This window comes from Natrix helvetica (genome assembly GCF_964273705.1).
Source record: "Natrix helvetica genome assembly, chromosome: 1".
Taxonomy (NCBI): domain Eukaryota; kingdom Metazoa; phylum Chordata; class Lepidosauria; order Squamata; family Natricidae; genus Natrix; species Natrix helvetica.
Window position 1 is genome coordinate 41,520,833 of NC_138548.1, and position 67,025 is coordinate 41,587,857.

Sequence of the window (67,025 nt, forward strand, 5' to 3'; positions counted from 1 at the left end):
TTACTAGATATAACTATTATTTTATGCTCAGTTTATGGGCACCAATACTTGAAAAAAATGGTGCTTCAAGTTTCCTTAGGAGTATCCTCAACATAGCACCCTAATAACAGTGGATAGGTAGGAAAATACCTCTGAACAATATCTCTGAATGCAAACATGGTTCAAACAAGCACCTACTTTTGACATAAAGCATTTTCTTTCCTTCTTTAAATGGGAGAATCCACTTGGCAATCTACTGGGATCCTATAGTTTATAGAAAGATTTGTTTATGTATTTATTCAATTTGTTCAGCCATAGACGTGACTTTGGGGAGGTGTCTTGTTGCAATCTGGCAATCATGAAGTTTTTTTTTTTGCAAACCCATCAGATATTTCCAGTCTATGACACAACTAATCCAATTAGTTGCTTGGAAACAATGGCTCAGCATAAATTGTATAGCTGCTCCAAATTCAATAATTCAATACTTACACCTGGAAATGGAGTCAGACACCACAGAGGGATTTTCTTTGGCTGCTATCTGAATCCTTAAAGAGTTCAGGACTGAACAGATATTTGAAGAGAATGTCCAAATTCATTAAAGATCACGAATTCATACCAAATATCAAGACAAAGAAGCAGTGTTTGTCGGACAAGCAGTCAATGCCGAAGCCAGAGTCACTTAACAACTATGTTACTGACTTAACAACTGAGGTTATTCACGTAACAACTGTGGCAAGAAAGCTCATAAAATAGGGCAAAAATCACATAACAACTGTTTCCCTTAGCAACAGCAGTGTTGGGCACAATTGTGATCGTAAGTTGAAGACTACATGTATCATTTTAGACTTTAAAATGGACATGACAAAGAGAGATTTAAAAAAAATGTGAAATGTTTGCTATCTGGAAGAATTATAGAATGCCTGGTGCTTTTGAAATTGTAGCCAATTTTCATGGGAACTAAGTTGCTGAAAGCATTCAAGATAATAGATTCCCCATATAGCGCTTGGCTGACTTCCCATATTGAGGAAATATTGCTGATTTTATCTTCCAAGGTCCAAAGGTAAGAAAGATAAGCCATTATCTCTTACTCACCCAAAGCAGCTGGCATCAGAAGAGAAATCTTTTGTTTCTCTGTTTGTTTTTCTATTGCAAACCCCAACTTGGAGAGGTCACCATTAAAACCAGATCTTTGTCTTCCTTTATTCTCTTGCTTAATATTATTAGTACTCATGGCTTCTTTTCTAAAAAGAATTGCTTTTTGAACACTTTTGCACAGCAAAGTTGCATTATAATGGCAAAGAAGGGGAGTGCAACTGTGGTTAATGAGGCCTTAACACACATCAACACTATTCAAATACTGCATGGGTGCCTACTTCTGATTACTTACAGAAAGTCGTCATAGAATGTCAACTTCTGCCTCCAAAGGATCAAAATATGTATTTCAGAATCGTAAGTCAAGTCAACATGGATGGTATAGGCAAGCTTAGAGTATAGTGGGAACATCCTTGTATTATTAAATTGAGCCAAATTATTATAATGCAATAGCAAGTGTGTGTAACAGCATACACACACCCCTCCCAGTAAAATTCAGCTGAAGGATGCTGCAGTTATTTAAATTTTACTGGTAGTTTGTGTAAGAGCAAGCAGCATTATTATAGGAACTGTGAGGACTTGTTCCTTTCGCTTCTGAACCCTTTTTCTCCTTCAGTATGTCTTCTTCAAGATACTTTTCCCATGCCTGGAAGAGGTTCTTTTGTTTATTCCACACCCATGAAAAAACAGTAGGAGCAGAGATTTAGAACGTCTGTTGTGTAATAATTTGCCTCTTAAATCAATCAGTGTCTCAGTCCTACCCTTAATCAACTGGAAAAACATATTTTTCATATCATAGTAGGATATGAGAATTTCTGGAAAATATGTTGACCACCTAAGAATTTTGACCTTCTAAAAACATTGTTCTAAAATGGATATGATTTGGGATCCAGTTGTGCAATAGAGGCTTCTTACATTCAACATGTATGTGTGTGTACATACAAGTACTCCTGTGCTAGTTAAACAAAAACTTTCAAAAATGCCTACATATTAAACTCATGTCTTATGATTTAGGAAATATTGCTGTGAAGCTAAGCTTTCTTCCATGATGCCCAGATGGTCTCAGCACAGACTTGGGCAGTAAACCACACTTGAACCCATGCATAACTGGGTATGTTTAGCTTAAGAGAAAGAAGGACTAGGGGAGACATGATAGCAGTGTTCCAATATCTCAGGGGTTGCCACAAAGAAGACAGAGTCAAACTATTCTCCAAGGCACCTGAAGGTAGAACAAGAAGCAATGGGTGGAAACTAATCAAGGAGAGAAGCAACTTAGAACTGAGGAGAAATTTCCTGACAGTTAGAACAATTAATCAGTGGAACAGCTTGCCTCCAGAAGTTGTGAATGCCCCAACACTGGAAGTCTTTAAGAAGATGTTGGATAGCTATTTGTCTGAAACGGTATAGGGTTTCCTGCCTAGGCAAGGGGTTGGACTAGAAGACCTCCAAGGTCCCTTCCAATCTACTATTGTATTGTATTGTATTGTATTGTATAAACCATACTTTGTTATATGCAGATTGTCATGAATGTTTACTAACTGGGCTTGTAGTTTAGCATGAGATCTTTCCTGACTGCTCTATACATCTGTATTCCCATTGATGCTCCTATCAATCACATCTAAAGCTTTCACCTTAGTTTCAAGGTATGTTCTTGTACATCTGTATTTCCTTAATAGTTCATAGCTTTAAGTTCAGTATCAGTCTTTTCTAAGAACCATAATTTATGGTTGGTGTGCTGTGCTTGCTTTGATTAGATAATGTTATTTGTGAGGACTCTAGAAGCACACCTTATCTGTAATAGATCCTGCCCTCTGACATGAAGTTCCTCACCAAGATCTGGATGGCCCCCACTCTAGTGTTGACTCTCTATCAAGGCCTTTGGTAAAGGAAAGAAGCAACCTACAACTAAGGAGAAATTTCCTGACAATTAGAATAATTAACCAGTGGAACAATTTGCCTTCAGAAGTTGTGAATTCTCAACAATGGAAGTTTTTAAGAAGAGATTGGACAACCGTTTGTCTGAAATGGTATAGGGTTTCTTGCCTGAGTAGGGGGTTGAACTAGAAGACCTCCAAGGTCCCTTCCAACTCTGCTATTCCATTCCATTCCATTCCATTCCAGTGTGAGACTCCCTTGTTTCAGATACTTCCTATCTTTTTTATTTTTTATTCTACTTCCATGATTATTATAAGCTGCCCAGAATCATTGAAAATCAGGTGCATTTAATGAACATTATTAAATAAAATTATGAATTGAGAGGATAAATGAATTAGCTAGTTTTTCATTGAAGCTAGAATTTTCATGTTAACAATTGAAAGTAGTTTCAATGCTGTCTTAAAATTTTTACTTATTAAATACAAAAAGATGAAACATTTTTAAAGGGACAACAATCCAATGGGAAAAAAATGTATTTAAAAAAAATCTTAATAGATATGCATACATGTTATTGAACATTTTGCTCAGCAGGATTTCTTTCACTGAAAGTAATACTGAACAACCTCCAAGATTGGTACAAAACTTTAAACATATCACACTTAATCACACTGAATTAAAATAATCAAAGTAAATATTATATAAAATTATGCCTCCTCTTCTTTTTGTGGCTGTGTTATTCAATAACAATAGGTTCAAGCTATTACTTTTAAGATTTGAAACTGGAAAAAGTTAATTTATCCAGAATAAATGCTGGAAATTTAAATAATCAGATGCAAAGTCCCTTAAAATATCTTTTGTTAGGGAAATTGGGGTAAATGAAAACAGTGATTTGGAAATATTTATCCTTCAAAGGTATCATCAGCACTTTTAATGAAAGGTTTAACTCTCTCTCCTCAGGGGCAGTTTAAATTAGATAAACATTCCTGCCAGACAGAAAGGAAATAAAAGAGGCTGACCACAATTCAAATTTTAATTTGGCTTCTGGCAAGATGTAAGGATGGGGTGGTCAAAGGAATTTGTTGCCTGAGTGTTGTTAAAATGTAAAGATTTCTGGTTTACATATGTTTAAAAAAATCTGTCTTGAGAGTTGTCGAGAGAGCGTTTCCTTATACACAAGGAAATGGGTGCAATTAGAATGACATATTAAAACCTGAACCTGTTCTGAGTACCAGAATAATGTTGCTGAAAATGATAAATTGTTACTTAGAAGTTTGCAAATCAGCTGCCACTCATTCAAAGATCAACCTGTAAACCCTTCTGTGTGTGTTTGCACGTCTTTCAACCATATCTAATAAACTTAAACCTTACAAAAACAGCCAGTTTGATATAATGGTTAAGGCACCAGGTTAGGAACCAGGAATTCCATTCCCACCTAAGGCACACAGCTAGCTGGATTACCTTGGGCCAGTCATTCTCTCAGCCCTAGGAAGGAGGCAATATAGATCACTTCTGAAAAACTTTGCCACTTGTCCAGTGAGTCTCTGAGAGTTAGACACAATTGAATGGAAGGAAAAATAAATATTAAAAAACATATTACATCCAGAAACAAATATGTTCCCCAAACTGTAAAGTAAGAATGTCAAGCATATATCGACATTAATTTGTACTTCCTGGACTAGCAGCTGTCCAGAGTCATTGGAAGATGGGTAGCATACATTTAATAAATTATAATACACAGATTAATCGGGTTTCTTCTCAATAGCACATTTCTTAGTTATAAAACAATGTACAATGTCTATATTAAGGGAAATTGTGTCTCTAAAAATGCATATATTAAAGAAAACTTATATTAATGTGCTCCTGAAGGACAATTCCATACAAAAATAAATGCTTATGCGCTTTTTCTTTTTTAAAACATATAAAAAATTAGAAACACAAGATTAAATATATATAAAGCCGATTCATCCAATCCTAGTGGTGGCCGAAAATGAGACTTGCATAGTTGTAAATATGAAACAGCTTAGAAAATGCCCCCTGGGTTGGATAAGTTCTTAAATAAAGAGATGTGATTATTGAAATAGTTGTGCACATAAAATGTAGATAATATATTATCTACATAAAGTGTAGATAATGGCTTCACAGCAGAAATAATGTAATCCATTGGTGTTGATCGCATCAGTCCCAGTAACAATGCCAAGTTGTCTCTAGCATCTCAATCAAAGGCTTCCTCTTGAAGATGCAGATCGTTTAACATAAACCTCCATGGTGCTACCTGGAATTAAGTAGGTCAAATTGCTTTGAAAAATAGCAAGAGGACGCCCTGAAGGGGAAAAGAATTGAGATGCTGTGAAAGAGGACTAAGAATATTGACAACAGTAAATAAGATCATCATACACAGGTTAAGATTAAATGATACAATTGCAATGTTATTGTACTCCAGAAATGCTTTAGTTCCTGGTCACCACAGGATTCTTTTCTTTCTATACAGTACACCCCCCAATAAGGGCCAAAACATGTCCCATACCATACTCTAAAGTCCTATAATGCAAATTCCTCTTCTGGCCATGAAGGTGGAGAGAGGAAGGATGGGAAGAAAGTAATTCAATAACATAATGCTGTGATTCTCAAGGGGGCAGCTAGAGTGTATAAAGTATGTCACAGACTTGAGCAGAATCAATCAACATCTTCAGGGCATATTTAACACATACTGAAGCTTAGTGGGTGTTGTCATCCAAAACATCTGAAAAATTTAGAAAAAGCTGCCTTATGCTTTAAAACTGTTTAAAAACAACCTTGCCCAGCCTGATGCCTTCTAGTGACCTAAAATTCCTTTTATCCTCAACCAGCTGTGTTCTATATGTAAATGACGGGATATGGAATCCAGCATATCTGGCAGACTCCAGGTTGGGAAAATCTTTAAACTTACTTCCTTTCGTTTTCCTTGCTAATTTGTATACAGAAATTTATTAAATAAAAATAATCTGGTGGTAACATCTGGCTGTCTGGGCTTGGAAATTAAACAAGGCCAGTTCCAATTAGCACTTGGATGGGAAAACACCAGGGAGCACTTGGCCTTCAGGCTAGGCTATTGGATCAGATTATATCTCAAAAGGAAACACTGAAAAATCACCTCTGTACTCTGCACTAAATGCATGGCTATATTCATATAGCCATCAGGAGTTTAAAAATTCAAGCCTTTATTTTGTCCTATAGTGAGATATAGTACCAGTAAAGAAGAATATTTATAGTTCAGGGTTGAAATGAGGGGCCCTTGGTGCTCTCTGGCCTTGGTTGTTTTCTTGCGGAGGTTTCATTACCCCAATTAGGTAACATCATCATTCAATGGAAGTTTGTAATCAATGTTAATTAAAGGACATGTTGCTTTGGAGATATAGATAAAGATTATTATCATAAATATTATAAGAGAAGTTCTTATTTTTAGAACTTTTAACATAGATAGCTAAGGTATCCAAGTTAGTATCCAAGGAGAGAAGCAACTTAGAACTGAGGAGAAATTTCCTGACAGTTAGAACAATTAATCAGTGGAACAGCTTGCCTCCAGAAGTTGTGAATGCCCCAACAGTGGAAGTCTTTAAGAAGATGTTGGATAGCCATTTGTCTGGAATGGTATAGGATTTCCTGTCTAGGCAGGGGGTTGGACTAGAAGACCTTCAAGATCCCTTCCAATTCTGCTATTGTATTGTATTTTATACAAAAGTTTGTATACAGTACAACATGAATTACTTATTCTGCCTTTGGTAGTTACAAAATAATTTAATCAGAGAGTAAACCAGTTTCAACTGGGAAGGGAGGGAGGGAATTTGATGTAGCTTCATGATTCAAAATATGCATCTCAGTATAGCATACCTCAAATCTGTGCCTGATGGTAGAGGAAAAAAATAATTACAAATGTATTCTTCATAAGCTAACAAACTTCGGTTTAAGCAAGAGCAAAATCTGTAAAGCTGATAAAACAGATGAAGCCAACACATAAAAAAGCTACTTTACTTACCTTGAATGTTTTGAATGGTCACTTGCCTAAAGTAGAACTAAAATAAAAGGATGTGGAAATATCCTTTGCACCTTTTTATGTTTGGTATTTATAAAGCTGTTCATGGTTCTGCAAAGATTTTTGTAATTGCATTTATCTAAAAATGCTGATAACCTATTTTGAATCAGAAAATCTGCCTTATTAGGATTCCTGGTTATGGTCAGGGCTGTATGCATACGAATGCCCTTTCAAACATTGCAGAAAATATGTGAAGATCTTTGCAAGCAGCTGGTAGTGTTACACTGACATGAACATCTCTTTCCTCCTGAGTTTAAACTTACTCGAATCCAAGTAAAAGCATGCCTAGATCTTCTGTGAATCTTCTATGGATTTTTGAGGAAAAGGCCTAGGTGGTGTTCATAATGACGTCTATTCTCACCTGTCCATGTTCTCTGTGAAGTGATGACAAAATGTTGGCACTGCGGATGGTAACTGCAAATGGAGGCAGCTTCCTCTACATTATGAACAGACAACATGCATCTCAAAGGGCTATACGAAGGCCAACATTTATAGTCCTCTGTATCCATACTGTGGAATCCCTTTGCAACAAAATATTCTGGGGGTAGGGAGAAAAGATAAATGATTACTACTATGTACCTGTTGGAAACTCAGAAGTATTTAAGAAATGAGAAAAATGGAAAGGATGTTTTAAATTTTTTACTCCCAACCAGAATTTATCTTCCCAGGCATGTCTAGCAAAACAGTCATAAATCTTGTCTCTCTTACACATAGCAGAGGTACTCTTTATTACCAGTGTGGAAAGCCATAACATTTAACTCTTATCTCTTTGGACAGCCTTCATGCCATCCTTGACTCTATTTTTTTTCATTTAGAAGCATATAGCATTTATTACACAAAAAAGCAGGAGTTCCATCCCTCAAGCAGTCCTGCCAGAATTTTCAATCTTTAGCAATATCTCCCCCATTTTAAAAGCATTTCAAAAGAAATCAATAATGAAACAATGAAACTGACCTAAGCATACCGCCTAAACACTAGACTGTTCAGAAGATAAGCCATTACTCAATCCATGGATATATGAAATAGAAATGGGGCTATGACCACAAACTCCATACTCTTAATGTTGCAATAGACCATCTTTGGAGTCTAAGATGCATTTGGAAAGTTGAAGATTATAATAGGGGTACTTATAAAATGGCTGCCATGGGTAATCTGCCTATTCATATAATATCCACCATGGTCAGGAAAATCTTTACCACAAGTGAAGTAGCTTCCGCTCTCCCAAAGCTCTCTAATATCCCAGGAAAACACTGGAGTCTAAAAGCATTGTCACAAATAGTCAAACTTTTTCTTTATAAAATCTCATTTCCTTATATATTGGTTTTATTTTAAAAATTTAAAATATCAGCTGGAGCAGGAGCTCAGTGGGCATTAAGTGAGGAGCCTAGGGTGTTCATGCCGACCAGATTGCTAATCCCAACTGCCATAGTTATATGCACAATATTGTCTTAAAAGGGAATCAAGCATGTAGGCTTGGCTGCTCTGAGGTTGATTGACTTTTCAGATGTATATTGTATAAATAATAACAGAGGAGTATAGCTGATAGACTCATTAGTGTCAGCACAGGCATGCCCTCACTACCCATTATAGGTGTATTATACAATACAATACAATACAATACAATACAATAATACAATAATACAATACAATAGTAGAGTTGGAAGGGACCTTGGAGGCCTTCTAGTCCAACCCCCTGCCTAGGCAGGAAACCCTATACAGTTTCAGGCAAATGGCTATCCAACATCTTCTTAAAGACTTCCAGTGTTGGGGCATTCACAACTTCTGGAGGCAAGCTGTTCCACTGATTAATTGTTCTAACTGTCAGGAAATTTCTCCTCAGTTCTAAGTTGCTTCTTTCGTTGATTAGTTTCCACCCATTGCTTCTTGTTCTACCCTCAGGTGCCTTGGAAAATAGTTTGACTCCCTCTTCTTTGTGGCAACCCCTGAGATATTGGAACACTGCTATCATGTCTCCCCTAGTCCTTCTTTCTATTAAACTAGACATACCCAGTTCCTGCAACTGTTCTTCATATGTTTTAGTCTCGTCCCCTAATCATCTTTGTTGCTCTTCTCTGCACTCTTTCTAGAGTCTCCACATCTTTTTTACATCGTGGCGACCATAACTGAATGCAGTATTCCAAGTGTGGCCTCACCAAGGCATTATAAAGCGGCATCAAGATCACGTGAAGTGTTGATGCCGCTTTATAATGCCTTGGTGAGGCCATTATATTAATGCATGAGAGTTGTTCAAAAGAAAAGCACCCAAAATGAAGTAAATTCTACTCAATGCATTCAGCGGTACCTTTGTTGGGAAAGCTAATTTTATCAAAATCTCAATGACTCAAGTCTCAAAGGGATTTAGATTGACCCAGCTACGTCTTCCATTGATTACAATGGGCTTTAATTAAGCACATTTTAACTGAGTCATCTCCTTGTGCATTTAATCTGAACTTACTCGCTAGTTATGAGATCCATACCTTTTAAGTGAGAAGGCTTTTTCTGCAGATAAAGTCCTGACTTGTACAAATGCAAAACTTTTTGGAAAGCTCGTAAAGTTTCATTCGCTCCATATCGTAAATCACCTACATGCAGAGGGGAGAGGAATGTTTTAAGGCGAAAAATACTGTAAAGCAGTTCTTCTTCATATAAACATTTTAAACGTATCTTTAATATTTTGAACTAGCACGTACCGGTGGCATTCAAGATGTCCTTCAAAATTGGTTGCAAAGCAATGGGTGCAGTATAAGGTAAGAGATAAGTGAAGAAATACCTAAAAAAATATATGAAGCCTTACATATTAAGACAGAAATCCTCCAAATTTTAGTAAAGACTGATAACAAAAACCCTAAATCTTATAACTTTTTAACAAATTGAAACTGAAACTTCTTGGCTAGAGCTGAATTCAGAACAGAAAAATATGTCTTATCCTACTTTACACCAACAATGGCTTTTTATTTATTTTTATCGATACGTTTGTTCCACCCCAAAATTAAACTCATAAATTAACATTGTTTCTCAAATATCTTTGTTACTGAAATGATGCTTCCAGTTTTGTCCATAAGCCTGCCAGGAGTGAATTGGAACATATTCATAATATCCCATTTGTAAACACCATTTGCTCAGTTTTTGCGCCTGAGGATTTAATGAGATAAGGGCGGCATCAGCCCATGTGACTTGACAAGAGAAAATTCATTAACTAATTCAAAGAAACTCACGATTTCTTTGTGTTTGGTGTTTAAAGTATGCAAACTCACCAAATACACTAATTTTAAAGAACTGCCTAAATCTTTGATCCCACTCTCATGAGCTAATTATGGCAAAGTCACCTGAAGGATTTACATATCATGTTAAGCCATAATACACCTTGGCTTATTTATTTATTCAATTTATAAGAACTCACTAATTGCCACCCAACTCACTAATTGCCACTCTGGAGATAAAAGAAAAAAAAAAGAAAGATATTCAATGAAAAACAACCATTATCAAACCAACCTTGTCCAACATCCTGGCCTAATGCCAGGGGAGGCCTTTGAGTTTTTAAGCCTTTATAAAGCCTTTATAAAAGACCAGCAGTCTATCATGTATAATATATGAATCCAGCCAAGAAATCGTGTCTTAAATAGACATACATTGCAAGTGTCTCTCAACCTTAGTTTCCCAGGGGATAATCAACTTTCTCCAACCTGGTGTTCTCCATATATTAGCTGCTCTGAGAATGAGCTGTGCTACTATTCATTTTCTAATAAGGTCAGTCATGCGGAAAGAAGGCTCAAGAGCCTCTTTCACATAAGCGCTACTAGTTTTATCTCAGCAAAATATTGAACAATGTTCTACAAGTAGTCCTTGCTTTCCAACAGCTTCTTCAATGAATATTTAAAGTTACAAGGGCACTGAAAAATGTGATTTATGACTATTTTTCACACTTACAACCTTTGCAGTATCCCCATGATACAATACAATACAATACAATAGCAGAGTTGGAAGGGACCTTGGAGGTCTTTTAGTCCAACCCCCTACCTAGGCAGGAAACCCTACACCAACTTCAGACAAATGGCTATCCAACATCTTCTTAAAGACTTCCAGTGTTGGGGCATTCACAACTTCTGGAGGCAAGCTGTTCCACTGATTAATTGTTCTAACTGTCAGGAAATTTCTCCTCAGTTCTAAGTTGTTTCTCTCCTTGATTAGTTTCCACCCATTGCTTCTTGTTCTACCCTCAGGTGCCTTGGAAAATAGTTTGACTCCCTCTTCTTTGTGGCAACCCCTGAGATATTGGAACACTGCTATCATGTCCCCCCTAGTCCTTCTTTCTATTAAACTAGACATACCCAGTTCCTGCAACCATTCTTCATATGTTTTACTCTCCAGTCCCCTAATCATCTTTGTTGCTCTTCTCTGCACTCTCTCCAGAGTCTCCACATCTTTTCTACATCGTGGTGACCAAAACTGAATACAGTATTCCAAGTGTGGCCTTACCAAGGCATTATAAAGTGGTATTAACACTTCACGTGATCTTGATTCTATCCCTCTGTTGATGCAGCCTAGAACTGTGTTGGCTTTTTTGGCAGCTGCTGCACACTGCTGGCTCATATTTAAATGGTTGTCCACTAGGACTCCAAGATCCCTTTCACAGTTATTACTGTTGAGCAAGGTACCACCTACTGTATACTGTACCTGTGCATTTTGTTTTTCTTGCCTAAATGTAGAACCTTACTTTTTCACCATTGAATTTCATGTGATCATAATTCAGATGCTTAGCATATTTATGACCATTGCTCAGTCCCAGGGTTGTATGATCCCCTTTTATGACCTTCTCACAAGCAAAGTCAATGGAGAAGCCAGATTCATTTAACCATTGGGTTACTAACTTATCAACTGCAGTAATTCATTTAACAACTGCATTAAGAAAGGTCATAAAATGGGGCAAAACTCAACTTAATAAATGTCTCAATGGAAATTTGGGCTCCAGTGTGGTTGTAAGTCGAGGACTATCTGTATCCATACGAATTAATGCAAAGAACACTTTTTCGGAGCTGCTTCTGCTATAACGTACATTCTTAGTTGCTTCCTAGTAAGGTTAACAGACACCTGTTAGTACTACCTGTTTGCCTAGATCTAAGCATTACTCTAAGTTTGTCCAGTATGTTATTCCCCAAGACTGATGAATTTTCAAAAGCAAACCAAAAATAGCTTAATATGTGATTTCAGGGGGAAAAGCATTTGTGAATGATAATCATAACTTTAGTTGAAATACTTCTATGCACCAGGTACTAAGGTTTAAAGATTTATAGTAATGTAGAATAAATTCCTGTAAATTAGCACTTTCCAGATGTATTGAGTAAAAAATCCAGAGTTCCAGACACACTGGTTTTCATAGGTAGAATTCTGAGGATTGCAATCTAAAATACCAGAAGACAGTAGTTGGAAAAGTCTGACAAAAAAGGGAAACTACATAAAGGAAATTACTAAAAAATAAATGGCATGTGTGATTCTTCAGTTCTTCTTTTAAATGTATCCAACTTACCTGTATGCATTGAAAAGATTCCGTTTCTCATTTATTCCTTTACAGTTCCCATGGCTGGCACATTTGAGAAAGAAGGTTTTCGTGGGGAATTTGAGAATGCAATCTTGATCTGTTTTGCAAGACAGCTCCTCAGTGCTCACATCATCCAGGTCTGTAACTTTCAGGAGCCCATTCACCATAACAAATTGCCTTGGTTGGAAATCTAGAAGAGCAATGGAACCTAGAGGAGAATTTGCCAAGTAATTGAGCAGTTCTACCAGATCCAGACAAATCTGAAAGAGAGGTGGTAAACAAATAAAGAGATTTTCTTACATTATAACATCAGCAGTCTACCTTTCTTTCTTCCTACTATTTTGCAGCTTAATGCACAATTCATTGGAATTACAGCATGCCATCTGCTATGGCAAAAACTTAAGCTCTTAGTGTATATGTTGATCTAATGTAAAAATGTAATGGAATTAGTCATTTTTTTCCATAAATATACATTCTAAGTTCGGCAGACTATTACTAGTATACTGTAGATAAGTTGCCTTTGAAACAGTCCAGAAATGTCAGTGCAGAGAATTTGCTCCTGCCTAAATATGTTTACAGATATATTGACACCGATGTGTTACAATACTAAAATCTTCCAGGCCCAAAGGTTTATATGAGCTAGAATCTCTGCAGGAATGGCATGTCTATAGGATTTACACAGAAGTTTAACATCATATTTTTTAAGAGCAAAGATCTTCCCCAGACCCTTCCTTCTATCATGGAATGATTTAGGATTGGGCTTATCACTACTGATAAAACCCACTTTGTCTTTGTCTCCTTACTTTAAATCGCTCTTCCCAAGGGAGCTGCAGAAGCTGGATCATCTCCAAAGGGCTTCCAAGCTCCAGCATAGAAACCACTTTCATTTCTGGATATAGGCTATTATTATAGCATTGGCCATGCAGCTGTCAGGAGAAAAGCAGAGTGAAGTATTAATACAGATGCAAAATATAAAAATTATTCTTAGAAAAAAACAAATATATTTTGCTAATGGTAAGAAAGGCCAAATGAAGACTTGTTTAAAAACTCAACTGCTCTTGCTACAGTAAACGTATGCCTTATATAGTTGAACCCAAGCATGATGGTAGAAGTTATAATTAATCAAGTTAATTCATATGCATCTTGAAATTGAGGGTTTATACCTGCCAGATAACTTTTTATTCTTACTTATGTTTATTTACCACAAAATCAGCCAAGAGTAATTTTCTTTCAAGGAGAAAACTGCTTTTTGTGGGTTTCCTCCAGTTACAAGTTCTGTAGGGTCATAAACAGTAATCGGACCAAGAAAGTGACAGGTAACTATGGAAGAGGAAACATCTTGAGGGCTGCATGCGCCAGAGTCCCAGGAGCCAAACTGCGCTGCCCGAAGAAAACTTTCAAGCAAGGCATATAAGCATGACATTTCTCCCATTGCTGTTCCCCAAAATATAGTATTCCAGAATGGAACCCTTTGACCCTCCAAGCATTTAGATATAGTATTTTTCATTATTGTGCATTTCTTTGGGACAACAGTATGGCAATGGTCTCTGCCTTTCTCTGACATGCTCTTGTCCACTTCTTAGTCTAACCAACAGTCCTAAAATTCCCATATGGTCATCAATCCAAGGACTGAGTAAGGCCAACCATGCTCAGTTTCCAAGACCTGCCAAGAATCAGCACAGCACTTTCATCGGCTGGGGATGTCCAGGCGCCACAAGACTAACAATGCCAGCAGCATCAACCAGCATCTTCAGTGGGAAGGATGCAGCACACTTGCAGATTATCAACATCTCAAGACTGGCAGATTCATCACCACTGTGATATTCAAGAGGTTAGGCAGATATTTATGAAACATGGCCACCAAAAAGCCTAACCCACCATTGGTTTGACTAATCCTCTTTAAAACCATTAAACTAAACTGCCTTCATATTTTGGAGTAGCAAATTTCTGGAGATTACAAGGTGCATGTTGAAGTATTTGAATAATATAGCAGCAATCCTGCATTTTACCCCAAATATGCATTGTCCCCCCCCCCAACAAAACCATTAAGTTTTTTCAGCTGATCAGTCATTACCTGACTGATTTTGTGTGTTGTACCTAAACCTAGAACAGGCCCCCTTTAAACTAATCAAAGGGATTTCAGAATAGGCATGCTTGTTGCAGTGCCCACAAAACAATTCAAAAAAATATATAACTGTAACGTTTCCTCCTAAAAACTAGGATTGGCCCACACTCAAAACAAGAATGTTTGAGTGGCCAGTTTAAAATCTGGACACGTGACAATCAATGGACTCATTATAAGCTACTCTCTGCCATAAGTACTCAACTTATATTGTTATCCATTCCCAGTATATTGTCATGAGCTACACTAATCGAGGATATGAAAGTAGGATTGGGCTATTACCTTACACTGTGTAAAGATAAATAATCTTGGATTAAGCACGTTCAACCATCACGTGGTTGAAAGTGGGAAGAAGGGTAATTAGTAAGATATCTTAAGAAAGGTTTTTACAACTATCCAAAACATCCACTTAGGCTCCTAGGCTGGATCTCCTGCCCTTCTTTCCGAGCGCGCAGGCGAGTACTACATGCCTTGATGATCCCTTCGTGATCCAGAGTTTGCAGCAGGAACGTCTCCTTCAACAGCTTGTAAGCAGCGAGCTGGAAACAACCTTCCGCGTGGCCGTAGCGTTGAACACAGCGACTCACGTCGCTGCCTGCCCAGTGCACGGATTTCAAGGCGATTTCCTCGCCACCGGGCGACAGAACTGCCCTCAGCACCAGCTTCGTGATGCCAGCGCCTACCACGCCCACGTCGCTCAGGCCGTTCAGTTGCGCGCAACCCAAAGGCTCTGCGACCTCTGCGCGCCTTGCGGCGGACAGAGAAGCGAGCGCTTGGGCAGAGGCTGCCAGGCAACTCAGGTCTTGCTGCCGCTGCTCCAGCTCCCTCATCAAATCCAGAGGCGGCTGGGAATCGAAGAGCCTCCAAGGGCCCGAGAGAACAAGGGCCACAGCCAGCAGAACGGGCGAGATCAAGAGCGCAAGGAGCGCCTCAGGACCCCGCATGGCGAAGAAGGAACGAGGCAACGCAAAGGCGAGTAGCTGGCCCGGGTATAAGGCTGAGTTTGGTGAAAGGAGAAAGGTGAGGCTTCAGACAAGGAGGCGGGTTTCCAGTAAGGAACTGCCCGCCTCTCAGTCTGGCCTTGCAAACGATCGGTAGGAAGCAAGATTGCAAAAGTAACAGCTCTCCGCCCCCAAATTATGCACATAACGCGATTTGGAGGACTCTCTCTCTCTTCTCGGGGTGGGGTGGGAGGCGAACCCAAACCACCTTTTTTTCCTTTTCTCCAGTGGCAAGGTGTAATGGTGCGACGACTGTTCCAAGAGGGGATTTGGCTTGGCTACGAGATTCACAAGGATTGATTAATTGCAAATATCACTTGGAGATGACCCCCGGCATCCAGTGGTGAACGGTGGCCCATCGCCGATCTTGTCAACCCTCCGGAATAAACCCTCCCCAAAAAAATTCCAGCTCAGAGAGCAATGCCTTCTGATCGAGCACTTCACATATGCTGGTTTTGAAAAGCTTGGGTTTTAAGTATTAAACAAGGGCATTTGGGAGTGCTCTTCCTCCCCCCCCTCTTTTTTTTATTTTACAGTTGTTGCTGGAGGGATGAGAATATAGGAAAACCTTCATCCAGGGAGGGGAAAAAAAACACTTCAAAGTGTTGCAGAAAAAATCATGCTACTTACTTTGAAATGTTTGCCACAAACATTTCAAGGTTATTAGAGCTCCTACTTGTTATTAAAGGTATAGATCTGTCGAAGGGAGTGTGCATAAAACCAACCTCCAGCAAACTAGAGTTTAGAAGCTCAGTCTGCCTGGGAGAACAAGCTATGGCTCTTGGTGTAAGGACAGTATGCAAATCAAATAACTAGTAAAATCGAGTGCAAGTGCAGGCTATGAAGAAAGGATATGCAGCCTGTCCTATCCCATAGCTGTGGAGAAGGCTTCCAAGGCATTCTGAGAGCCCACAATTTTTGTCTATGGGATAAGACTTGTACCCCATTGTTGTGGCACTTTGGTATCCTTCAAGTTTCATCATACTTTAAAAAGTGACAGGGTAAATCTCTTCCATCCCATTGTCATTTTTTAATGCTAGGATTTTGGAATTATTTAAACAAAACATTTTAGGGTGTTTTTAACGATATCAGTGGATGTATATTACACTCATGTTTTTGAGATAATACAGGATTAGGAACAGTCTTTGGGCTGCGTTCTACCCCACAGTGAAATGCCCTCTTAAACTGGCTTTGTTTAAGAGAATATGTTTTAGTTAAAGCATTTTAGAATTTGTTTTTATGGATTTTCCAAAATATTCAACCATTGTATTGTTACGGTATTTTGGGGAGTATTCTAAAGTCTAATTTGCATGAAGATCCTTTAGCTTTATTAATAATATTGTACCTATTTTTATTTATCTACACTTATAATAAATACCTGATGATTAATTTTCAATTGCACTGCTCAGAATGCTTTAAACTGGGGATGCATTCTTAACATTCTGTCAAGGATTACAGTTACAATTGTACATATGAAAATTACTTCTGTGAAGCTTTTACTTTTTCTTACAATAAATTTCAAGCCTTTGGAACTAGGAAAGGCTTTTCTTTTTATTTCAAAAAGAATTGGGATTCTCAAGATGCTAGTTCTTGCAGTTTTCTGAATATATGAAGTGTGAAGATAGATAAATGGAAGAAATACAGTATAAGAATTAACATACGAATTTAAAGGCACTGAGATCTATCAGTATGATTTGCTCATATTTTAAGACGTCTACAGCATTCCTGTTATATTTTTATTCAGACTTTTCTTGTACCCTTCCTAGAAAACATTGCATTAGTCTCTTATGCATATGAATGCAATCTGCTTTTACAATTGGGATTTTTTTCTGAACATGTAACTAAGTTCCTATCATTACAATTATTACACTATTCAAACATATGGAGGCAAAACATTCCTTCATAAATATTGGAAAATATTATAAAGACTGTCTACATCTGTGCATAGACTGTGACAATCTGGCATTATATTGGCAATGAGAAATAAGTCATTGAACATATTTCTCTGGAAATATATTCTACAATTTATTCTTCCACTGACTGTAACAGGTCTTAAAAGATCCCTTTTCATTCCAAATTGATTTTAAATGCAGGTTGCTGCTCTGGAATGATAAACATATTTTTAATTTGCAAATACAGCTACTTAAAAATCTTTCAGATATGTTTTTATATTTTAAAGATATCAAATGAATATGGAAACTCAAACTCCCACATGTTTGGCAACAGAACTCTAGGTATCTTTTGCATAGATTAGGATTAACCACCCCTTTCCCAACAACAGGAAAGGTTTGTTTTCCCCATGGATAGGTACTCTGTAGAGATCTGTATCTTCCTTGATAATGTTTCCAGGTTTGTCCTCAAAGAGCAACTTAGTTCAGAAATGAGATACAGCTAGAAGGTAAACCAGAATAATTACTTTTGAAGGGAAAGAGTCATGAGATGGCCTGTCTATCTGCCCACCGGTTTAAATCTTGACAAAATTTGGTTGGGTTCAGATGAGACCTTCCTACAATTTGTTATCCATTGCACTTGCCTTACCCATTGCCATCCTTTGGCCATAGCATGGACATTTGGTACATAACATGGAATCATCACACTGTGAACTTTTCCATTTCAACCAGTGGATGCTGTTAAGAAAATGGGTGGGGAACTACACCGCAGGATAAATACATTGTGCTATAGATTAAACTCAGCAGCTGTTTAGTTGCATCATAGAATGTAATTACTTGAGACCAGTTTACTGTGTTGTAATCCAAGATTTTAAAATAATGATAACTCTGAATTGCCTACATACTTCTTAACTTTCTTGAAAAGCCTTTGACTTCAATAGGCCATCTGATTCCACACATGTAATGATTTTGGATCACAAAGTTTTTATGGAACTGCATTGAACAAAGTACAGAGGGGTAGCTGCATACATGGACTAGATGCAAATACAAGACATAGGGGTGTTCCAGATGATGCTCCAGGGAGGTCCACTAGACCTAAGATCTAAATGAAAAGGAGTTAAACTGCACCATCCAGATGCTTTTGCTTCTGGACTGTCATCAAGATCTATTTTTTTTAAAAAAACCTCTCTCATTCAACCTTGCCTGAGGTCAAATGGCTGCCAGCTGCCTTCTACATTCTCTTTGTTCTCCAGTTCCTGCTGAGAGTTGCATCCTTGTGTTTTCCTAGTGAGACAACTACTACTCCTTTTGTGTGGAACCTACTGTTGTCCAGGTAACCAGTCCTGCCACAATAATTTAACCATTAAGTCTCTCTGCTACAACCACCTGCCACTAACTCTCAAGACTGGTTAAACTTAGCAAATGATCATCTGGTATTATGTCAAGAAAGCAAACCAAACAGTATAGGACTGATTTTTAAGTTATCATGTTAACTTAATATTTATTTTAATATTTACTAATAAAGAAGAATCTCTTCAAAAATATATATCATATTGAAATTATCTGTTTTGTCCTGTGGTTAAAATACAGATTGAGACTTATCTGCTGTTTGTATCAATGATCGTGGTTCTGCTCATTGGCCAGGCCATCAGGTAAAAAGTTGAAAAGGGGGTGGAATAATAATCAGTAGCATAACGGGTTAAATTCTCAGAGGGATGATCAGGAATATGTTACAGCAAGATTTTCCTTAGTGATGTTCATGATTCAAGTGTTGAATTTATATTTTACTGACAAAGAAATAAGGGAGACTAATATAGATTTATTTCAAGTTATTTAACTCTTGTCAGATAGCCATACCCTGTCTGGGATTCGAACCCAGGTGGAAGCAGTATGTTCCGTCCCATGGTTGGGTAGACCAGGTTCCCCTGATAAACCAGTCTCACGGGAAAAACACTTAATTCAAGATTCAAGATAATTTTTTTTTAAAGTATTTTACATATCATGAATAAAAGCCAATTGTTGCAATACCATGCCATCTTGTATCTCATCATAGATTCCACATCATCAGCAGAGCAAAAAAGGCCTACTGTTGAATAAGTAACTAGGTCAAAAGCTTGTTCATTGGAAGCAATGCCAGTAATGATAATGTAGTTTAAAGGTTCAGAGTACAAGAATTAATTTCCTTTTCTCTAACCAGATTATTACAGTTTATAGGCCAACCAAAATTTGTAGAAAACCAAACAAGGATTTGATCCTTCTCTTAACTTTTGCAAGGAAACCCTAACAGTGGTTACTGGTGTTGAAATAAATGTGAATGGAAGTGAGTACTGCATTTATCTCCCATCTCTTTCAGATTGTAGCTTCTGGTGTAACATTTTAAAATGCTTACATATCCCTTAGAATGACTGTTCAGCCCAAATTTCAATTATCTCTGCAGTGTGGTTGGAATAAAATAATTTGTACTTAATGAACTACTGAATGTACTTTAATGAAATACATGCAAGCATCCAGCAGTGGCTTCTGAATAAATAGGCTGGTGCTTGCCTAAAATAATGAATGAATGAACAAATGAATGAATTCTTACACTTCTAAAAGGAATGGTGGTGGTATCTCTGCTCTAATGAGGTCATGGAGGACATCTTACAAAAAATATTCAGGGTTCAGAAAGCAGATATATCTGAAAATGGAAAGAACTTTCTGGAACACATCTCATTCCTACTGATGAGACTAAATCAAGTATGTCATTTTTAAAAATTCAACACTAGAATAATTCTCATAATAGAATGAATTGCCTACATTTAAAGTAATGAATTTGGAAGGTTTCTTCAATAAAAGTGAATGTTATAGAAAAAGTAGAGATATACCCTTTTCCATCTTCTTCACTAGAATTTAGGATTATCCAATGAAACTGAATGGCAAAAGAATCAAGACTAATAATGCTTATTTGGCAAAGTAGTTAATTAAATGGCGGAATTTGTTATCACAGTACCAGTACCATGACAACAGCTATAGCATATTCATGAAATTATCTATCTATCTATCATCTATCTATCTATCATCTATCTATCATCTATCTATCTATCTATCTATCTATCTATCTATCTATCTATCTATCTATCTATCTATCATCTATCATCTATCCATCTATCATCTAGCCATCCATCCCCAATATATTTATTTGCAACAGAAAAATCATTGCTTGTTAATAAAAATTTGCAAATAATTTGTTACCATCTTCTATTTAACTCATTCCGAGTATTTTGTTTCTTTAGGGAATGGAATAGTAGCAAATGGAAAGCATAATTGAAATTTTACCTTCCACCAACATGATAGCAACTCTTTAAAATTTGAGTAGAATTGTAGGCGGTAAGAAGGGGGGCTATAAAAATGAGTCTATAGAGTAAAAAATAACTACAGAAAATAAAAATGGAAAGCTCTATAAATGGATTGCAAGAATGTAAAAATTCAGCATTATACTAATTCTCATAAAAATAGCAGAATGGCAGCAATTGTTTACTAATTGCTTATGATCTAGAAAATATTTAAACACAATATAATACAATTGTGGCTCTGAAATCCTTTCTATGTTTCCAAATTTCAAAAAAGATGAGGATTGCTACTTGTAATTGTGCTAAGAATCCTCTTGAAAACAGCATAAGACTGCAATCCTGGGTAATTTGTAGGAAAAGCTATCCAGATCACTCTCTTGATCTGTCATTTGTATTTCCTTTGTAAATTTTAAAACCACATACTACTGGTAATGTATTTGTAAATCCAGAGAAACATGCTTTTCTAAATCATTCTCTTGGCCTGAAAGTTGTAAATCCATTTTCAATACCATATCTATCTTGTCAGATAAAATTTGTTCTACATCTCACATTTCTTCAATAACGTATTTTGGACACACTCTACCCATAGAAAAAATCATCACACCTGACTTTGTTGATATTGTGGTTATTATGTGTCCAGTTTTTGAAATCATTGCTTATCTATGTTGTATCCTATCAAATCTAAAACAGAAACTATTTCTCACAAGAACCTTTTGGTAATTCATAATTCCAAAATTTTTATTGTAAAAGTTTTAATATTCCAATTTTATCCAGACTCATAGTGTATTATAACTTTCTAAGATCAAAATGGTCACCACGATGTAAAAAAGATGTGGAGACTCTAGAAAGAGTACAGAGAAGAGCAATGAAGATGAGTAGGGGACTGGAGGTTAAAACATATAAACAACAGTTGCTGGAACTGGGTATGTCTAGTCTGATGAAAAGAAGGACTAGGGGTGACATGATAGCAGTGTTCCAATATCTCAGGGGCTGCCACAAAGAAGAGGGAGTAAAGCTATTCTCCAAAGCACCTGGGGGTAGGACAAGAAGCAACGGGCGGGAAACTAATCAAGGGCAGAAGCAACTTAGAACTAAGAACTCTCCTAACAGTTAGAACAATCAGTGGAACAACTTGCCTCCATAAGTTGTAAATGCTCCAATACTGGAAGTTTTAAAGAAGTGATTGGATAATCATTTGTCTGAAGTGATGTAGGGTTTCCTGCCTAAGCAGAAGGTTGGACTAGAAGACCTCCAACTATTCTATTCTATTCTATTCCTATTCCTAGTGAATTTAGGGGTTAAGAATCTCCAGGGGACGAATAAGGATGTATCAGCATGTCAATAACAATCTTGCATGCGAGTCTTCTCGTGTGGGTCCAGAGTACTGAGCCGTAAGCCTTAAAACAATTTAATTATTGCTAAAACTTAACAATAACACAAACCTAATAAGGCACACCGAAGAAGCAGAAGCACACATATTGCTCCCTGGTGGAGTTGGTATTCATAATGACCGCTTACTGCAAGTAAGCAGTAAGCTCCCGGTGGCCAATAAGAAACACAGGCGTGACCCTGTGACATAAAACTACATTTCCCGGCAAGGCAAGACCATTACCCGAGAGGCAGTCCCTTAAAGAAACAGTATTTAATTCCTAGACTAACAATACCCTTTAGACAGCGCAGTTCCCGTCCAGGGAAAGGGGAAAGCTGCCGCACAATCGCTAGCGCGTTTGTCCCAATTCGCATTCACCGTCTATTATGGAAGCGATGTGGATCTTTTGCCAACTCTTGCTGGCTGTGCCGCTTTTGCTGTTGGGCCTCTACTGTTGCTACATTAAAGTAGTTCATATAAAGTACGATTACATCCCCGGCGCCCCAAGGGCGAGGTAAGAGCAGCTGCGGACGGCAGGGTTGATACTCGCTCAGCTCCCTGAACCTTCCCCAAGGCTTTGAAATTTACTCCTCCGTCTACGAGTTCGGGAAGGCAGACTCCCCCCCCCCTCGGTGGATCGGCTAGCTGACAGCCCGTAGTCGGCTGCTGTAATTCAAGAGTTGCGCGCTGTGCACTACCATCACGTCGATCGCTGAAAACAGTAGCAGAGTTGGAAGGGTCTTTGGAGCTCATCTAGTCCAACCCCCTGTTCACGCAGGACACAAGTACTAGGGATTCGAACCGCCGAACTGCCGACCTTTCTGATCGACAGGTTCAGTGTCTTAGCCACTGAGCTTGTCTTGATATTCTGTGAGCCTTGATACTTGGTTTTTTTCTGGCAGACGTTTTACTACCCAAATAGTGGAACGGCTTTCCTTTTTATTGGAGGCTTTTAAGAAGAGTCTGGGCAGCCACTTGTCTAAAACGGTATAGGGTCCCCTGTCTGAGCAGAGGGTTGGACTAGAAGATCTCTAAGGTCCCTTCCAATTCTGTTGTCCCAAAGGTGCTTTTTCAGGAGACAACTGCACTTTCTTGCCCCCCCCCCCCCTTTGAACATGTTTCTTTATCCAAGGAGCTTCTTCAGCTCTGACTGGATGGTAGGAAATGGAAGGATTCAGTCATCCAATCAGAACTGCTTGGATGAGAAGCAAAACATTTCAAAGGAAAAAAAAACAAACAAATAAGAAAGTCCCGTTGCTTCCTTAAAAACATCTTTGGGAAACCTTAATTGAGAATCTCTGCAGACTTTCCAACTCTGATACTCTATTATTATTATTTTATTATAATCTAGTGCAGTATGACTCTAGCCACTACTATTGATGGTGCTACCTGGTTTGGGTAATAAAACATCTGCAAGAAAACCTCAGAGAGCATCAAAGACCCCTCATTTCAACCATGAGCTATGAATATTCTCCTTTAATGAAAATCCAGAAGCAAAATCCATCCGCATCACTTCCCTCTGAATCTTTATGGTCTCCCTACAGGAGCAGCCCTTGCAGGGTATTCAGAAAAGTTACCCTATTTCCACACTCCACGCATTTCTCCCACTTTTTTTTTTCTTTTGCACATTTTGATAACCAACATTCGTCTGCTAGCAGATGTTATAGCCTGGCCTCAAATGTGCAGAAGTATTCATTCATGTACAAAATCAGAGTATATTTTCAGATTGTTTCACCCTGCTTTTTGCTTTGTGGACGATCATTTTTAGTCTTATATTATGACATAAAGCAGAGCCAGTTTGGTGTAGGTGTTAAAGAAACTGGAGACTGAGTTCTCACCCACCTCAGGCACAAAGTCAGCCGAATAGTCTTGAGCCTGTCAGTCTCTTTCAGCTGTTAAGAAGGAGGCCAGGACAAGCCACTTCCGAAATCTTGCCAAGAAAACTGTTCAGTTGCCAAGAAGACTGGCCAGCAGGTCTTCGCGGGCTCCAGAGTATCAGAAAACGGCCTGAAAAAATGGGCAAAAATGCCAAAAAACAAGCATGTGCGTGCTGGCCAGCTGGCCTTTGGATTTCCGGTGCTCTGACATGCATACGCGCATTCCGGTTTGGGCTCTTGGCGCCGAAAAGGTTTGCCTGCGCAAGGAAAATACATGAAGGAAAAATAAGACAATTGCATACTTATTTTAATCACTTTTTTTTGTTTGGAAGCTTTCACTATAACCCACTGGATTTTTTTCCCCCTGATAAAAGCTTCTATTTCACCTTTTACTCTTCTGGTCAGAAACAACTTCCAGAATCCATATGGTAACTTCTTTGTTTAAAACACCGTGGCATGGACCTCTCCAGACAAATCTGGTAGTTGGGTGTTTTTAAATTCAAGCAGCAAGGAATTTGTTGGAGTTGGAACTGGTCAACCAAAAAACAAGAGCCATCACCATTTACATCATTAGATTATGAAGTGATTCATAAGCAGCATATTTTAGGAACTGGTTTGATCTATTTCTTTAGCAAACTAGTTACCTATTAAGCACCGTTGTTTGGTGACAGAACCCATTTCTTGTATTCTTTCTTGACTTCTGGGGATGGCATGCATCTTCATGTGCTCTAACATGGGCTGTATTGTTTGCATTTTTCTACGTTCTTTCTCCCGGGGCTCCTCCTCCCCATGTAAATCTGCTTGCCTGCAGTTCCATCTCTTTCTGTGGAAAAAAAATTGTACCATGTCTGTCTTTTTATGCATTTTACTGTGAAATAGCTTTATGGAGCTCAATAACAATCTCCATTCTGTCCTTCCTTCTCTCGCAGTATTTTCTGCTTTGATTGCAATGTATACATTTAAAACCTTGGCTTCCCCCCCCCCCCCATATATTACAGTTTTTTCTTTGGTCACTTGCCAATCTTGTGGAATATGTGGAAAAACGAGAAAGTGATTCATGATCTCTTTCTAAACTGGTAAGTTTTTTGAAAAAAAATCACATCACTTGAAATTATTTTATTATTTTTATATTGTTTTGAATTACACTAATTGAGATCTATGCTGCTTCTTCATAGATCTCAATTACCTGGATTTTGAGTTCTAAGCCTCCATTTGGATTTGTTAAGTATTTTAAACCTACATTTATAAAAATAGTAATTTAGAAAAACCATAATCAATAATTATCTGATAAAATGAAATACAGGTAGTCCTCAACTTACAATTCATTTTGTGACCGTTTGAAGTTACAACGGCACTGAAAAAAAGTGACTTATGACTGTTTTTCACACAACCGTTGCAGCATCCCGATGGTCATGTGATCAAAATTCAGACCCTTGGCTTACTTATATTTATGACAGTTGCAGTGTCCTGGGGTCATGTGACCTTCTGACAAGCAAAACCAATAGGGAAGCCAGATTCACTTAACAACTGTGATACCAAATTAATCACTGTAGTGATTCAATTAACAACTGTAGCAAGAAAGGTTGTATAATGGAGCAAAACTCACTTAACAACTGTATTGCTTAACAATACACATTTTGGGCTCAGTTGTAGACGTAAGTTGAGGACTACCAGTACTAATAAAAAATATCCTGGGATTCGACTGGAAGTTCCTCAGCGAGACAGACGGGAGAGGTGAGAGCTCTGAAGAGCCTCACATGAACTCTGTCTGACAAACCAATGTCGAAATCCTTTTGGATTGGGGGGGGGGGGGAGTGAAGAAAGGGCAGCGTCTCATCAGACCCAGAGGGAGTGCAACAGGTCCCTTGTAGGTTGGAGATTTGCCCTCTGAATCAGCGTCGGGGGAGGCAGCATGGCAACATGGCTGCACAAGAAGCTGCTGGCTTCTGGCCAAAGCATCTGAGCAGGAGCGTGCAGGAGATGGGATGTAAAGCCTGGTAAGAAGATTTAATTAACCAACAGACATAAATCAGAATTTGGAAAAGGCAAAGAACCTTGTGAATATAAATAATATTGATGGACAGATCGGGATTTTGGCAGAAAGAAAGAAGGGGGGAAATTGAGGTTTAAACCACAAGCCCAAAAAGAACTACTTGCTTTAAACAATTTGGAGACAGAAAGGAGAAAACAGAGAAGTGACCAACCCATTCAAACACAAACTTTGAAATTGGATTTGGATTTGAAAAGATTGTGTCTTTAAAACAGATTAACTGACAATTGTGATAAATCAGAATTTTACAAAGGAATGGAAGAAGGATTGTTATTTAAAGACAATTAAGGGTAAGCTAAGTTAAGATATGGAAAAATGGAAGGGGAATATGAAATATACTTATAATGGAAAATTATTGAGATTATAAAGACAGAACTACAAATTTGGGGTGTGTAATGATGTATAACTATCTAAATATAATGATAAGAACAGCTGGGAATCGTAACCAGGTCTATATCCCGGCCAAAAATAGGTTGGGGTGGGTGGGTTAAGAATATAACTATTATATATGTATACTTTTTTTTCTTCTTTCAAAAAAGAAGGAGGAGGATATATGTTAAAATTAAAGACACATATTGAAATGGAATTATAAATACCATCAATATAAAATGGAGCTCGTTCAGAGGCTGAAATATACCAAGTAAATGAGATGAAGAGTGTGAAGTAGAGGAGAGAGGTAAGGGAAGAAGAAAGGGTTAGGAGAGAGGGGGGTGAATAGGAGGAGAGAAAGAAGGAGTGGAAAGGGTAGAGAGGAGAAGGAGAGAGGAAGGGGAAGTAGAGAAGAGACAGATGACAGAGGGAAGAAAGGAGGTAAGGAGGAGGAGGAAAGAGGGAGTAGAAAGTGATGGATAGGGTATAAATATGGTGTATGGAGAGCAGAAGAGCCAATAATAGTTTTTGGGGGTTGATGGTAAGACAAATTGATGTAAACATTTAACAATATAATATAATGCTGGTTATGTAACAGTATACATGTGGTTATTTGTTATGAAAATGAAAAAATAAAAAACTTTTTTTTTTTAAAAAATCATCCTTAAAGAAATTGTCATCCTTCAAGAAACAATACTTGAATGTGATGTAATTTAGTGTTTCAGGATTTATAAATGTATAAATACTAAAAAATCTTTTTGCTAACTAACATTTTTTGCATTCATAGGGCTGAGAAATATGGACCAGTTGTACGTTTTAATGCTTTTCACAGAGTCGCATTACTAATATTAAGTCCTGAAGGAGTGAAGGTATGTGAAAGTTGAGCATTCTTTTGCAGTTTGCTTCAAAACTGATGTGACAGGTATAAGTACTCTGCAGTCAGGGTTGTTACTGTTAATTGAATCCCAAGTTAGGCGAGGCAAATTCCTGACAGCTTCTCATAACCAAAGTCAGTAAGTGAGAGTTCCATAGAGTGTGCAAGAGATGTAGTTTGGAAGGAGCAGCAAGAGTGCAGGTGGTGCAGGAGTGATGTGAGGGTCAGAGAGGTACTGAGAGTTTAAGGCTTATACAAAAGGCATGAGGGAGGCTGTTCAAGGGTGTGAGGAAGAGACCGAAAGGGTTGAAGAAGATGGAAGGCAGTCTGTGAAGGTGTACCAGAGGCTCAGGGTTTGTGGGTGTGGGTCGGGAAAAGTGTGAGGGAAGTGTGGATAAGGCCACGGTGAGTGCAAGGGAGTGCATGAGAGGCACTGCTTGTGGAGGGTGCATGAGGATTTGAGAGGGATATATATGTGGGGGGGGGGGATCTAGCAGTGAAGCTCTCACCTCACAATCAGGAAGCTGTGAGTTCAATCCTAGGTAGAGGCAGATATTTATCTGGGCACAATGAGAATATAACTGCTGGACAAAACTCCACATTGGCTACAGGAAGGCCATATGGCCAGTAAACATTCTGCTAGCTCTATTCTGTTGCCCACACTCAGTAAAGGACTTATCAGAAGAATTTAATTTTAGGAATACCTGATGTCACCACAGTATTCAAAGGACCCAAGGATATATAACCGACTTTTCAATGTGTTTGGTGAAAGGTAAGCTAAAGCAAAATTATATATGACATTAAAATGCATTAATGGTCGATCAGGAAAATCTTCTAATGCCCAAGATTGCTCTGTCAATACATTTTACCTATAGCAAAAGTCTTCAATAAAAATTATTTAAATTGGAATTACTATTTAATCTCAATGTGAATTACTGAAGTAAATTATATTGATGAAAAACAAATTCTGAAGTGCTGGTTTACCTGGGAAATTTCACCCAACAATAAGGTGAAACCAAGGCCCTGAGCAGGCAGACTAAGGCATCTAAATATTAGATCAATAAGGTACTATAGAAGATTGCCATGGTCAGCAGCATTCAAAATTGTGAACTTATTTCTGTTGACTCAATAAAATGTATTCATCTCTTATTTTCCAGTGAAAGTTTTGTACTGTATGTATTGTCCATCAAGAATCGTTCTGTTCCTGACTTGAAATGAAATAAGATAAAGATCTTTTATCTTTATTCATGTTATTGTAATTTCTTTGATTGGTTGTTGTGAGCCACCCTTAGTCATTAAGAGTTGAGCAGCATACGAGTTTAATAAATGATTTCCATTGATACCCACTACCACCAAATTTCAATTATTACTATGGCTTCCACAATGTTAGTTTGTGTTGTGACCAGCTGGCGGCCAGTGAAGCTGGCAGCAGAGTCGGACAGTGAGGAAGTTGTGGAGGAACATGGGCCAGTCCTTGGGGCTGAGGAAAGCTCTGTGTCGGAGGCAGAGAGGGAGTTAGACAGCAGTGAGGCAGAGGAACAGCTGGAGCCTGCGCAGAGCTGCCAGAAGACAAGAATAACCAAGAAAGTAGAGTCGACTTGGGAATAAAGCCACACCTTGGAGGTGATTGGCCCTTCCCATAGGAAACAAAAGAGGAGTGAACGGGGAGGGGGCTTTTGCAGGAAACAATTTGTTTGTTTGGTCGTTTCAAGAGTGGAAAGTTCTGTTTGTGATTAAGTGTTGTACCAAGTGTTGCCTTGCCCTGCATTTCGAAACTAGTTATCTGACAGGTCTCCGAGCGAGATAAGGTTTGTGTTAATAAATATTCCTCTGAAAGACTGTTTGCTAAGCCTTGCTGACTGTGAATGAAAAGAATTCACAGTCGTGTAAATTAAAGAGGTTTTGACGGGACCCAGACTCTGCTTCATGTTTTTAAGGAGGCCTAGGTCAGAACAATTTGCCAGATTATGCTTGAGAAGAAGCCAGCATGTAGGAAGGAAATTAAACTCCTTGGCATCCCCTTTTTTCCCCAAACATGATTTTGTGGGCAGAATAGGTTATTGAAAGTGGCTGAAAAGCACTACTTACAAGATTATTTTTTCCTCTACTTTTTCAGATTTTTAGGGAATGGCTTGGAAACCGATCTTGACTACAATCATTGGCACAAACAGCGAAAAATTATGGACCCAGCATTCAGTCGAAAGTAAGGGGGGAAATGTCTTGGAATAGGTTGATATTTTTTAAGAGATGTCATTTCAAATAGAATTAATCACTGTACATAATTCTGGCTAGAGAATTCTTTTATTCTCATATTGTATTCCTCTGTTCCTGTATGATTAAATCTATATGAATATTCAAATACATAAATGTTGTAGGAGGGTAGATAAGATGGGAGATATTCGTATATTACCGTGTTTCCCCGAAAATACAACCTGTCCCGAAACTAAACCCATGCCACATTTTTCGCGTGGGCAAAAATATAAGCCCACCCCCGAAAATAAACCCCCCCTTCGGCCAGGCAGAGCACCGCTCACTGACCTAGCGTTATTCCGAAAGCGCCAAGTCACAGGAGCCGGGGGGGAGCACTCACGTTGCTTGCCGCCTTCGGGATACCGCTAGGTTGGGGAGTGGCGTTCTGCCTGGCCGAAGGGGAGAGTTGCCGGGCGGCTGCTCCCTTGTGAACTGGCTCCCGAAGAGCCGGGCACAGCCTCAGCGGCGAAGCAGCCATGAGGTAACCATGCTCACGAGCAGCCGCCCGGCAAATCCCCTCTCCAGCTGGAAAGAGCGCCATTCACTGACCTAGGGGGTAATCCCTAAGGTGCCAAGCCATGTGGCGCTCTGCCCGCCCTCCAGCTCCCGCGGCTTTGTACATTCGGGATACCCCCTAGGTCAGTGCATGGAGCTCTGCCCAGCTGGAGAAGTGGGTTGCGCGAGCGCCTGTTCCGCCTGCAGCTTCACCAAGCACTTGCACAGCTCTCCCAGGCCACCGCCGCTGGCTGCTGCTGCCCGCCACCGCCCGCCGCCGCCCCGTTCCGCTCTGCGCATAACTTCCAAATCCAAAAATCGGGGCCGAGTGTTCTAGCATCGGCCGCTCTAGGACTGCTCTCTATGGTGGGCCGGCTGCTGGAAGACACTGTCCGGAAGACTCTCTGTCCGGCAGCCAGCCCACCATAGAGAGCACTCCTAGAGCGGCCGATGCTAGAACACTCGGCCCCGATTTTTGGATTTGGAAGTTATGCGCGGAGCGGAACAGGGCGGCGGCGGGCGGTGGTGGGCAGCAGCAGCCAGCGGCGGTGGGCTGGGAGAGCTGCGCAAGTGCTCGGTGAAGCTGCAGGCAGAACAGGCTCTCGCGCAACCCACTTCTCCAGCCGGGCAGAGCTCCATGCACTGACCTAGGGGGTATCCCGAATGTGCAAAGCTGCGGGAGCTGGAGGGTGGGCAGAGCACCACATGGCTTGGCACCTTAGGGATTATCCCCTAGGTCAGTGAATGGCGCTCTTTCCAGCTGGAGAGGGGATTTGCCGGGCGGCTGCTCGTGAGCATGGTTACCTCATGGCTGCTTCGCCGCTGAGGCTGTGCCCGGCTCTTCGGGAGCCAGTTCACAAGGGAGCAGCCGCCCGGCAGCCCCAAAACAATAAACCCTCCCTGATAATAAACCTAAGGGCATATTTCATGGGGCAAAAGAAAATAAGCCCCTGGCGTATTTTCGGGGAAACGCGGTAGTTTATTTATTTAATGGACACAAGGATATCCTTGTGTCCTTTATTAAATAAACTTGCAATACATGCGTCTCTGGAGATTCTCAGTCATTCAGGGCATGGTTGTCCCAAAGGTGTTTTTTTCAAGAAGCAACTGAACTTTCTGGTTTTTCTTTGAAGACGTTTCACTTCTCATCCAAGAAGCTTCCTCAGCTCTTCAAAACCTCTTCAAAGAAAACCCAAAAAGTCCAATTGCGTCTTCAAAAAAACACCTTTGGAGTATATGTGTAATTATAGTGTACATTATGTCTAACGGGTTGTATTGTAGTATCTCTCTTCACTTGAGTTATAAATCTATCTTTCTGTACACAAAAAAGCTCTTTTGAAAGCAACATATCTTTCATTGCACAGTTACTTGATTGGTTTTATGGAGACCTTTAATGACCAAGCAGAAGACCTCATGAAAGTGCTGAATGAAAAAGCAGATGGAGAGATTGAAGTGGATATGATGAGCCTGTTCAGACGGTTGACCCTGGACATCATTGCAAAGGCAAATGAATTCCTTTTTCCCAGTAAAATAAGAAAATATCTCTAATGCATAGGCCAGTACATGGCCATAATCAAAAGCTTCACAATATGGTTGTGATAATATGGTTCACAAAAAAACAAAGGGCTGGGGAAGATTCATGTTTTACCTTGCTAGGTAGTTTTATCTGAATGCAGCTTTGCAATTGGTTACAAATAGCTAGCATCTGGTAAGGTAAGCACTGTTTACAAAAATGCATGCCATATACATAGAGCTTGTTTTTTCTATATCTTTTGCTTAGTTGCAGAGTTTTACATTACTGTATTGAACTATTGCTGTCTAAGGTTGCTATTCTCAGAAGCAAGCAACTATAAACAAAGATGTCTCATCCTGCTCATTTTTCTCAATATTATCAGGTGGCATTTGGCCTGGAACTAAACACTCTACACTGTGACCAAACACCTTTTCCTCATGCATTTGCCATGGTCATGAAGGGGGTGAGCAAGGCACGAAATCCATTTTTCCAGGTCAGTACAAACTTTTCTCTTCACCTTTTCAAAGCTGTCTTGTTGTTGATCAAATGTAGATGTGGCCTTCACTCAATATTTTGGCCTTTACATGTCCACAATGCAAACACCATAAGTCTCCAATCAGAAATTCCATCAGTGAGAGCCAAGAAATACTGTTCTCTATTTTGCTAGAGCAGGTTGTTTTCATCAGTTCCTTGCTGAATGGTGAAGCTGATATTCTATGCCAGGGGTGTCCAAACTTTTTGCAAGGAGGGCCAGATTTGGTGAGGTGAAAATGTGTGGGGCCGATCATTCAGCCTGACATTCTTTGAACCCTTAACATTAAATGCGAATTAACTACCATATTTTTTCGGAGTATAAGACGCACCAAGATTTTGAAGAGGCAAATTTAAAAAAAAAGTTTTTGCACTCTCCCAAAAATGGCCCATTTTTCACGAAAATGGGCCTTTTTTTTTAAAAGAGCATGAATAGCTTTTAAGAGGCTTCTAGAGTGCTCCTGGGGGCTAAGGGGGGCAAAGTTGAGCAAAAAATGGCCCATTTTTTGCTCATTTATGCCCTCCACAGCCCCCAGGAGCACTCTGAAAACCTCCTAAAGGCTATGCGCAGCCATTTTGGTGAAGGGGGCAGTTTTGGGAGGCAAAAAATGCTGTATTCAGTGTATAAGATGCACCCAGATTTTTAGCCTCTTTTTTGAGGGGAAAAAGATGCATCTTTATACTTCGAAAAATATGGTATTTTATGAAAGACTAAACAAATAACTCCAGTGGGGAGAAGAGGCTGCGGGCCGCTTGAAATTTGAAAAAGGGCCACATTTGGCCCCTGGGCCGCACTTTGGACATGCCTGCTCTATGCAATTACCATATTTTTCAGAGTATAAGACACACCTTTTTCCCTCAAAAAAGAGGGTGAAAATCTGGGTGCGTCTTATACACTGAATACAGCATTTTTAGCCTCCCGAAACCCTGCCCCCTTCACAAAAATGGATGTGCAGAGTGTTTGGAAGGCCTGCAAAGTGCTCCTGTGGGCTGGGGAGGGCAAAAACGAGCAAAAAGGGGCTGTTATTTTGCTTGTTTTTTCCTCAGCCCCCAGGAGCAGTCTACAAGCCTCCTAAAGGCTATGTGTGCCCTTTTTGTTGGCAAAAAATGGGCCTGTTTTTGTGAAAAAGGGCCATTTTTTGCTTGTTTTTGCCCTCCCCCCCACCAGCCCCAGGAGCAGGCCTCTCAAACTCTCTGCATGCTCTGTTTTTCACAAAAAATGAGGCATACAGACAGTTTGGGAGATCTGCAGAGTGCAAAAACTTTTTTTTTAAATTTACCTCCTCAAAATCTTCTTGTGTCTTATACTCCAGCGCGTCTTATACTCTGAAAAATACCCTATATTACCAGTCCTGTTACACCAAGTGTTGGCTTTGCTGGCTAGAGAGACACATCTGGGAGGTGCCACCTTGGAGAAATTAGGCTAGCTGCACTGTAGTAAAAATGGAGAACAAAATTTGTTAAGTTCATGATTGAAGATATATAATTAAAAATAGCAGTCTTCCAATATTTCAGGGGCTGCCACAGAGGGAATTATTATTCAAACCATTCTCCAAACTACCTGAGGGCCAGATAACAAGTAATGTTTGGAATTTATCAAAGAAAGATCCAACCTAGAACTAAGGAGAAATTTCTTCACAGAACAATTAAATCAGTGGAACGGCTTGCCTTCAGAACCTGTGGGTGCTCCGTCACTGGAGATTTTAAAGAAGAAATTGAATAGCCATTTGTCCACAGTGATATAGGGTCTTCTACTTGAGCAGAGGGTTGGACTAGATGATCTGAAAGGTCCCTTCCCTGTTATACTGTTACTGTAAGTGTGTGCTTTTGTATTTATGGAGTAAGAGAGGATATGATATCAGAACTGCAGGGGAGGCAGTTGTGGTATAAGGTGAAGGAGAGTTCACAAACTAAGAAAAAGTTTTATTCTGATCTAGCAACAAGCACATTGTAGCTCAAACATTTGGCCAGTATTTTGGGGTGAATTGCGGTCTGATTGATTGATTATGTCCTATCAAGTTATTGCTGATTCTTAATGATCATATAGAAAGATTGTGATGATGTTCCTGAGTTAGTCTTTCAGTTCTTCCAATGATGCCCCCCATCAGCACTGTAATTGTGTCTATTAACTTTGATGCTGGTCCTCCTTTTCTTCCCTTTCCTTTTCCCAGATTTATAGCCTTCCCAAGAGAGCTACATTTTTGCATAATGAGGATCTGGCTGGACTGGAAATGTATCTAAATTAATTATGTGTGATTGGTCCAGACACAGACTATCTGATGTATGCACAAAATAGTTTGCACCCTGAATGCTTTGGACATATCTAATAAGAAACAAAGAATGGGAAAACAAGAGTGTAGAAAATTGTGCACAGGAAGCATTTATACGTCCAGGTCTACAAATTCCCAACCTATATTAAAATTAAGTAATTATAAAGTTCTGTAATGCAGGCACTATTTCTGACTAGGTAATATTTTGTGGGAATTGTCTGTTTTTCCTTAACTAGAATTTAACCATGTATTTAGACTTTAGCAATCACAATTCATGTTGACAGTCTCTTAATAATAATGTTAAAGAATGCCCTCTTTCTTACGATGATGTTTGTTATTTGCTTAGTATCTGCCGAGGAATAGAAAAGAGTTACAGGAGATTCGTGAAAGTGTCAGATTGCTACGTCGCACTGGAAAGGAGTGTATCACACAAAGGCGGAAGGCCATCCAGAATGATGAACCTGTCCCATTAGATATTCTCACCCAAATATTGAAGAGTGCAGGTAGACAATTGTTTTCTGGAAGAAGATTAATAACTATGCATTTGTCACTTTGATTAGATTAATATTTGATAGTAATTTCAATTTTCTAGAGAAAGCCGCAATGCATTGGGTTCACATTCTATCTAGAAGCTTACAGGTGCCGCGCCCAGGCTCCCAAACAATACCTCTTTGGAAGAAACTCATTTTATGGATGGATTATACCATGAGAATTTCTTCTTTGAAAGACAATTAACTAGTAGCAGAAAACCTGACATCCAGGAAAAGCAGCTAAATTCACTAAGTGAGCCAAACAACAATGTTCGGACCAAAGGAAAGTTATAAAGAAAATTCAAAATGCATGATTGGGGAGATCACGTAAACAAGCAAACCAGCTGAGTATGAGGAACAAACAGGGTGAATTAGAAATTCAAGTAAATGAGGGTAGATATGATATTTCTGCCATTACGGAAACTTGGTGGGATGAAACCCACAAATGGAACATACAACTAGGTGACTTGTTTTTTACTCTCCCCAGCCTCCCAAGGCTTTCCTGAAGGCTGGGGAGGGCGAAAAACAGCCCCAACAGACCAACCAGTAGTTCGGGAACAAACTTCCAGTTTGCCCATTGGGCCTGTTTTTTGCCTTCCCCAGCCTCCGAAGCTTTCCTGAAGCCTAGGGAGGAGGATGATGGCCTCCCCTGGACCTCCGAAAAGCCAAAAATCAGCTGGCCAGCATGTGCATTTGTGCCAGAGCTGACGACTGGCGTGCCAGCAAATATGGCTCCCCGTGTCACGGCTTTAGGAGAAGGGGGGGGGGAACCCTATTATATACTTTCTCAGTTTTTCATACATTCATGGGAATAGAGAGATCTACTGTTTTGCTTAGTGCAGAATTGTTTACATACTTGCTACTTTTCCAACTTTACAATACATGAATGTTTCTGTCGCAAAAGTTGAACAGATCTGTTGGCGTCAGTTTTTGGTCGGTTGATGGTTGCTGGAGGCTGGCTCAAGCAGCCAAACATTTAGTTGTGCCTCCAATTCAGTCGCAGGGTGATTTGGTGAAACAAAATCACATGGTGAAACATTCACGGATTTAAATATATGTACGTTCCGAAGGAAGAAATTTGAAAAAAGCAGGATGCTGCAAGAAGAAAGATGGAAAGGTAGCAGCACAATAGCTGGCACAAGAGATCATCACCATTTTGTGCCAGTTGATTCGAATATGATTTCTGTCAGCAAGTTTCCGCGTCACCTCGATGAATCCGATTATCTAGACCCACGCCAGTCTGGCTTCCGACCCGGGCACAGCACTGAGACAGCCTTGGTCGCGTTGGTTGATGATCTCTGGAGGGCCAGAGATAGAGGTTGTTCCTCTATCCTGGTCCTATTAGATCTCTCAGCGGCTTTTGATACCATCGACCATGGTATCCTTCTGCGCCGGCTGGAGGGGATGGGAGTCGGAGGCACCGTGTTACGGTGGTTCGACTCTTACCTCTCCGGCCGGATGCAATATGTGTTGACAGGGGGGCAGAGATCGACCCCGAGGCCACTCTCTTGTGGGGTGCCGCAGGGGTCGGTTCTCTCGTCCCTTCTGTTCAATGCATACGTAAAGCCGCTGGGCGAGATCATCCGTGGTTTTGGGGTTGAATACCATCTGTACGCTGATGATACGCAGCTGTACATTTCAACCTCAAACCACCCCAACGAGGCTGTTGCAGTGATGTCCCGGTGTCTGGAAGCCGTCGGGGTCTGGATGGGGGACAACAGACTCAAACTCAACCCTTCCAAGACTGAGTGGCTGTGGCTTCCGGCACCTCGGTTCAGCCAGCTGACTCCATCGCTGGCCATAGGGGACGAGCTACTGCCCCCTGTGGAACGGGCGCGCAATTTGGGCGTCCTCCTAGATGCCCGGCTGTCAATGGATGACCATGTGGCAGCCGTGGCAAGGGGGACGTTCCACCAAGTTCGCCTGGTGCGCCAATTGCGCCCCCTGCTGGACCGGGATGCCCTACGCACGGTCACTCATGCGCTGGTGACGTCTCGCCTAGATTACTGTAATGCTCTCTACATGGGGCTTCCCTTGGGACGCGCCCGGAGACTGCAGCTAGTCCAGAACGCGGCCGCGCGGGTTATCATGGGGAGGTCTAGATACTCCCACGTAACACCGCTCCTGCGCGAGCTGCACTGGCTACCTGTGGTTTTTCGGGTGCGTTTCAAGGTCCTGATTACTATCTTTAAAGCGCTCCATGGCTCAGGACCTAGTTACTTGCGGGATCGCATCCTCCCACATACATCCCTGCGGCCAATCCGCTCTCACAGAGAGGGCCTTCTCCAGGTGCCGTCCACTAGGCAATGCCAGCGGGCGGCGCCGAGGAGTAGAGCCTTCTCTCTGATGGGCCCAACCCTCTGGAATGACCTCCCCCCCGACATTAGAACCACCTCGGACTTCCGCTCCTTCCGTCAAAAATTGAAGACTCACCTGTTCCGACTAGCTGGCCTGGCATGATTATAAATGTTACATCTATGAACTCCTGGTAGTATATTCTCATCTGGTTATTTTAAGGGTAATGTTTTAGTTTTAATTGTTTTTAGGGCTTTTAGCCTCATATTTATTTATTCTTCTGTACAGGACTCTTAATTTTAACCTCCTCCACATACATACATACATATATTTATAGCCCTATTTATATTTGTATTTTATCTGTGATTTATTGTGGACTGTACACCGCCCCGAGTCCCTTTTTGGGAGAGGGAGCGGTTTAGAAATGTGAATAAATAATAATAATAATAATAGCAAAGTTTCAAATGACACGATTAACTTTGTGGCCAAAATACCATCGATTCGAATTTAAAATTGGCCGACATATTTCCCGGTTGTTATGTTGCCTGCATTTACGACAAAAAATGGTGTGTAGGCAACATCATGGAAATTTCAATTGAACAAAATAATGCGTTGGTAACATTTATGCATCCGCGAGACTCTGCCCATTCATTTTATTGGCCTGAAAAACAAGATGTTTGTTGGGTTCCAGAACCACATCTTATTTGTATGCTTCCAGTGGCTTCAGTCAGTATCAATTCCTGGAAGCGATGCTAAAGAACATGGCACGTAAATTCAATAATAAATAAGCAATTGTTGGAATTTGGCAGTTCATATGAACAGTATGGACTTCAGCTTGGGAACCATATAAGATACCCATTTTAGGATTGGGAACCTAGGATAAGCTGCCCAATTGTTGGCTTGGGAACTGTACAGATAGCCACACAAGGCTTTTGAACCTAGAGGAAGAAACCAAACTACAGGCTTGGGATCCTGAACCAAGAAACCCACCTGTGGCTGGTATTGCATGGCTGTTGGGCGTGCCCCCTATGGTGATGAGGTTGCTGGGTCAAGGGCATAAACTGGTAGTGACAAAGTCACCAGTAATGATGTCTATATAAAACAAACAAGACGAATGGAGCAGAACAAGTTGTACAACATGGCCAAGATTTGTTTCTCTCAACAAAGTATTTCCAGAGATATTCTGTCTCAAAGTTGCTGAACCCTCAGGGTCACACTGTAGAAGGCTGCCATATGGGGTCAAACAAATGACTATCTCTCCGCAAGTATTGCATCGGAATTAGAATAATAGGAATTAGAATAATAAATAGAACTGGTTTTACGCATTCTTTTAATAGCTCCTTCCTTTTGTTCATCTGATATTTCCTTGAGTAGCCAATTATACTTCCAATAGGTGTTGTATTTTTTAAATGCTGCTAAACTTGTATTGATATTCTTTAACAGTTTTCTTCTTTCCTTTCTTGTCGGTAACAGATCAGGAGGAATCTGATGATGAAAATATGGTAGACAACTTTGTCACCTTTTTTGTGGCAGGTTTGTAAATCTTTTAATTTACAGCTATTCCAATTTAACAAACAAAATGTCTTCCACATGTATTTCAGTACACTGTATATACTTACGAATTGGTGGGAATATGGACAGTAGTTGGTTTGCAAAGTACGCTTTTGATTAGAGGCACTAACTTGAAATAAAATGAGCATGCTTGGGGTAAAACTACTTTGGTTGGGCTTGTGACATCGTGGCCAAAAGAGCAGTACTAGTCTTAATGTAAGCAGAAATGCTGCATGAGACACAGGTTCAACTAGGTTGCTCCACAATGGTCCTATCTTACTAGAAAGCACATAGTGGGAGTTCTTTGCCTTTGAGTCAATTTTTACTCTTAACACAACTTTAACACAATTTTGGGGTTAAGAGATTGTATTATCAATGTCGTAAACTAGCCATTCCTGGCAATAGTGTTGTCACTCCACTGGAAATGTTTTAAGTTGGAGTGCTCTTATAATTTGATTAATTTTAAACTATACCTTTATTTTTTTAGTTAATAAATTGTTATTTTCCATAGGTCACGAGACCACTGCCAATCAATTATCTTTTACTATCATGGAATTAGCACGTCATCCAGAAATAGTTACAAAGTAGGTATGCTGTTGTACTGTTTATTTTTCTGGAATTATATATGATTCTATTTTTTCGCAGACTGAAATTTTTTTTTAAAGGTTTGGAGCCAATTCAGGCTGCCCATTGGGTTGTTTAGAATCCCATACTCCTTTCGTCCTACACATGCTTTGCTTTCTGATCGTTGTGCTTTGTTGAAAATTGATTATATTTGGAAAGACATAGTCTTCATCAGCAACAGAACTATTGGATACATATCTGTGTGGAAGGATGAATTGCCCTGGAACATAAAAAATGTCATGTGAAACTGTTAGTGTTTCTCCCCCCCCCCCCCCTCCCAAGGTCTGATGCCAGGTAGGCATATAAAATTGAATATCCGGGCTACTGTATTTTCAGTGATAGAACAAAAAGTTGGGGGGGGGGGGTAAAACTCCTTAGAATCACCTGCAGTCTGGTATACAGACTTTGAAACTATAAGAAGCCAAATAAGGTAGACAATAAAAAGGGGGATGTATTTATGTTTGGTAACAGGTGAGTGTGTGCACGCGCACTGCATTTGTGTGAGCAGCATGCACGCTTGCCAGCTGTCCACGCAGAACCATCCCCTGTCCCCCTTGCTGGTCTGCAAAGCCAGGAACATTGAGGAACTCTGCTCTAGAGCAGCTAAATCCACAGAAATCGCAGAGCAGAGAGATTGGAGAAGAAGGGGTTCTAAGAGAGCAAGCGGGCACATAATGGGCTGTTTGTATAATGGAGTCAGGGCTGCTGATGCCACCACTTTCCTTTCAATGGGTATCTTTCATTGTGTGCCTTCCATTGCTTACTCTCTTGCAATCCCTGCCCCTTCAGTGAATGTAGATAGAAGCATTGGCTTCTTGCCACTTATGCCAGTGCCAGAAGCAGCATTCCACAAGACCCAACAATGCTGGGCCAGGGCTTAGTCTTCCATACCACCATCACATCAGACTAAGCTGACCCCAGGTTTCTCTCTTGCATATATTCAACAGCTCACACACATACAGACAAGCAGTGTGGGCTACATCCACTCTGGGATAGTACATACTGTGTGTGCGTGTGCGTGTGCGTGTGTGTGTGTGTAACTGCCAATTCCAGGAGACTATAAAGTGATCTTATACACACACACACACACACACACACACACACATGCACGTGCTGCCAACCCCAGCAGAGTATAAAAGTGATTCCTTATATAAAAAAGGAAAAGGTATGTGAATATGTAAATCTGGTTTGTGTATTTTTTGCTTAGTGTATGTACACAGAGTCTTTGACATAAAGCAGGTTATCCTCGTGATCAACCCAATTTTGCCACCTTTTTCGTGATGAATATTAGTTAAGCGTTGCAGTTACAAAGCGACTGCCATGGTCATTTAGTGAACACCACAGTTGTTAAGCAAAGTCCTGGTTTGCTATGGGCACAGTTTTGCCAAAAACCAGAAGCAAATCCGTCATAAAATGTGGCCACATGGCCACGGGAAGCTGCAAGTGGCTGTAAAGGCGTCCCAATTGCCCAGTGCCCACTGGAGGACCCTGACCATCAGAATTTGGAATCTGGATCATAAGTAGTTCCAAGGTAGATCTGTTTGTCTTTGTTCTTATGCATTCCTACCCTCTGACAATCTGCATGGGAGCACAGAACTATGAAGGTAATTAACTATTTTGAACCTTGAAAGGGAGTGGTGGATATGCAGGTATTTACTTATTCACTTGCCTACTTACTGTATGTGTAGACCACCCCAGTCATGAGACTCCAAGCTCTGTACAACAATGAAAACAAATAGTGTCATTATAAATGGCTGCTAGTGTCGTCAAATAAAGCCTTATCCACACATTCACAATTAGTCAGTGGGTTTTGGCTAAACCACGTTTCTTCTGCCCTTGCATTTTAGACTTCAGGCTGAAGTCGATGAAGTTATTGGTGTGAAGAGAGACATTGCCTACCAAGATCTGAGGAAACTGGAATATTTATCACAGGTACACTTGAATAATAAACGTACAGTTAATCCAAGATTTTGACCCCACCTTTCCGTGCTTCTATCCTGATAGTAAGAGTGATAAATTTGTTTCTGAAAGAAATTTGCAAAAATGGCTTTTGGCACCATTAAATGCCATGTCAAAGACATACTGGGATTTTAATGCTGTGAAATCTCTATGAGAACATCTAATCACAAAGTGAAATCTTCTCACCCAGTGCTCACCTTTAAAACAATAAGTACGTTGTTTTTGCTTAGAATGTTAGATATACATTGTAATGGGACATTATTTTTACGATTATGATTATTATTATTTAGATTTAATATAAGTGCCCACTCCAGTGCACTCTGGGCAGCTTATCAAAATATTGTAGTAAAATAAAATAATTAAGAACATTAAAGAAAACAAGACAGCCTGGACTGAAAATAACCATTAAAAGCAAAGCAAGATTATTCCTTCACCCTTAAACACATTTGCCTTAGACCAGGGGTGTCCAAACTTGGGAACTTTAAGACTTGTGGACTTCAACTCCCAGAATTCCCCAGCCAGCCATGCTGGCTGGGGAATTCTGGGAGTTGAAGTCACAAGTCTTAAAGTTCCCAAGTTTGGACACCCCAGCCTTAGACCTAGGACCCCAATTTTCAGGGCTTTATGGAAATCCAGAGAAAGGGCAGTTTATATTTTGGGGTGGGGGATGCTATTCAATATTTACCAGGAGGAACCTAGAGCACACCCACTTCAAATGTATATCATTTAATGTGTGTCTGTAGGATTATGGTTTTAATTATTGCAATTTTGCATGATTCCATTTACTGAATTTTACCTGGCCTTCAGATTACTTTTAGTGAAAAACGGGCAAACAGTTCAGATATATCATCTTCATGCAATATCATACCAACTATTAAAAGCTGGCTCTTACTTGCAGGTCCTCAAAGAAATCCTACGGTTATACCCACCAGTTTCAGGCACTCTGCGCTGGACAGAGAAGAAAAATGTAATTGAAGGAATTGAAATTCCAGCAAACACCACGCTATTTGTGAGTCTGTGCAGTCTTCTGCCATATATTCCACTTAAATGATAAAGAGTAGAAAGCAAATGTTATGAATAGATGATTGGTCAATTGTCCACTAATGTCACAAATTGATTTTACATCTAGATTAGGCTCAAATCCATAGTGTTGGAAGGGAATTTTAGAACATTGAATCCAACTCGTGGCTTACTGAAGGGGTGGTTGTCTAGCCATCTTTGAATACATCTAGTGAAAGGGAAGCTATAACTGCTCTGGAATATTGATGAATTTTCCCCCTCAACATTCACTTGGAATCTCCCTTCCTATAATGCAAATCCATGTTCCACATTCTGTAGAGGACAACCTTGACTTTTTCGTTGTAACTTCCTTTCACAGTGAAGAGTCATAATGGTGCAGTTGTTAGAATGCAGTATTGCAGGCTAGTTCTACTGGCTGCCAGCAGTTTGATTCTGCTCAAGGTTGACTCATCTTTCCATCCTTTCCATCCTTCCGAGGTTGGTAAAATGAGGTCCCAGATTGTTGGGGGCAATATGCTGACTCTGTAAACCGCTTAGGGAGTGCTGCAAAGCACTATGAAGCAGTGTATAAGTCTAAATGTTATTGCTATTGTTTTCAGATTGAATACTACTATGATTTATTTGTGAGTTTATTTATACACACATACATACACAGACAGACAGAGTTTCCAAGGACAAAATAATCACATAATCCTGAAATCAAAGTAGCAGCAAGGATTTGTTTAAGCCTAGCCCAAAGGCAAGCATTAGAAAATCATTAAAATATAGAGGAGGAGCCGAAGTCGCAATGACACAACGTGCGATCTCAATGCTCTGAGATCGCAGTTGACACTTTTGCCACTGGGTGGTCCAAATGGACCTAAACCGTCCCACAGAGACGGTGAACAGGAAGAATACGTCTTGCTGATCTCATGGACATCGCAAAGTCCCTGATCGATCTTTTATGTCTTCAAGCCTGTGACAAAAATCCAGTCATTTGGCTGATGAAGTTGGGGCAGCTCCAAAACGGAAGGTTATGGAAAGAGAGTTTCCAGCTGGTGAGGAATTTTTATCATTTTAAAAGTGACTGCCTATAAAAAACTTAAAATAAATTCAAATTGGGGAACAGAAGAAATAAGCGGCAGAATTAAATTTGGAGTGGTTTTTGACAGTGGGTTATCTTTTTTTAAATGCTATCTTCACGGATGGAATTTATGTAAGACTTTTAAAACGAATGGATTAAACCTTCTTCTATTTTTCTTTTTTTTCATTACCCTTATGGTCTGAAATTTTCCTCTTTCATTACTGTGGGTGTTTTTCTAACTCAATTAAGAATTGGACTTTCTTTTCAACTTGAAATGCAAAAAAGATATTTTTTTAAAAAATTGCAACAGTGTAACAATAACACTGCTACTTCAGAGGCTAGAGTTTTGTGTATTGGAAATGAAACACTTTATTTTCTTTCACTGATTATCTTGGCTTGGCACTTCAAGGTCTCACTGCTTGTTTATAGAGAGTGATAAGAAGAAAAGCACACAGATGTTCCTTTGAAGTATTTCTAACCAGAGAAAGGTGAAAATAAAATGATTATTGTGAATCGATGCTTAATCTTTGTTAAAACCTTCTAAACTAGAATAGCAGTGTTTATTAGCTGGAGATAATGGCGCAATTTCAACAGGAGAAAGAAGTTTTAAGTCTGCGAAAGATATTTTCAGAAATACAGAAATTATCAAATACACGTGAGAGGATAGGGAAGAAGTTGGATGACTTAGTGTATTTAACAGCAAAATATGATGGAGAAGTTGAAGGTATTCATCAAATGGATAAAGTGGCAGTTAAAATCCAAAAAATCGAAGAGGAAAATGAATATAAAGAAATTAAAATTGCTGATATTTATGGTGATTGGTTTGTCTCTGAAAATGGAAAGAGTGGAATACTGAAAGAGGAATTAGATGGAGAGGAAACCTACCCTAGTTGGCAAGATACAGAAGAAGAAAAAATAAAAGAATTTATGGATTTAAAGAGAGAAATTTTATTAGCAATAGTTTTGATAACACCATCGGCAATCAAAGATAAGCTGATTAAGGAAACAGAAGAAGGGCATCAAAATTACATGAGAGATTTTATAAGCAAAGAGTTGCTAAGAGGAGTCCATACAAAGTTGATTAAAGAGATGATTAGAGTAATGATACCACAAATAACAGAAAATATGAGACTGTTTTGCTACTGGAAAGATACAGGTTGATAGATGGAAGAGTATAATTTAATAATAATAATAATAATTTATTAAATTTCTAGACCGCCCCCTCTCCCCAGAGGGACTCGGGGCGGTGTACAGGAATAAATTTAAAAACATACAAACAATCATATACATAGCTAAAAATCAAATAAAAACAACCCCTGTACGAATTTATAAAAATTAAAAACATTAAAAACAGACCCTAAAACCAATCCTAAAAATTTAGAAATAAAACTGAGGTGGGAAAAATGGAATTAGGCCAAGCCGGCTAGCTGGAATAGGTGGGTTTTAAGTTTCTGACGGAAGGAGCGGAGATCCGTAGTCATTCTAATGTGGGGGGGAAGGTCATTCCAGAGGGTCGGGCCCATCATAGAGAAGGCCCTTCCCCTAGGCGTCACCCGCTGGCACAGCCTAGTGGACGGAACCAGAGGAGTCCCTCTCTGTGTGAGCGAATCGGCCGAAGGGATGTATGGGGCAGGATACGATCCCGCAAATAACTAGGTCCTGTGCCATGGAGCGCCTTAAAAATGTTGGTCAACACCTTGAAACGCACCCGAAAAGCCACAGGCAGCCAGTGTAGCCCGCGCAGGAGAGGTGTTACGTGGGAGTAGCCAGAGACTCCCAAGACTGCCCGCGCGGCTGCATTCTGAACCAGCTGCAGCCTTTGGGTGCATCTCAAGGGGAGCCCCATGTAGAGAGCGTTACAGTAGTCTAGCCGGGACGTCAAAAGCGCATGAGTGACTGTGCGAAGGGCGCTCCGGTCCAATAGGGGACGAATTGGCGCACCAGGCGAACCTGGTGGAACGCCCCCCTGGCCACGGCTGTCACATGGTCATCCATGGACAGCCGGGTATCCAGAAGGACGCCCAAATTGCGTACCCGATCCACGGGGGCCAGACGTTCGCCCCCAATGGCCAGTGATGGAGTAAGCTGGTTGAACCGGGGCGCCGGTAGCCACAGCCACTCAGTCTTGGACGGGTTGAGCTTGAGTCTGTTACTTCCCATCCAGATCCGTTTTAATTTAAAACTAGTTAAACTTAGTGAAATTTAGTGATAATAGATATAGTTAAACAAATAATTGATAATGATAATAATGTATACAATGTGCAGTGTCATGATAAACAATAATGGGATATGAATATTGAATGGTACCCATGAAAGGAAGAATAGAAATTCTTTTGGATTATATATAAAGGTTAATAAAGAAGAACTAAGTTAGATATAGTTAAGTTTTGAATATTAGGGGGAAAATGTTATGATACCGGATATAGTTAAATAAAGGAGGGCTAATGATAATAACGTATATATAGGTATGGGTACAACATAAAAAAATTGGATGTAAATTGCAAATAATGATTTGGAAAGAAGGACTAGAAAATTTTGTTATTGAATATTATGGATGTTTAGCTAGAATAGGACATAAAGATTCAGTGTTATTGGAGGAAATAACAGAAATAGAAACAGTAAATGAAATGCCAGTATGTGGTTATGTATTAAATGTTGGTATATTTTATGATGAAGGACATTTAAACAATTATAGTCAAATGAAAATGGAGGTATCATGATGGTAACATGTATAAATATCTGAGTTTAAAATACTTGAGTCAATATGAAGTATGTTTGTTGACTGTGGAAGAGATGCACGTAAGTTTTTTGTAACCAACTGATACACTTTCTACAGTATGTAAAGGAGGATATGTTATGTTTGTCTTGAAAAATAAAAATAAAAACTTTTTTAAAAAAGAAATTCATTAAAATATGAATTTTCCCGTACCTGTGCACAGCCCGAGTTATTTTCAGGTGGCTTTATATTGATCTCTGCCAATGTCCCTCTTCCCTTGACAGTTCAATACCTATATCATGGGACGCATGGATAGATACTTCAAGGATGCTCTGACCTTTGATCCTGATCGATTTAGCAAAGGCAAATCAAGGTGACCTCTGTGTTTAAAATCTTTTAATCTGAATGTTTGAAATGTTGCAAAATTATCAGAAACTTTTGTGTAGAAATCTAATTATTTCTAGAGTCAAGCAGAAAATACCATAAACCTTCTGGAACAAAAGAAAGGATTTTCAAACAGGTTGCTCTAACTTTCTCCAGTAAACATGCCTTTCCTGCATAAGTAATATGAATCGTCATTTGTTTAATGTAATCACTTGATGCTGTCTCCTGGAGCTCGATGAAGCCCTGTCCAGTATATAGGAAGGCACGTACAAGTCTTTGGGAATAGTAGGATCATTTGATGATAATGTGTGCCATTTACACCAAGTGTTCCACATCTAAGTTGGTGAATGACATTGGGACGTGTGCTTTACTACAGCAGTCCCCAATCTTGGCCTGGTGGTGGGGAGGGAGAGGGGTCCCCGGTCACCTGAGCGGCGGGCTGGCACACAGCACACGCATGAGACATGCGTATGCGTCAGGGGTAGGTTCCTGCCAGTTCTAACCTCTTCTATAGAAGAGGTTCCACAAATCTACAGTGCCATTTAGTACCGGTTCCAGCTCCCTCCCCTCTCCCATCTGCACATCATCAGGATGAAGAGCGAGAGGAGGAATTCTGGGAGTTGAAGTCCACAAGCTTTGTCAAGTTTGAACACCCCTGGGGGTTTTTTCCTAAAGGGTTAGGGGTGCAAGGGTCTTGTAACTTGACAGCTTTAAGACTTGCACACTTCAATGCCAGAGTTCCTGAGCCAACATTTTGGTTGCTAAGCAAGAGCGTTGTTAAGTGAGTTTCACCACATTTTACAAGTTGGCCACACCCACCCAGTCACATGACTGCCAAGCCACTCCCAGTTGGTCACGTGGCTGGCAAGCCACTCCCACCCAGTCACATGGCCGGCAAGCCACTCCCACCTGGTCACATGGCCAGCAAGCCACTCCCACAAAACAGGCCACACCTATAGAAGAGGTTCTAAAAAATTTTTAAATCCATCACTGGTATGAGTGCTCAGCTCAACTTGCGCAAGTTGAGCTGTGTGCACATGTACATGTGTGCGGCCTGTTGCAAATAGGCTACAGCCCAGGGGTTGGGAACCCCTCTTTACTAGTTACTAAAGAATTACTGGTGGAAATTAGTTTGGGAGGCCTGCTCATCTCTATAAATTACAAGTAAATATCAGTATTGACAACATTCTGACACATACTGTAGTAATTTCCTGCAACTGAAAATGAGGCTGCTGCTAAAAGCGAGGTAGTAGGTAAAATTAGTTTGCAACCCTAATGACTATGCAGTGCTTTCTTCGAGAAATAAAAAATGTAAATATGATTATCCTCACTTGCGCAGAAAGCAGAAATAATAGTCTTCTTAAAAAATGAAGGGGTGTTCTATAAAACAACATTTGTAAACAGTTGTACTTTCCTTAGATGAATAGCACAACCTAAAAACTTTTCTGCTTCATGTGGTTTCTTCTAGACCTTATTTTTCCTATTTCCCATTTTCGCTGGGACCTCGTTCATGTATTGGACAGTTATTTTCTCAGGTGAGTACGATGCTTGCGTTAAGAATGTCTACTCCAGTACTAGTATTTGTTCCAGTGATGGGATTCAAATTTTTTTACTACCGGTTCTGTGGCCAAGGCTTGGTGGGCGTGGCAGGGGAAGGATACTGCAAAATCCCCATTTCCTCCCAATCAGCTGGGACTCAGGAGGCAGAGAATAGATGGGGGCGGGGCCAGTCAGAAGTAGTATTTACCAGTTCTACGAACTACTCAAACTTTCCGCTACCGGTTCTCCAGAACTGGCCAGAACCTGCTGAATACCACCTCTGATTTGTTCCTTTTAAAAGGGAGGTGGAGAATTTGCATATGCTCCTGATCCATTCTTCCAGTCTCTAGTGCAGGTATCCCCAACCTGTGGGCCATGGTTCACTAGTGGACTGTGAAAGGTTTGCAACCAGGCCATGGAAACAGCCGGCAGGCACGTGCATGCACACACGCATCCTCCCTTGTATGAGCAGCTGGTGAGTGCACGCGCATTCGATTTGTGTGAGCGGCATGCACCTTTGCCAGCCACTGATGCAGTACATTCCCTCTCCGCCCTGCCGGTCTACATAGTCAGAAACATTAAGAAACTCTACTCTAAAACATTTGAATCTACAAAAACGGCAGAGAGATTGGAGAAGAAGGGGTTATAAGAGAGTAAGCAGGCACATAATGGGCTGTTTGTGTAATGGAGTCAGGACTGCTGATGCCACCACTTTCCTTTCAATGTGTGCCTTCCATTGTGTGCCTACTTACTCTCTTGCAATCCCTGCCTCTTCAGTGAATGTAGATAGAAGCATTGGCTTCTTGCTAATTATGCCAGTGCCAGGAGAAGCATTCCACAAAGTGCTGGAGTGGAGAAGCTGAAGTGAAATCATTAGGAGGCAAAGAAAAACTGAAGGTGTAAAACTTACTAGTCATCAATTGTCAGCAGCTGCCAGCCAGATATCCCAGCATTGGGGTGACCATTTCTAGGAAAATGGAGAAAATAAAAGCAGTCACCAATTATGACCATTAAATAAGGACTATAGGTACTGTAGTGTGCTTTCCTTTTCCCCATTCCCCAGGTACCGTATTCCTTTTAAAGAAACAAAGGGAATGTGAATTCCCTTTTTACAACAGGGTTGTAAAAAGTTAAGAGAGACTGTCAATATCTATTTCAATTTTCTGTGAGTCTCAGTCTGTTTTGAATGGACCTAATCATTGAAGCCTGGATTACGGTTATTCTTGGAACCCTATTTCCCCCCCGCCCCCACCCCCAAGTCTCTTCCTCATGACCAGATTAACATGCATCTTTTTGAATTGGGGTTTTAAAATCTTTATATGTAATGAAAAATTATGAAAGAGGTCAAAATCTAAAGAAGTATTTATTTGATAAATAAAAGACTGGAAGATTAGAACAGGCATTGAAATCTGTGGCATTCCAGATATTGATTAAACTCCTTGCAGTCCCCACCAATATGGCCAACGGTAAGATGTTAGAGGAAGCTCTCATCCATGGGCTAATGATTAGTCCCTGAATGAAGAAGTCAAAGTGTGTGTGTGTGTGTGTGTAAAAATATTAAATTTTTCTTCTTCTTCTTCTTTTGCTTTTTTGTTTTCATGCAAGATGGAAGTTAAAGTGCTGATGGCCAAATTTCTGCAGAGGTTTGAATTTCAGCTGGTTCCACCACAGAGCTTTAAAATTCTAGATAGGGGAACTTTGAGGCCACTTGATGGTGTAACATGCAGACTGAAACCACGGCATCATTTTAATTTTTAAAAAGAGGACATGTTGTCATTTATGTTCACAATATCTTTTAAACTGTGATAAAGATCATTTCAAGCAGCAGTTGAAAAGCTGCTTATGATGTTTACATTTGGGTTCACCTGACTACTTTAGATTGTAAAGTATAATCTTTATTGTCATTGTACTTAAATACAACGAAATTGGTAGTAGTTGATTCTCTGTAGCTTGATCATTTATCCAATCCTGTCACTGTTGCTGTTTCAATTGCTCTTAATAATCAATCAGTGGAACAACTTGACTCCAGAAGTTCCAGTGTTGAATGCTCCAACACTGGAAGTTTTTAAGATGATGTTGGATAACCATTTGTCTGAAGTGGTATAGGGTTTCCTGGCTATGCAGGGGGTTGGACTAGAAGACCTCCAAGGTCCCTTCCAACTCTGTTATTCTATTCTATTCTATTCTATTCTATTCTATTCTAGACTGCCTACATGCAAGAGACAAGACAAATAGATGCTTAGAATTAGATTTGGAAAGTATCTTGGGCATCATCTAGACCAGGGGTGTCAAACTCACATTGTCACGGTGGCGTCATATGATGTATCAGGACTCCCTCCCACTTTGCTAAACCGGGGTTGGGCATGGCCAGCGCATGACACATCTGGGCTGCGGGTTTGACAGCCCTGATCTAGACCAATCACTTGCTCAATACAAAATCCACTGCAGTATCTTTAATAGATGACCATGGGAGGCGGAGCTGATGTCACAATGATAAGACGTTCGATCTGGAAGCTTCAAGATCGCCATCGATATCTCTGTCGCTGGACGGTCCTTTTGGAACTAAACCACCCCTTAAAGACGGTGATAGAGAAGGGCACATCCTGCTGATCCTGGGGACATTGCAAAGTCCTTGATAAATCCAGGAGAAGTCCTTTTTTCCGGTGACAAAGAAGCAGCCATTGAAGCTGCTGAAAGTTGGGACAGCTCCATAAATGCAAGACAAGCAGGAGAGAAAGTGTGGCAAATTGGTGAGATAATTTTTACTATTAGATGAGAGAATACCCCAAAAATTAAAAGTAAAGTTAAAATTGAAAACAGAAGAGGTCAAGCGGTGAGGTTAAGCCTGACTCAAACTTAGTGAGTTATTTTTCTTTAATCCGTTTACTGCTGGAATTTCTACAAACGCTTATTTTTTAAACTGGACTGATTTTTATTTTTTTTATTTTTTAAGATTTTCATTCTTTTTCCCTTTTCAACGCCCTATAATATTTTCTTCTTAAATTTTCTTTCTTTCTTTCCTGGAATATAAAGAATATAAAGAGGGAAGTGAAAATAGATGAAAAGAAATAACACTGCCACTTAGAGGCTTGGAGGCTTGGAAATATTGTTTTTCTTCTCTACGTTTGAGCATTTGATAATCTTGTGCAAAGTAAGAAATCGTGTTACACTTCAAGGACTTTGAGTTTGTTTATTGAAAATGATAGTGGGAAGAGCACGGATGTTTATACAGGTGCTTCTCTGGGTACTATCAGAGTGAAAAGCTTGGAGTGGAAAAAAAAGATTGTACTGAACTTGGAAAGGGAACAGTTAACTTTGTTTGGAAAAGAGCCTTGGATTTTACATAGTGGCAGTGTGCACTATTGGAAGGAAAAGATCAATACAGGTGATGTTGCAACAGGGAAAAGAAAAGGAAATGACATTGTAGATGATTATGCAAGAAATTCAAAAAATACAAGTAAGAACAGAGAGCATTGAAAAGAGATTGGAGATTATTGGACAAAGAACAGAAAAAATAGATGAAAAAAAAATGAGAATATTCACCAAACGATGATGAAATATGAGAACCGATCTCAAAAAACTGAAGAAAAAGATGAACAAAGAGATAAGAAAAATGGAGATATTGACAGCAGAATGAGTGCGGTTGAAAAGATAAGAGTGGAATATTGGAATGGGAGATCGACAGACTAGAAATTTATTTCAGATTCCCGGATATAGAAGAAAAAAAGGGAGAAAATTTGACATAAGTAATGATAGAAATTCTGCAGAAGCATTGGTGATAACTAAAGGGAAGATGATGGAAGGAACGGATAAGGGGTTTCAAGCTTTCACAAGACACACAGTGAAATAAATATAAGTTGCCAAGAGATATCCATATAAGATTTACTAAAAAAAGCAATTAGAATACAAATACCACAAATGGCAAGAAATAAAAGATTGGATGGATACAGGATGATGTAATGAAATGTTATAATAAAATTAATTTGAATTTATTTAGAATATTTTGTATAAAATAAAGTAATAATAGTTATAGTCAAATAAATGATTAATAATGATAATACTGTATACATATATATTAGGTTGATAATGAGATTTTATATAATTTGTAAGTGAGGACTATTAATTAATTAATTAATTAATTAATTTGATTTCTAGACCGCCCCCTCTCCCCGAAGGGACTCGGGGCGGTGTACAGGTACCGAATTAAAAAACCTTACAAATAATCATAAATATAGTTAAAAGCGAATTAAACGTTAAACCCCTGTACAAATTTATAAAAGTTAAAAACTAAGCCTAAGACCAAAATTTAAAAATACAGGCTGGGGTGGGAGAGCTGGAATTAGGCCAAGCCGACTATGAAGAGGATGCATAAAAGTTTGGTAACCAAAGATAAACAATTGTATAAAACATGGAACTTATCTTATCAATGCTTAGACAAAGAATTTTATAAAGATGTATTACTACTGGATGGACTTAGGATGATGTAATGAAATGTCATAATAAATTTAAATATAAATTTACCTAAAATTTAGAATATTTCACATGGAGGAAGCGGAGACTTAGGGGGTTTTTAGTTAGTTGTTTTTTAAATATTTGTAGGGGTGGGGTTTCAGGGGTTGTGGGGCGGGTGGGTCAGATCAGGAGCGATGTGAGAGCCGGGCCCCCAGGTGTGGTCGCGAGCAGAAGGGGCGGAAGGGAGGAGGAGGGGGAGGACACCATTCCTATACAGGGCTCCTTAATTCCAACAGTCGCAGGGAGGGGCAGATACGAGGACAGTTTAAGAACTTACAGTCGGTTGGGAGACCGTGGTTGCTGGTTACACCCGGTCGCTTGTACCAACCCCCGCGTTCTAGGTGGTCAAGAGTTACAGACCCAAGGCCTGAGGCTGTTGTTATGCAATGCGAGATCCGTTGTTAACAAGGCCCCCCTCATTCACGATCTAATTTTAGAGGGGGAGCCGGACCTCGCGGGAATAACGGAGACCTGGTTGGGCCACGAGGGAGGTCTTCCCCTCGTGGAAATGTGCCCACCAGGATACCGAGCATTTCACCAGCCCCGGGCCCAGGGAAGGGGCGGCGGGGTGGCAGCAATTATTCGGGAGGACTTAGAGCCAAGGGAGTCTACTGTGCCACAGACGTCCGGATGTGAAGCCCTTGTTGTGAAATGGGGGCCTGGGAGACAGTTGGACCTGCTGATAGTATACCTGGCTCCTCGCTATACATCAGCGGCCCTGCCTGAACTCCTCGAGCTGATCGCATCGGTGGCGGTTGAGACCCCCAAACTTTTAGTGATGGGGGATTTTAACCTGCCGTCGGTGGGAGAAGCATCAGAGGGGGTTCGGGAGTTCATGGCTTCCATGACAGCCATGGACCTGACTCAAATGATTCAGGGCCCTACACACGAGGGAGGACACACTCTGGACCTTGTTTTTGTCTCTGGCCAGTGATCTGGGAGGAGGGGACTTAACCATCACTCCCCTGTCATGGTCAGATCACTCACTCCTTCGTCTTGACTTCCCTGGTGCTACCCCCCGCTGCGGGGAGGCGGAACCGGAAAGTTCCAGATGGTTCCGCCCCAGGCGCCTGATGGAACCTGATAGGTTCCAGACGGAGCTTGGGCCACCTCCTGTAACCTTGACCCGCCCCCGGGTAGAGGACCTGGTGGTTGCGTGGAATAATGCAACTACCGGGGCCTTGAACTGGGTGGCGTCTTTGCGGCCTCTCCGGCGGCAACGATCCACCCTAGCCCCTTGGTTTACCGAGGAGCTGAGGGTGATGAAATGCCGCAAGAGACGTCTAGAGAGTCGTTGGAGATCCTCTCGCTCCGAATTTGATCGAACACAGGCACGAGCCCATTTAAGGATGTACCTTGTGGCATTGAGAGCGGCCAAACGCCAATATTGTGCCACTCTCATTGCATCCGCGGAGAACCGCCCTGCCGCCCTGTTTCGGGTGTCCCGCTCTCTCTTGTTTCAGAGGCCGCGGGAGGCCCCTCTACAGGGCAGGGCAGAGGAATTTGGTAAATATCTGCAGGATAAAATCGCTCAAATCCGGAGAGACTGGGTTCCTGTCAGTGGTCCAATGGAGACGCCCATGGCGAGTCTTGAGGTATCGATCTGGGAGGAGTTTGACTTGGTTGCCATCGAGGATTTGGACAGATTGCGTGGACAACTGCGACCCACCACATGTTTATTGGACCCGTGTCCCTCCTGGCTTGTACTGGCATCCTGGGAGGTTACACGAGACTGGCTCCTGGGCCTAGTGAATGCTTCGTTGGGCGAGGGGTCTCTCCCGGCCGCCTTGAAAGAGGCGGTGGTGAGACCCTTGCTCAAGAAGCCTTCCCTGGACCCTTTGGAGCTGGCCAATTATCGTCCTGTCTCCAACCTTCCCTTTTTGGCGAAGGTTGTAGAGAGTGTGGTGGCCTACCAGTTCCCACGACATCTGGAGGAAAATGATTATCTAGACCCGCGCCAGTCCGGCTTCCGCCCCGGTCACAGCACGGAGACGGCCTTGGTCGCGTTGGTGGATGATCTCTGGAGGGCCAGAGATAGAGGTTGTTCCTCTATCCTGGTCCTATTAGACCTCTCGGCGGCTTTTGATACCATCGACCATGGTATCCTGCTGCGCCGGCTGGAGGGTTTGGGGGTCCGGGGCACCGTTTTGCGGTGGTTCGGCTCCTACCTTTCTGACCGGACGCAGCGTGTGTTGGCAGGAGAAGAGAGGTCGACCCTACGCCCCCTTACTTGTGGGGTGCCACAGGGGTCGGTCCTCTCGCCACTCCTGTTCAACACATATATGAAGCCGCTGGGTGAGATCATCCGTGGTTTCGGGGTGGGATACCATCTGTACGCTGATGATACTCAGCTGTACTTTTCCACCCCGAACCACCCCAACGAGGCCATCGAAGTGATGTCCCGGTGTGTGGAAGCCGTACGGATCTGGATGGATGACAACCGACTCAAGCTCAACCCTTCCAAGACGGAGTGGCTGTGGGTACCAGCTCCCCGGTTCAGCCAATTAATTCCATCATTGGCCATTGGGGGCATTCATCTTGCCCCCGTGGAGCGGGCGCGCAATTTGGGCGTCCTCCTGGATGCCCGGCTGTCCATGGATGACCATGTGACAGCCGTGGCAAGGGGGGCGTTCCACCAGGTTCGCCTGGTGCGCCAATTGCGCCCCCTACTGGACCGGGACGCCTTACGCACAATCACTCATGCGCTGGTGACGTCTCGCTTGGACTACTGTAACGCTCTCTACATGGGGCTTCCCTTGAAATGCACCCGGAGGCTACAGTTGGTCCAGAACGCAGCCGCGCGGTTAATTATGGGGAGTACTAGGTACTCCCATGTGACACCGTTCCTGCGCGAGCTGCACTGGCTTCCTGTGGTCTATCGGGTGCGTTTCAAGGTTTTGATAACTATCTTTAAAGCGCTCCATGGCTTAGGACCTAGTTACTTGCGGGATCGTATTCTGCCCCATACATCCCTGCGACCAATTCGCTCGCACAGAGAGGGCCTCCTCCAGGTGCCGTCCACTAGACAATGTCGTGGGGCGGCGCCTAGGAGTAGAGCCTTCTCTGTGGCGGGCCCAGCCCTGTGGAATGACCTCCCTCCGGATATTAGGATTACCTCTGACCTCCGCTCCTTCCGTATTAAGCTTAAGACCCACCTATTCCAAGCAGCTGGCCTGGCTCAACTTTGATCTAACCATATCGCTCCTGACGGGTTTTTAACTGGGTATTTTAATTATATTTCTAGGGGTTTTAATACTGTATTTTAATTGTTTTTATTTTTAGCCGACCTCCTCCTTGTGTATGTCTTAGTATATGTCATTGTTATATGTTTGTTTTGTCCACATATTTATTTCGTATGTTTCGTTGTACGCCGCCCCGAGTCCTTCGGGAGAGGGTGCGGCTAAGAAATAAATATATTATTATTATTATTACATAAAATGAAGTAATGGCAATTATAATCAAATATGTGTATAATAATGATAATAATTGCATACATATATATCAGATTGATAATACAAGATTCTATATAAATTGTAAGTGAAGACTATGGTGAGAATGTACAAAAAAGTTTTGTAACCAGTCGACACACTGTACGAAATTGGAAGATGTTTTTATGTTTTATGTTTGTCTGTACTTGTTAAAAAAATTTTTTTAAAAAAAATAGATGACCATGCCTTTGGCAATGAACTTACCCTTCATGTGACGGCTTGCTCCTAGAACTGATGTCTCATACTGCGTTTATCATACTTGGAAATGTCCAATAGGCAAGGAAAGTGGCAAAATCTGGGAAAATTTCTTAGATTTGTAAGAATCTAATTTCTTAGAATTGGAAGAATGAAATATGGAGATATTTCTATTTGAGTTCTGCTGTGGAATATGCATAGGGCTACATTATACATCTAGGAAATAAGATATGATAGAGATGACTACTTAAACCACTAAATCATGAACATTTGTTTATGTTGTTAAGTCTTTCAATTGCTCTTTTATTGTTCCTTTGTCCACATCACAATTAACGCATCATTTCTTAGCTTTCTGATGTAATATTTGCATAAATGATGTAAGGGTTTTGATTATATGATTGCATTCTGATATTTATTCCTTAATATTTCTAAAGTATCAGACATATGTATGAGGAGGGGGATCACATTGCTTCAAATATGTATTTGCATCAGAAAACAAAAACCAAGCAAACAAAGAACTGCTCGCAACAGAAAACAAGGAATAAAAATGTTTTTATTATAAATATTCATAATTTAAGCCAAAAATAATATTTATATTAAAAAGTAATATAGTATAAACTAAATATAAGACCACCTTCATCAGTCAGTAAGACTATTCAGTAATTGTTCTAACTACAGATCAGGACTCTGGAGAGAGAGAGAGAGTAGCATATTGTTTCAAAACTTAAAATATAATTTAGTGTCGGAGGTGGGTTGCTAATTTTTTACTAGCAGTTTGGGCGCGCTCCTGCGTGCATTCGCACACATGCGCAGAACCATCCAGTGAGTGGGTGGAGCCTCCCACTGCCACTACTACCTGTTTGGCTGATCCAGGCCGATCCGGCAGCAACCCATCTCTGTGTAGTGTGTTATACAAAATGCATCGTTAATAAACATCCTCATCCATAAAATATCCTCATCCATACTTTGAAATTATGGTTGAACATTTTAAATATCAGAACTGTTCCAAATACAGAGAAGTAAATTAAAGTGGTTTGTCTCTAACACAAAGCATATGTTGTGTGGTTGGCCTATTCATTTGGCTATTTTGTTTGGTTATGGACCAAAATGTTTCAGATGGAGAGTGCTCCAATTGTATCATTCTGTTTTAAACTGATATGGCTGCAAGTTGCTCTGATTGTAGGCTGGGTGGGTAGCTTTTAAATTCTCCATATCTGGCGAATAGAAAAAGAGAGATAGTCTTTTTGTCGGGTTAGGCTGCCAGAAGTGGGGTGGAGGGATAAGGGTATCTGGTGGAAGTTTAGGAATGAAGCAGTGGTCATACAGAAGCAAGTGGCACAGAGGGAGGGAACCATTCTGGGACAGATGACGGTTAATAGTCTACTCAAAAACAATAACTGCAAGGTATCCTTTGAACTGGGGCTTTTTTAGATGCTGTATCTAATATTAAGTGCCAGGTTGACTCCCTGTTCCCAGGAAAGACTCCTCAATTTCAGTAACTAAAAAAACTATTATACTTTCCGGCTGTACGTCCAGCACTATTTCAGCCCCACTCTGTGCTCTTCCTGTTAGGGGGCTCCGATAGGAGCCATAGCCACCCTGTAGGGGTGATGAAGTAAAGGGCGGTGCCTTGCAGGTTGAGGAGAACCGCATCTCTCCTCGAGTCAGAAAATCCCCCTTATCCAAAGATGAACAGCAAAAATGGCTGCCATGAAGCTGGGGACAGTCTGAATACCTAAGACAGTGCAGTAGCAAAGAGACGGTGAATGTTGTGCGAACTGGGTGAGAGAATACTTTTTGTTGAAATCTGGCCCCAAAGAATCTAAGGGGAATATATATTTAGAATATTTGTCAAAGCGGTGAACAAGCACTTTGAAAAAATACCAGAAAATTTAAGAAGAGGAATTTTTAATATATATATATATAGAGAGAGAGAAAATTGTACTCTCAAAGTAAAAAATATGATAATGAGAAGGCATTTTAAAATGCTGGAATTATGGACCTAAAATCTTTTTTATTAATATTGCTTACCTGTTGGAATTATAATTTGAAATAATTAAAATTGGACTTGCCAGCAACATTGCAGAGAGGTTGAAGCAGAGAGTGCCATCTGCTGATGAGTGGGAAACTATGCAAGCTTGAGAATAATCATCTGAAGGATTGAAAATACTTACTGGATTACGTACTGAATTACATGTATCTACTCTAAGACCATTAGAGATTTGAATATTAAATAAGAACCTTAGTTAAAAGACCCCTGGATGTTATTGAATGTATAAAAGTGACTTGAAAAGGCGTGGACAATCCTCTCGTGTATTTAAAATTGATTTGACTGATTATTGATGAGATATTAAAAATTGTGATCTGGCAAGCTCTATTTTGAATCAATGATTCCTGGACAACTGGTTAAAAAGGAGACCTATTAAACAAAATAAGATGCAACACAAGGCGAAAGTGAGTGGAGTTTTAAATGGAATGGAGCTGATGTTTCAAAGTATTAAGGAATACAGGAACAACATAAGCTGACAAAGGCAAAATATTTGATTGCATAGACCAAAAACTGGAAAATAATATACAAGGGACAATGTGCAAAGACCAGGGCAATGAGGAAAGAAAGGAGCCATCAGAAGGAATGGAGGGGAAAGTAGAACTGAGAAACCAGCAAAAAGAAGACAACAAAGAGGAGACATTACCAAAATTAATAGTAATTAAGGAATTAAAACAGGAGGAAAATATTTTTTAAAAATTAAGGGAATGGGAGAAACAGGAAGATATCTGGGGAGAGATAGGGGCTAGAAGAGATAGCTTTAAAACTAGACAATGGGAAAGGGTAGAGGGGGAAGAAAAAGTTAGATAGCATAGTCAGAATATAGATCTAGAAGTAGATACAATACAACACAATACAATAGCAGAATTGGAAGGGACCTTGAAGGTCTTCTAGTCCAACCCCCTGCCTAGGAAGGAAACCCTATACCATTCCAGATAAATGGCTATCCAAGATGGAGTAAAAGACTTAAGAGAAGAATATGGGAGGCAAGCCAAAAAAAGAAAAAAAGACCGAATGGGGGCAAGAGATAATAGATTAAAAAAAGAGCAAGTAAAAGATCTTCCATGAATACATTTAAATGAAAACGTGTACTAATATTAGAATTATATAGGCTGGATAATTATTTTTTTATGTAGTGTGACAGACAGGATAATATTTTAAGATAGATATGAAGAGTGAAATATGGGAATTATGAATAAGAATTAAGCATTAATTAGAAAATTAGAGATTGAATGATGGTATTATTAAATATGCTTAAAAATATGATTAGCAGTGAAATGCTAAAATTGAATAATGGGTGATTAGATAATAAAAGAATATATTTTAATGTAAACGTGTATGATAGTAGACTCACACAGATTGGATGATTGGAAAGAACATGAATAGATGTACTTTAATTGTTTAAATGATTGTGATCGTACTAGAACTGTACATTGAGACATTGGATAATGAAAGAATAAAGGGATAGAAATATAGAAATAAGAGGGGAATAAGAGTGTGAGTGTGTGTGTATGTATGTATGTATCTTATCTATCTATCTATACGTACATACATACATATATACATACATACATACAGTACATACATACACACACTTTAAGATATATGAAAGAACAAGAGGGAGGATTAGAAACTCAAGGGCGGTAGTATAAGGTATGTGTAAACAATAGGAAATAATGAAAACGAAATGTAATAACTGAGTAATAATAATATGTCTATTTGTATCAAAATGTATGATATCCAGGTATCACACTATTCACACATTGATATGTATAAAAAGTATTTTAAAAACTTGATGGGAAAATAAAAATAAAAAAGCTATTATACTTTTATTTTTCAAATTTATTTTTAAATCTGAGGCCAGGGCTTATCCTTCCATGCCGCCATCACATCAGACTAAGCTGACAGCAGGCGTATCTCTTTTCCACATGGGAAATTCCACTACAATCTTGCCACCCCACTTGAAAACTTTCCGCAGAACTTGCCTTTCTACTAGCCATCGCCTTCCTGTCCATTCGCCTCTACTCACCGATGCTCCATTGCTGCGAGCTCCCTGCCTGGAGTAGCCTGGAGTGCCAAGAGGCACGCTACAAGGAAATCAAGGAATCGAATCCTGAGCCGGCTAGCTCATCTGCAACACGCATTTCCCAAAGACATCCACTAACTTTGGGCAGTAACACTGTACCTAAGCAACCCCAGCCAAATTCCATTTGCTTCCTCTGATGAATATCCACCAGTTTCCTTTCATTCCGCGTCATAAGGATATTTACCTGCATTCAGGCCACCATTGGACCTAATGAAGCTGGGCCCAAGGCTTATTCTTCCATGCTACCACTGCATCAGACTAAGCTGCCACCAGGCTTAGTCTTGCACCACGTACACATTTGACAAATCACACACATACAAAGAAGGACACTGTGGGCTACATCCACTGTGGGGTGGTCCACACCGCTCAGTCACAGTCTCAGTCACACTTCATCCATTTAGAATCATGCCCCGGTTTCCATTCATGGATTTCCATACTGTCCATTGGCTATCCTCGCCAGGTCTGTCTTCCAGACCTCAGCCTGCTTCAGTGCAAGGGATGAGAGGGCTTCAACCCAAAAAATCCCCCTCCCTCTTATCCACCATCAAAGACATCCACCCACCTCAGTCCAGAACATGGCACCTTTGCAACCCCTGCCAAATTCCCCTGACTCCCTCCAATGAATATCCACCTGTTGCCTTTCATTCTGCATCGTAAGGATGCTTAGCTCCATTCGTGGTGCCACAAGACCCAACAATGCTGGACAAGGGCTTATATTTCCATGCCACCCACGCATCAGACTAAGCTGACACCAGCTTCTCTTTTGCACCACAAACACATTCGACAACTTATACGCATACATCTGAGCACACTGCGGGCTACATCCACTTTGGGATGGTCTACATCGTCCATCTGCACTTTCAGTCATACTCCCTCCATTCAGAATTATGCCCCGGCTTCCATTCACGGATTTCCACACAGAATCCATTGGCCAGCATTCGCTAGTTCTATTTTCCAGACATCAGCCTGCTTCAATCCATGCAGATCAGAGGACTAAAAGAGTAAAAGAGCTGTCCCACTCAGCAAGTCCTCCAGGGAACTTGCCTTTCCAAACTGTATCCTCTGCTCCACCTTTGGGCTCCTCTGGGTTGACTTTAGTGGTCGAGGAAGTTCCAGTCTGAAGAAACTGGCAGTATCTGAATACACCCTCTGCAAAGAAAGGACATTAATCATAGAGATTGTACCAAGACTGGTTTGGCTAAGTGCTGTATGTAAAGTGGGCCTTTAATTCTGTGAGCTGTCAATGCCTGAACAGACACAACCATGTCATGAAGGGGAACAGATACCGGTCTGTATATGGAGTTTGGCTTAATAACAACATCAGTCTGTTTCTCTTTTCCAAAGCTGTTCAATGGCCGCCCTCAGTGGGCGATTGGAGCAGGAAACTAACCCAAGGGCCTTCTGGGTGGGTTTTAGTCAGTGGCCTTGAGCTTTAGGAGCCTGATTACCCTTAAAGTGAAAGATGGAGGACATAAAAATAAAAGCAAGTGGAGGAAAAGGGATGCGCTTGGGTGATCTTCCACTGGAGGAAATTTGCTAGGTCAGCCTTGCAAAAAGTTCCTCATGTGCCTATGGAGCAGATTAGGAATGTTGCCCACTTCCTCTGGGGGATTGGCCAAATATCCCCATTTTAGCAGGAATAGTCCCTTTCCTTTCTCCTTCCAAGGAACCCCTTTTACAAAGATCCAGTTTCACTTGTCCTAATTCTGTCCACAAGAGCAATCCTCAACCTTATGAGATCACCGCAGGTCCCAGACTTTCTGTGCAGGTAAAAATGGGATGGGGAACATCACTTGGATGTCACTAAATGGAGTCTAGCTTCTGAAAACTCCAAGGCTAATCAATGGTGGTGCTTACATGCTTCCCAAAAATCTGAAATCAGCAATGCAAGTGAATACAGTTCAGAAAGACTCTTGAAGAGGAAAAGTATTTTCCAAGATTTTTTCTTTAATTTCAGAGAGAAAGCTCTACCGAGGGGTTAACCATCAGCACCACCTTCCTGACACGTCATCAATCAATCAACGAAATGGCTGTATATAGGCTGCTATCCCAGGGACTGTGGAAGGCCTCTGTCCTTCCATCCAACTGTGTTCCTTCTTGCCTATAGAAAGGATTGCCTGATTCCTTCCAGGACACAACAGTATTTTCTCTAACCCAATGGGGGAATAATTCCATACACTTATTTGCAACTTTTCAAAAGAATTGAAAGAAGAGATTGGGGGGACAGGGGGGGCAAACGTAGTGGAAGGAAACCATGTTAGCTACAATTTTGCTATCCCACTCGAAAACTTTCTACAGAACTTGCCTTTCTACTAGCCATTGCCTGCTTGTCCATTGGCCTCTACTCATCGATGCTCCATTGGCGTGAGCTCCCTGCCTGGAATCGCCTGGAGTGCCAAGAGACAGGCTGCAAAAAAATCAAGGAACCCTGAGCAGGCTAGCGCATCTGCAACACGCATTTCCCAAAGACATCCACCAACCTCGGGCAGTAACACTCTACTTGAGCAAACCCTGCCAAATTCCACTGGCTTCCTCCATTTCCTTTCATTCTGCATCATAGACGCTTAATTGCATTCAGGCTGTCACTGGACCTAATGAAGCTGGGCCCATGGCTTATTCTTCCATGCTGCCACCGCATCAGACTAAGCTGCCACCAGGCTTAGTCTTGCGCCACGTACACATTTGACAAATCACATACATACACAGAAGCACACTGCGGGCTACATCCGCTCTGGGATGGTCCACACCATCCATCCGCACTCTCAGTCACACTCCATCCATTCACAATCATGCTCCGGCTTCCATTCACGGATTTCCACACAGCGTCCATTGGCCAGCATTCTCTAGTTCTATTTTCCAGACACCAGCCTGCTTCAATTCATGTGGATCAGAGGGCTACACGCTGCAAAAGAGCTGTCCCACTCAGCAAGTCCTCCAGGGAACTTGCCTTTCCAGCCTGTATCCTCTGCTCCACCTTCGGGCTCCTCTGGGTTGACTTTAGTGGTCGAGGAAGTTCCAGTCTGAAGAAACTGGCAGTCTCTGAATACACCCTCTGCAAAGAAAGGACATTAATCATAGAGATCGTACCAAGACTGGTTTGGCTAATGCTGTATATAATGTGAGCCTTTAATTCTGTGACCTGTCAATAACCCTGACTGTGACCTGAACTGACACACTCATATCATGAAGGGCAAGATACTGGCCTTGGACATCGAGTTTGGCTTAATAAGCAGATATGTCTAGGCACCAGGCTCTGTCTCTCTTTCCCAAAGCTGTTCCAAGACTTTATATTTAATTTCAGTGATGAAAATGGTTTGGGACACAGAGCAGGTCTTGCCAATCTTGTATTCTGAAAGTTTCTGACAAACTGGACTTCGTTCCAGCAGTCACCTCCTTGACATTGCCCTCTACTCATTGATGCTCAGTTTCTCTGTCTTTTCCTCCTGGAAAAGGTGATCACAATCATACAAATACTTGATTATTATGACTGATGCATACCAAAATAAAACAAGAAGCAAATGAAGGATCCAATATTGTACTATCCTTACAATCTCATAAGGATGGTGGATTTGAAGTAGGAGAATATTTTTTCCCACCAAACATAAAGATAGTTGTAGAACCTATTATACATAGAATTCTAATCTGAATAACTAAACCTATAAATCCAATCCCTGCAAATTTTCATACTTCGCTTGTTTTATAATTCTTCCTTGGGTACCCTTAAAAACATAAAAAATACACAAGGACACCAAATGATATAAACATCTCTCTCCTATAGATTATGCAGTACACTAAGGGAAATATAGTTATTACAAAAGAAGAATTATGAATTTTAATAGTGTCATCAGAAAAAAAATTCAAATGCTTATAAACCCTTTAGTTTTTTATCAGTCAGGTTTTAATAGAATGGAATTTGAAATTGAGCAATTTTTAAGAATGATTTTTTCCTTTTCTTCATATTTATATGCACTTCTCCAATGAACTGTAATAAACAGTACCAATATTAACATCTTGCTTTGATTTTTATAGAGTCTGCTTGAATCAACTCTCTAATGAAATCCTGAACTTCTCATTCATGCCAATTGAAAACTCTTATTTACTGATATGTTCTCCTTTTCTCCAGTATTTTTCTTTTTCCTTTTCTATTTTTGTATTCTGCCCCCCCCCCTCAAAATGTCTTAATCATGAAAGAGTAATTCTAGAAGGTAACAATTACTTCTAAAAGTAATTCTGGGACACTCTAGAAAGAGTGCAGAAAAGAGCAACAAAGATGATTAGGGGAGACGGAAGGCTAAAACATATGAAGAACAGTTGCAGGAACTGGATACGTTTAGTTTAATGAAAAGAAGGGCTAGGGGAGACATGATAGCAGTGTTCCAATATCTCAGGGGTTGCCACAAAGAAGAGGTAGTCAAACTATTCTCCAAGGCACCTGAGGGTAGAACAAGAAGCAATGGGTGGAAACTAATCAAGGAGAGGAGCAACTTAGAACTGAGGAGAAATTTCCTGACAGTTAGAACAATTAATCAGTGGAACAGCTTACCTCCAGAAGTTGTGAATGCTCCATCACTGTTTTTAGTGTTTTTAAGAAGATGTTGAATAACTATTTGTCTGAATTGGTGTAGGGTTTCCTGCCTAGGCAGGGGGTTGGACTAGAAGACCTCCAAGGTCCCTTCCAATTCTGTTATTCTATTCTATTCTGTTCTATTCTATTAATTGGAATGAAAAAAAAACCCCAAAATTGTTCTTCGCCCCTACCCAAGATATCTCTTGGTGCTCATATCATCCTTCAAGAGGGGAATTTCACCATTGGAGTAGTAGACTACACTGTGTAGATGTAGGGTCTGCTTTCCTTGGGTTGGTGCCCACCATTGTGACTTAGTGTCAGTTGAGGGTCACTGCTTAGGTCATAAATGAAACTTTCCCTGACAGTGAATAATCAGCTTTAAGGCTCTCATTTCTTATTGAAACTGTCACTCCGGTCAACCTTCCAAAGGCAATTCTCACCAAATTCCTCTTTTTTCCATCTGGGGGAATTTTTGGAGGGATTTGCCTCCCACTGGAGAAGTTTTGTCCTGCTCCTGGAGACTAAAGGAGATTCCGAGGAATGGGATCTGTAGGAAGGAAAGAGGGCACTTTGGTCTGGACAATGCTTTTACTGTCTTTGCTCTTCATGAAGAACCTGCGAGAGATTGCATCTTGCTTTTGCTTTAGCTACCTTGGGGCGGAAGGACTCATTATCATTCTTGGCATCGTCAATTGAGGACTGAAGCTTCCTTCCAAATCCTTATGTAGCTGCCTAGGCTTCTCTTAGCAGCTCCTCCAATATATTCTCCTCTAGGATGATGAGGTCCCATGAAACCTCTACATGTGCCACTTCCTCTTGTACATGTATCTTAGTATTTCAACCACTTACTTCCCTTTATTCTGGTCTGCTCCATTCTATTCTTAATGCCATTCCTTAAGTGTCTCAGAGCTTACAGCGTTTAGTATTGATTTCATTTTGGTGTAGTTTAATGCTGTCCTATATTGTTGTTTTGCAAAGGACTATATAATAGGCATTGGTTGTGTTTATAAATTGTGAACTCTAGAAATAGATTTCAGTGCTTCTCATGTATCTCCCTTTAATGTATTCCAGTCATAGACCAGAATACACACATAAAATCTATACTAATTCCTAGATGCAACATAATAAAGGATTCAGGATGCAACAAGAAATTAAAGTTTTTTAAAAAGTTAAAATAGCTTACCCATATCTCTTATCTGACCATTCCAGGGGTGGGTTGCTCCCGGCATTACTGCTGGTTCGGTGTGTGCAAAAATCAATGTAAACTGGCTAATAAGTGGCTCGGCAAATAAAGATCAATTTTCCCCCTTTTAATATTTTCATGAAAGACTTGAATTGGTTGAATTTCCAATTCACCATATATGTTTAAAGGCATCTGACAATGACAAGGAGCCACATTGTTCCTCTTAAAGGGAAATTAAAAAGCATAATTAAGATTCCCAAAATACAAGACTCATAAGACATGTCATCACTAGATCTTTTTAAAAAGTGATAAAATGTGGTGGTTTTTATGACTGCTATATAGCCACTCATGGGAAGAACTTAACAGGCAGCTCTAACTGTGGCTTGTTTAGCGTGTTCTATGGACAGGAATTCAATCATTATTTCTCTCTGGCTTCTTCATCTCAGAACAAACCAGAGTCCCTGGCTTACATGACATGCAAAATAAACCATAATCCACTGATCGTGTCCATTTATAAGGTAAAGGTAAAGTAAAGGTTCCCCTCGCACATATGTTCTAGTTGTTCCCAACTCTAGGGGGTGCTGTTCATCTCCATTTCAAAGCTGAAGAGCCAGCACTGTCCGAAGACGTCTCCATGGTCATGTGGTCGGGATGACTAAGCGATGAAGGTGCATGGAACGTTGTTACCTTCCCACCAGAGGTGGTCCTTATTTTTCTACTTGCATTTTTTACCTCCTTTCGAACTGCTAGGTTAGCAGAAGCTGGGACAAGTAACG

General features: G+C 40.5%; 2 protein-coding genes across 3 annotated transcripts; one reads left to right on the forward strand and one right to left on the reverse strand.

The window, feature by feature from the left end:
* Positions 1 to 3,463: 3,463 nt before the first annotated feature.
* On the reverse strand, positions 3,464 to 15,683 carry LOC309385146 (extracellular tyrosine-protein kinase PKDCC-like). Its single transcript, XM_081939264.1, has 7 exons — positions 15,144 to 15,683; positions 13,355 to 13,477; positions 12,540 to 12,811; positions 9,706 to 9,785; positions 9,493 to 9,597; positions 7,377 to 7,553; positions 3,464 to 5,266 (listed from the first exon to the last, which is right to left on the reverse strand). Exons 1-7 carry the CDS (start codon positions 15,615 to 15,617, stop codon positions 5,163 to 5,165), a joined length of 1,335 nt encoding a protein of 444 aa, XP_081795390.1. The 5' UTR covers positions 15,618 to 15,683; the 3' UTR covers positions 3,464 to 5,162.
* Positions 15,684 to 22,558: 6,875 nt separating this feature from the next.
* Positions 22,559 to 50,105, forward strand: CYP46A1 (cytochrome P450 family 46 subfamily A member 1). Of its 2 annotated transcripts, XM_081969329.1 has the most exons (15): positions 22,559 to 22,775; positions 25,137 to 25,214; positions 27,345 to 27,426; positions 28,130 to 28,203; positions 29,548 to 29,634; positions 31,541 to 31,679; positions 32,072 to 32,182; positions 34,837 to 34,993; positions 38,789 to 38,848; positions 39,378 to 39,450; positions 41,338 to 41,422; positions 42,348 to 42,458; positions 46,533 to 46,621; positions 48,101 to 48,167; positions 49,777 to 50,105. In XM_081969329.1, exons 1-15 carry the CDS (start codon positions 22,648 to 22,650, stop codon positions 49,927 to 49,929), a joined length of 1,494 nt encoding a protein of 497 aa, XP_081825455.1. In that variant the 5' UTR covers positions 22,559 to 22,647; the 3' UTR covers positions 49,930 to 50,105. The 2 variants fall into 2 exon arrangements, with proteins under 2 accessions (XP_081825455.1, XP_081825456.1); XM_081969330.1 differs by lacking the exon at positions 38,789 to 38,848.
* Positions 50,106 to 67,025: the final 16,920 nt, after the last annotated feature.

Coding starts and splice junctions, on each gene's coding strand:
- LOC309385146 (XM_081939264.1), bottom strand. CDS start 15,617: ATGCGGGGTCCTGAGGCGCTCCTTGCGCTCTTGATCTCGCCCGTTCTG. Junction 12,812..13,354: donor CTTGGGAAGAGCGATTTAAA/GTAAGGAGACAA, acceptor CCTCTCTTTCAG/ATTTGTCTGGATCTGGTAGA. Junction 5,267..7,376: donor TTCACAGAGAACATGGACAG/GTGAGAATAGAC, acceptor TTTCCCCTTCAG/GGCGTCCTCTTGCTATTTTT.
- CYP46A1 (XM_081969329.1), top strand. CDS start 22,648: ATGGAAGCGATGTGGATCTTTTGCCAACTCTTGCTGGCTGTGCCGCTT. Junction 22,776..25,136: donor CCCGGCGCCCCAAGGGCGAG/GTAAGAGCAGCT, acceptor CATATATTACAG/TTTTTTCTTTGGTCACTTGC. Junction 25,215..27,344: donor CATGATCTCTTTCTAAACTG/GTAAGTTTTTTG, acceptor TTGCATTCATAG/GGCTGAGAAATATGGACCAG.